We start from the raw sequence: 72,089 nt of genomic DNA, 5'->3' as shown, positions 1-72,089 counted from the left end.
TCTTTGGTATAGGGGGCAGCATTTTCACTTTTGGATGAATTGCATGCCCATGGTGAACTGCCTCCTACTCTGTCCCAGATGCTAATATATGCATATTATTATTACTATTGGATAAAAAACACTCAGAAGTTTCTAAAACGGTTTGGATGATGTCTGTGAGTATAACAGAACTCATATGGCAGGCAAAAACCTGAGAAAAAATCCAAACAGGAAGTGAGAATTCTGAGGCTGGTCGATGTTCAACCAATCGCCTATTCAATTCCCTGTAAGATATGGATCTGTTTGTACTTCCTACGCCTTCCACTAGATGTCAACAGTCTGTAGAACGTGGAATGAAGCCTCTACTGTGATGTTGAGCCAGATGGGAGGTGTTTCAGTCATTGGTCTGGCAGAATGCCAGTTCCTGGTCACGCGCGTTCCAAACGATATCGACTTGCTTTCCATAACTTCTAGAGACACAAAGGAATTCTCTGGTTGGAACGTTAATAGATAGTTATGATAACAACATCCTGAAGATTGATTCTCTACTTAGTTTGACCAGTTTATTCGACCTGTTATATAACTTTTTGAAGTTTTCGTCCGAGTTCGCCTGCATCTGCGTGAGCGTTTGGACATGTGCACTAAACATGCTAGCAAAAGTAGCTACTTAGACTTAAGTAATGGACATTATCAAACAAAACGATTTATTGTGGAACTAGGATTCCTGGGAGTGCATTCTGATGAAGATAATCAAAGGTAAGGGAATATTTATGATGTCATTTCGTATTTCTGTTGACATGGCGGAGAAATGTTGTTAAATCTGAGCGCCGTCTCAGATTATTGCATGGTGTGCTTTTTACGTAAAGTTTTTTTGAAATCTGACACAGCGGTTGCATTAAGAACAAGTGTGTCTTTAATTCTATGTAAAACATGTATCTTTCATCAAAGTTTATGATGAGTATTTCTGTTATTTGATGTGGCTCTCTGCAATTTCTCCGGATATTTTGGAGGCATTTCTGAACATGGCGCCAATGTAAACCGAGATTTGTGGATATAAATATGCACATTATTGAACAAAACATAAATGTATTGTGTAACATGATGTCCTACGAGTGTCATCTGATGAAGATCATCAAAGGTTAGTGATTCATTTTATCTCTATTTCTGCTTTTTGTGACTACTATCTTTTGCTGGGAAAATGTCTGTGTTTTTCTGTGGCTATGTACTGAACTAACATAATTGTTTGGTGTGCTTTCCCCATAAATCCTTTTGAAATCAGACATGTTGGCTGGATTCACAACATGTGTAGCTTTAATTTGGTGTCTTTCATGTGTGATTCCATGAAATATTGATTTTTATAGTAATATATTTGAATTTGGCATGCTACATTTTTTCTGGCTTTTGGCCAAGTGGGACGCTACCGTCCCACATATCCCAGAGAAGTTAATGATGTGCTGCGCAACTTCCTTCACCAGTTCGTGTTTGTGTACCTGGATAACATCCTCATCTTCTCCAGGTCCATAGTTGAACACATCCAACAAGTTCTCCAGGTTCTTCAAAGACTCCTCTCTCACCACTTGTTCGTGAAGGCCGAGAAGTGTGAGTTTGACGTTCCTCAGATCTCCTTCCTGGGGTACATCGTGTCTCAGGGCTGTGTGCGGATGGACTCCCAGAAGGTAGAAGCGGTGGTCAACTGGCCGCGGCCCAGCACAGTCAGAAAAGTTCTGTGTTTTTGGGATTTTGCTAATATCTAGTGGAGATTTGTGAGACTTTAGTTCTGTGGCAGCGCCATTCACAGCGCACACCAAAGGCTTGGCTGGGCATGCAAGCTGGACCCCTGCTGTTGAGAAGGCGTTCCAGGACCTGAAACGTCGGTTTCCTTCTGCACCCATTCTAGTTAATGCGGATCCTTCTCTTCCCTTCGTGGTAGAGGTGGATGCCTCTGACATTGGCGTGGGTGCGGTTCTGTCTCAGCGCTCGGCTAAAGACCAAAAGATTCAACCCTGTGCCTTCTTCTCCAGGCATCTCACTCCAGCAGAGAGGAACTATGATGTCGGAAATTGGAAGCTTCTTGCGGTCAAACTGGCTTTGGAGGAGTGGCGGCACTGGTTGGAGGGTTCGGAACATCCCTTTACGGTTTGGACTGACCACAATAAAGTGGCCTACATCCAGGAGGCTAAATGCCTCAGTCCCCGACAGACTCGTTGGGCTCTTTCTTCACTCGGTTCAGATTCACGTTATCTTATCGTCTGAAGTCTAAGAAGGTGAAGCCGGATGCTCTTTCTCGCCAGTTCCCCAGCTCCAGTGAGGGTCGGAAACTTGGATCAATCATTGCCAGGTCGCTCATCCTCGCACCGGTGTCCTGGGGTATAGAGACTGCAGTGAGGGAGTAGGGTAGGGAGGCAGTTCCTGACGGCTGCCCATCTAACTTTTTGTTCCTCTTGAGGCGCGGTCCAAGATACTTCAGTGGGCCTACTCATCACATCTCACCTCTCATCCGGGAGGGCAGCGAATGCTAGAGTTTCTGAGGAGGAGGTTTTGGTGGCACTTGGTGGAGGAGGACAATCTGACCTTTGTGGCTGCCTGTCCGACATGCGCCCGGAACAAGACTCCTCGTCAGCAGCCTCTGGGGCTTCTTCCTCCGCAGCCTACACCTTCTCGACCCTGGTCTCATCTCTCTATGGATTTCATCACTGGTCTTCCATCCTCAGAGGGCCACACTGTCATCCTGGACTGCTTTTTCAAGGCGACACATTTCATTCCGCTGCCTAAGCTTCCATCTGCCCGTGAGACTGTTCATCATGTTTCCGCCTTCGTGGACTTCCTCTGGTTCCTTCCTGCATCCAGGCCAGATTGTCTGGTTGTCTACTAGGGATCTGCCTCTGCATGTGGAATCAAGGAAGTTTGCACCCCGGCATGTTGGGCCATTCAAGGTTCTAAGGCGCATTAATCCATTGGCCTATCGCCTTCGTCTTCCCCGGTCCATGAGGGTTCATTCCACCTTCCACATCTCCAGACTCCAAGCCTGTGGTGTTCAAGCCTGTGGTGTTCAGTCCTCTTGTTCCGGCAACTCGGCCGCCACCTCTGCCTCACATGATAGCGGGACAGCCAGCCTACACTGTGAGACGAATCCTCTCCAGTTGCCAGTTCCGGCGTGAGACTCAGTATCTTGTGGACTGGGAAGGCTACAGTCCTGAGGAGCGAGCCTGGGTTCCGGCTCGAGACATTCTGAATCCCGGACTCATTCAGGATTTCCGTTGCCTTTCAGCTACCCCTGGTGGAACATCAGGAGCCATTCCTGGGGGGGGGGGTCCTTAGGTTAGGTTACCACTGGAGGGCACCCTTAGCTTGTTTTCTAGATTACAGGTTACCCTGATTATTTCTTATTGGTTTCACCTGTGTCTAATGTGTCACAATACTTGCGTCCTAAGTAGTAGGATGTTTGAGTCTGCGTACAAATAAAGTTTAATAGTATGCAACATTTAAAAAATCTAGTATACTTTAAATGTCCGGATGTCATACTAATTTCGACTTTGACAACAGCTGATCAATTAGATATGGGGATGCACTACCAAATCGACAAATAGCGGGAAACAACATCATCGCGCATTACGCATTCTCAGTATGTGAAAATATGTTTTATAGTATGTGAATTTTAAAAAATCGAGTATGGTTTAAATGCAATGATATATAGTCATTTTGGCTTTCATCTAGTAGAATTCGATTCACACTATTCCACAATGCATTGGAGGAGGTGGGCTGCAAGTGATTGGCTACTTGAAGAAAACCAGGGCCTAACAACAAAACTAGGCTACTTAATTGGGAAGAGCCGAATTGCGTGGTTCTGTGGTGGTGTTCAAATGTAGGCTAGTTTTTGTTACATCGTTGAAAACAGAAGTATTTTCTTAATTTTTTTTACCCAAAGGGCATTTCAGTTTTCTCATTGAAACATGTTGTCTTGCCCTTCATCAGAGCTTTTAAACTAAATACTAAGCCATATTTTGAGTTCTGAAGGTTTCAGCATAGGGAACTTGAGGTGTGGTTGCGTTATTGATGTCATGTTAATAAGGACTTTTGATTTGAACATATGGATTGTTTTAGATTTATAGGCTAGGCTAACTGTTGAATTATTTAATTTATGGATCAAGCCTTAGCAGTCAATCTGATCTTGTTCCCAATGATCAGTGCTTTAGTTTATTATGTTACTCTCCAGTGGTTCTGAATTTGCGATGTACCCGAATGTCCACGTTTATCTGTGCAATAGCCTTTTGATTTGAACATTTTGAAAGTTTTGGTGTGTGTACTAGGCAATTTGATTTAATTTATATACACTACATGGCAAAAAGTATATGGACACTTGCTCGTCGAATATCTCATTCTAAAATCATGGGCATTGATATGTAGTTCGTCCCCCCCTTTGCTGCTATAACAGCCTCCACTCTTCTGGGAAGGCTTTCCACTAGATGTCGGAACATTGCTGCGGGGACTTACTTCCATTCAGCCACGAGCATTAGTGATGTCGGGCACTGATGTTGGGCGATTAGGCCTGGATCGCAGTCGACGCTCCAATTCATCCCAATGTGTTCGATGGGGTTGAGATCAGGGCTCTGTGCAGGCCAGTCAAGTTCTTCCACACCTCTCTCAACAAACCATTTCTGTATGGACCTAGCTTTGTGCATGAGGGCATTATCATGCTGAAACAGGAAATGGCCTTCTCCAAACTTTTCCCCCAAAGATGAAAGCACAGAATCATCTAGAACGTAATTGTATGCTGTAGCGTTAAAATTTCCCTTCACTGGAACTAAATGACCAAGCCCGAACCATAAAAAACAGCCCCAGAACATTATTCCTCCTCCACCAAACTTTACAGTTGGCACTATGCGTTCAGGCAGGTAGCGTTCTCCTGACATCTGCCAAACCCAGATTTGTCCGTCGGACTGCCAGATGGTGAAGCGTGATTCATCACTCCAGAAAACATGTTTCCACTGCTCCAGAGTCCAATGGCGGCAAGCTTTACACCACTCCAGACGGCGCTTGGCAGTGCGCATGGTGATCTTAGGCTTGTGTGTGGCTGCTCGGCCATGGAAATCCTCCTGATGAACAGTTCTTGTGCTGACGACGTTGCTTCGAAAGGGAGTTTGGAACTCGGTAGTGAGTGTTGCAACTGAGGACAGACGATTTTTACGTGATACTCGCTTCAGCACTCAGCGGTCTGTTCTGTGAGCTTGCGTGGCCTACCATTTCGCGGCTGAGCCGTTGTTGCGCCCAGGCGTTTCCACTTCACAATACCAGCACTTACAGTTGACCGGGGCAGTTCTAGCAGGGCTAGAATTTGACAAACTAGAAAGGTGGCATCCTATGACGGTGCCACGTTGAAAGTCACTGAGCTCTTCAGTACCGACCATTGTCCTGACAATGTTTGTCTATGGAGATTGCATGGCTGTGTGCTCGATTTTATACACCTGTAAGCAACACACTCATTTAAAGGGGTGTCCACATACTTTGGTTTCACTAATAAATATGTTGAAATGGAGCCAAATTACCTGATTTTGTCTTCAGTCCTTTTGAAATAGGAAACATGAGCTACATGGGCTACGATATACAGTTGAAGTGAAAAGTTTACATACACCTTAGCCAAATACATTTGAACTCAGTTTTTCACAATTCCTGACATTTAATCCTAGTAAAAATTCCCTGTTTTAGGTCAGTTAGGATCACCACTTCATTTTAAGAATGTGGAATGTCAGAATAATAGCTGAGAGAATGATTTATTTCAGCTCTTAATTCTTTCATCACATTCCCAGTGGGTCAGAAGTTTACATACACTCAATTAGTACTTGGTAGCATTGTCTTAAAATGTTCAACTTGGGTCAAACGTTTCGGGAAGCATTCCCCAAGCTTCCCACGATAAGTTGGGTGAATTTTGGCCAATTCCTCTTGACAGAGCTGGTGTAACTGAGTCAGGTTTGTTGGCCTCCTTGCTCGCACACGCTTTTTCAGTTCTGCCCACAAATTTTCTATAGGATTGAGGTCAGGGCTTTGTGATGGCCACTCCAGTACCTTGACTTTGTTGTCTTTAAGCAATTTTGCAAGTATACTTGGGGTCATTGTCCATTTGGAAGACCCATTTGCGACCAAGCTTTAACTCCTGACTGAGATCTTGAGATGTTGCTTCAATACATCCACATCATTTTCCTCTTCATGATGCCATCTATTTTGTGAAGTGCAGCAAAGCAACCCTACAACATGATGCTGCCACCACCGTGCTTCACGGTTGGGATGGTGTCATTTGGCTTGCAGCAAGCCTCCCCCATTTTCCTCCAACATAACAATGGTCATTATGGACAAACAGTTATATTTTTGTTTCATCAGACCAGAGAACATTTCTCCAAAAAGTACGATCTTTGTCCCCATGTGCAGTTGCAAACCGTAGTCTGGCTTTTTTATGGAGGGTTTTGAGCAGTGGCTTCTTCCTTGCTGAGCAGCCTTTCAGGTTATGTCGATATAGGACTCGCTTTACTGTGGATATAGATATTGTTGTACCTGTTTCCTCCAACATCTTCACAAGGTCCTTTGCTGTTGTTCTGGGATTGATTTGCACTTTTCGCACCAAAGTACATTCATCTCTAGGAGACAGAACGTGTCTCCTTCCTGGGCGGTATGACGGCTGCGTGGTCCCATGGTGTTTATACTTGAGTACTATTGTTTGTACAGATGAACGTGGTACCTTCAGGTGTTTGGAAATTGCTCCCAAGGATGAACCAGACTTGTGGAGGTCTACAATTTTTTTTGGCTGATTTCTTTTGATTGTCCCATGATGTCAAGCAAAGAGGCACTGAGTTTGAAGGTAGGCCATGAAATACATCCACAGGTACACCTCGAATTGACTCAAATGATGTCAATTAGCCTACCAGAAGCTTCTAAAGCCATGACATAATTTTGGGGAGAAAAACGTTTCCAAGATGTTTAAAACTTCTTATGGCTGCAATCCCGTTAACGGGATCGATATGACAACAGCCAGTGAAAGTGCAGGGCGCCAAATTCAAACAACATAAATCACATAATTAAAATTCCTCAAACATAAATTTATTTAATAACATTTTAAAGGTAATCTTGTTGTTAATCCCACCAAAGTGTCCGATTTCAAATAGGTTTTTCAGCGAAAGCACCACAAACGATTACGTTAGGTCATCACCAACTCACAGAAAAATTCTGCCATTTTTCCAGCCAAAGAGAGGAGTCACAAAAAGCACAAAGAGATAAAATTAATCACTAACCTTTGATGATCTTCATCAGATGACACTCATAGGACTTCATGTTACACAATACATATATGTCTTGTTCGATTCAGTTCATATTTATATCCAAAAACCTTCGTTTACATTGGCGCCATGTTCAGAAATGCCTCCAAAATATCCAGAGAAATTGCAGAAAGCCATGTCAAATAACAGAAATACTCATCATAGACTTTGATGAAAGATACATGTTTTACATAGAATTAAAGATACACTTGTTCTAAATGCAAGTGCTGTGTCAGATTTCATAAAGCTTTACGGCAAAACACAATATTCAATAATCTGAAAACAGCGTTCAGCCACAAAAGCAAGCCATACAGTTACCCGCAAAATTGTGCAGTCAACAAAACTCATAAAAAGCATAATAAATCTTCACTTACCTATGCTGATCATCGTCGCAATGCACTCCCAGGACTCCCACTTCCACAAGAAATGTTCGTTTTTTCGGTAATGTCCATCATTTATGTCCAAATAGCTATTTTTGTAGCATGTTTGGTAAACAAATCAAACGTCAGGGAAGCGCGTCCACTAAAACCTGACGAAATGTCCAATAGTTCCGTAACAGTCCGTAGAAACATGTCAAACGATGTATTAAATCAATCTTTAGAATGTTTTTAACATAAATCTTGAATAACGTTCCAACCGGAGAATTACATTGACTTCAGGTGAGCGATGGAACAGAGCACCCTCTCATGTGAACGCGCATGGTCAAAGCATGGTCAGTGCATGGCAGACCTGACTAATTCCCCTCTCATTTGGCCTCCCTTCACAGTAGAGGCATCAGACAAGGTTCTACAGACTGTTGACATCTAGTGGGAGCCGTAGGAAGTGCAAACTCATCCATATCTCGCTGTGATTTCAATGGGATCTTGGTTGAAAATCGACCAGCCTCAGAATTTCCACTTCCTGTTTGGATTTTTTCTAAGGTTTTTGCCTGCCATATGAGTTCTGTTATACTCAGACATAATTCAAACAGTTTTAGAAACTTCAGAGTGTTTTCTACCTAATACTAATAATAATATGCATATATTAGCAACTATGAATGAGGAGCAGGATGTTTACTCTGGGCACCATTCATCCAAGCTACTCAATACTGCCCCTGCAGCCATAAGAAGTTAAAGGCACAGTCAACTTAGTGTATATAAACTTCTGACCCACTGGAATTGTGAAGCAGTGAATTATAAGTGAAATAATCTGTCTGTAAACAATTGTTGGAAAAATTACTTGTGTCATGCACAAAATAGATGTCCTAAACGACTTGCCAAAACAATAGTTTGTTAACAAGAAATTTGTGGAGTGGTTGAAGAACGACTCCAACCTAAGTGTATGTAAACTTCCGACTTCAACTGTAGATTGAATGTGACAGTCTGCCTATAACCAGCTTGAGTAGGTATATAGCTCCATGCATATTCTGTTCAGAGATATTAATCGAATTGTAAATGAGCTACTATCAGGCTGGTTAAGGTCATGCATGTCTGTTAAATTTGGAAAAATCCACCCATACTCTGCCCCGCCCCACCTACTCAGCCAGTTTGGCCGTGGCATACTGCATGCTTTTTACTAAACGGTACGTGTTAATAGTATGCGATGGTGAGTACATAGTATGTAGTTTGCAGATTAAGTATGTAGTACGCTTGTATGGGTATTTGGACACGGCCTATGTTTCACTTCGAGGCATTTCATTTCTTATTGATCAAATGTGATCATGTTGATCAATCAGCGAGATCCTGATTGTCTGTAAAACTCATCCAAGCCAACTCACAGTACGGAGAACATTAAAGGCTGCTGCAAAACACACTGACCTCAAATACATTTGACATGGGTTCAATCCACCGAATTGGTGCTCTTCCACAACATGCATCACCATTCTCTGGTCTATCTGCACTACTTACTGTCCACGCTCTATGTTGCTGCATACCTGGCCTCCCGATAGACCTGTGTTTATACCGGGCTGACAGTAAATCAATAAAATGCATTCCCTCGGCCTCAGTGCCAGTAGATATAAAAAATGTATTTTGAGCTCAATCTCAGGAACATGAAAGGGATCGACATGTAAGGGCGTCGGCGAGGTTTACGTTCGCCAGTCTTTGGTATAAATAAACAATAAAGCAGTCACTGAGCTTACTGCTCTGCTGTATTGAGTTTTCACAACCATCTGGGATACATTTATTCTACCAAAATGAAGTTGTGCGCTTCTGTCGCCTGTTGGATATATAGATGCTCTGTACTCAAGCTCCCAGGTGCATCCTGTAGAGAATGGTCTCGGTAGACATAGACTGAGTGTACAAAACATTAGGAACACCTTCCAAATATTAAGTTGCACCCCCTTTTGCCCTCAAAACAGTCTCCAATGTTTCTCACAATTGTGTCAAGTTGGCTGGATGTCTTTTGGGTGGTGGACCCTTCTTGATATACACAGGAAACTATTGAGCGTAAAAAAAAGAAGCGTTGCAGTTCTTGGCACCTACTACCATTACCCTGTTCAAAGGTACTTAAATCTTTTGTCTTGCCCATTCACCATCTGAATGGCACACATACACAATTGTCTCAAGCCTTAAAAATCATTCTTTAACCTGTCTCCTCCCCTTCATCTACACTGATTGAAGTTGATTTAACAAGTGACATCAATAAGGGATCATAGCTTTCACCTGGAGTCACCTGATCAGTATATGTCATGGTAAGAGCAGGTGTTCGTAATGTTATACACTCAGAGAGAGGAAGAGGCTTCAAACACTCCATAACATAATAGAGTTTGCAAGGAATCTGTGGCTTACTTTGAAAACACAAATAGTCTGAAAAGTAAAGCTTATGCTACAACTATACACTACACAGTTTGGCAAACATGGCATGAGTGTAAGGTTCTGTATTTATTTTCTTAGTCAACCTTGTGTTCTGTTTTGTTGTGTCCTTGAACGTAGCCCTGTTTCTTTGTGTTCTTGAGCGTAGACCTGTCTCTCATTTTTGTTCATTGATTTCACCTGTGTTAGTTACTCACCTGGTCTCATCAACTCCTTATTTAGTTCAGTTCATTCTGTCTGTGCCTTTGTGAGCTATTGTTCGTTTTGACTCTACTAAGCCTTTTCCTAGCTCGTTTGTGAGAACCAGTTATAGCCTTCAGTTCTAGTTGAGTCGCCTGCCTGTTTGCATACCTGTGTATGACCATTGCCTGCCTGTGACCACGATTCCTGCCTTCTGCGAAGGTGACATAAACACCTGCCATGCTCTGCGCTTGAATCTACACCTTTTTCTCCCTGAGTTTCATTACAATGAGATGTAGAATGTTTTACGGATGCCATGTTCCAAGGTTATTACAATCTTGTTAAAATCTTTTTTTTGTCACAGAACATTGGGTTCAAAATGGTGTATAGTTGACCAGACTCATTTTTCTAACGCTCTGGCTTTTCCTCACATCAAAATATTTCACTACCCGCACAAGCGTTTCAGACCAACGGGACCTAAAACCCACACAAAGCGATTATCAAGGGCCTTAGCTCTCTGGTACTGTTAACGCTGTTGTGATGTTGCCTTCTGTTCTGGCAGATATAGAGCCGCCCCTTATTACCTCCCTCTCTCTGTGAAGGAGAGGAGACGACCTCTGTCAGTAGCACAACCCAGTGAGTATAGAAGTGCAGTACAGTGCAGCGTTGCTGGTGGTCCCCTCGGCAGGTGGTCTGATCCCTGATACAGATCTGTACTAAAGGGATTACACACACAGAGCTCTGCTGTGAGGAGTCAGGTCCCTCAGGCAGTCCCCCCAATCAGCTCACAAACAGCCACTTCAAAGTAGCTAGTCTCTCTCTCTCTCTCTCTCTCTCTCTCTCACACACACACAAACCACCTTTTTCTTTCTCTCCTTCTCTCTCTTTTCCAATTTCTGTCTATGTATTTGTTTATCTCCCACTCTGCCTCTCTCTCTGCATCTACTAGATGTTTCTCCCTTGTCTCTTCCACCCTCTCTCTGTGATTGTGAGTAGATTCACTTATAGCTAACTCACTCTTCTCATCCCGGCGCATCGACTGCTGACTGATCAGCTGTGAAATTCCAGGGGTTGGGAAACACGGGAGAGAGAGAGAGATCGGCGGATAGGGCTTCATTTTGATTATGATAACTAGACAGAAAAACACTCCACCTGTTCCCTGTCCTATCCACGTTTTTATTAATGACAGATTCAGATGACACCGCCTGGTAATGGAGGAGACTAATGTTTGCCGTGTTCGTTGAAAGAGTGTCTAAGTGGGACAGAGACTTCTGTCATCTCTACCAGGCTTTACAGAGACTAACAGCATCTTCCTTTAGATCCCACCACTTGGTCTGTAATAAGGAACCATCATGTACATCTCTCTCTGAGTGTGTTGTGTACTAATTAAACAGATTATAACTGTGTTTTGACACAGTCAGTTGAATTGATCTCACTTTCAGCCCCGTGCCTGGAAATGAGAGGAGCAGAGGATTCTGTTTTAGAAGTTTCTTCTTCAAAGAATTCCCCAAAGTTTGATGAGACTCTCAGCAGGTCCAAAATAATGAACATAGAAGTACAAACATTTTGTTATTCCATAAACTATATACACCAACTTAGCAGTTTTATGTGGCCCAGACCAGATGCGTTGAATAATCACCCAATGGAACACTGGGTTCCAACTTCCTGTTTTGGGCTCCCGAGTGGCGCAGCGGTCTTAGGCACTGCATCTCAGTGCTAGAGGCGTCACTATAGACCCTGGTTCGATGTCAGGCTGTATCACAACCGGCCGTGATAGGGAGTCCCATAGGGTGTTGCACAATTGGCCCAGCATCGTCCGGGTTATGGTTTGGCCGGGGAAGGCCTTCATTCTAAATAAGAATTTGTTCTTAACTGACTTGCCTAGTTAAATAAAGGTTAAATAAAAAATGTGTATATACACTGCTCAAAAAAATAAAGGGAACACTTAAACAACACAATGTAACTCCAAGTCAATCACACTTCTGTGAAATCAAACTGTCCACTTAGGAAGCAACACTGATTGACAATAGATTTCACATGATGTTGTGCAAATGGAATAGACAAAAGGTGGAAATTATAGGCAATTAGCAAGACATCCCCAAAAAAGGAGTGGTTCTGCATGTGGTGACCACAGACCACTTCTCAGTTCCTATGCTTCCTGGCTGATGTTTTGGTCCCTTTTGAATGCTGGCGGTGCTTTCACTCTAGTGGTAGCATGAGACAACCCACACAAGTGGCTCAGGTAGTGCAGCTCATCCAGGATAGCACATCAATGCGAGCTGTGGCAAGAAGGTTTGCTGTGTCTGTCAGCGTAGTGTCCAGAGCATGGAGGCGCTACGTCCAGACAGGCCAGTACATCAGGAGATGTGGAGGAGGCCGTAGGAGGGCAACAACCCAGCAGCAGGACCGCTACCTAACCATACCTAACCATAACACTTCTATTCGGTCAAATAAGCATCATGTAACAAATTAGCAAATACATTTTTTGTTGACCAAACTCAACACTCTAATTGATCTCTATTCAAAAAAATTCCTCACTTCGTGGTCTTATTTTCATGGACAGATTGTGGGCGGTGCGGTGTAAACCCTTTTGCTTCACCTTTTCCTTTCTGGTAGAAAGTAAGGCACAATTGGAATTATGTTTCAATTAGAAAGAAATTGAAGTAATATGCTAGAAATGTTCTATGAGATATGAATCTCTCGTGGACAGAAGTAAGTAACAAACATGTACAGTTGAAGTCAAAAGTTTACATACACCTTAGCCAAATACATTTCAATTTTTTTTCTCACAATTCCTGCCATTTAATCAGGTCAGTTAGGATCACCACTTCATTTTAAGAATGTGAAATGTCAGAATAATAGTTCAGAGAATGATTTATATCAGCTTCTTTTTATTTCATCACATTCCCAGTGGGTCAGAAGTTTACATACACTCAAATAGTATTTGGTAGCATTGCCCTTAAATTGTTTAACTTGGGTCAAACGTTTCGGGTAGCCTTCCACAAGCATCCTACAATAAGTTGGGTGAATTTTGGCCCATTCTTCCTGACAGAGCTGGTGTAACTGAGTCAGGTTTGTAGGCCTCCTTGCTCGCACACACATTTTCAGTTCTGCCCACGCATTTTCAATGGGATTGAGGTCAGGGTACAGTGATGGCCACTCCAATACCTTGATTTTGTTGTCCTTAAGCCTTTTTGCCACAACTTTGGAAATTTGCTTGGGGTCATTCTCCATTTGGAAGACCGAGCTTTAACTTCCTGACTGATGTCTTGAGGTTTTGCTTCAATATATCCACATAATTTTCCTGCCTCATGATGCCATCTATTTTGCAAAGTGCACCAGACCCTCCTGTAGCAAAGCACCCCCACAACATGATGCATGCCACTCTCGTGCTTCACAGTTGGGATGGTGTTCTTCAGCTTGGAAGCTTCCACCTTTTTCCTCCAAACATAATGATGGTCATTATGGCCAAACAGTTCCAAAAAGTACGATCTTTGTCCCCATGTGCAGTTGCAAACCGTAGTCTGGCTTTTTTATGGCAGTTTTGGAGCGGTGGCTTCTTCCTTGCTGAGCGCCCTTTCAGGTTATGTCGATATAGGACTCGTTTTACTGTGGATATAGATACTTTTGTACCTGTTTCCTCCAGGATCTTCACAAGGTCCTTTGCTGTTGTTCTGGGATTGATTTGCACTTTTCGCACCAAAGTACGTTCATCTCTAGGAGACAGAACACGTTTCCTTCCTGAGGGGTATCACGGATGCGTGGTCCCATGGTGTTTATACTTGCGTACTATTGTTTGTACAGATGAACGTGGTACTTTCAGGCACTTGGAAATTGCTCCCAAGGATGAACCAGACTTGTGGAGGTCAACAAAAAAACATTCTGAGGTCTTGGCTGATTTATTTAGATTTTCCCATGATGTCAAGCAAAGAGGCACTGCATTTGAAGGTAGGCCTTGAAATACATCCAAAGGTACACCTCCAATTGACTCAAATGATGTGAATTAGCCTATCAGAAGCCTCTAAAGCCATGACGTCATTTTCTGGAATTTTCCAAGCTGTTTAAAGGCACAGTCAACTTAGTGTATGCTAACTTCTGACCCACTGGAATTATGATACAGTGAATTATAAGTGAATTAATCTATCTGTAAACAATTGTTGGAAAAATTACTTGTGTCATGCACAAAGTAGATGTCCTAACCGACTTGCCAAAACTCTAGTTTATTAACAAGAAATTTGTGGAGTGGTTGAAAAATTTGTTTTAATGACTCCAACCTAAGTGTATGTAAACTTCCGACTTCAATTGTAAATGGTAGTAGCATCTGTCAAAATCTGGAATACTGATTTTTGGTTACTGATCCTTTGAACAAATCAAGATTTCGCAGGAGCGTGCATCTTTTGAATTACAGAAGGGGAGAGGACATTTGGACCGCAGACTTGCCTGAAACTTGCAGAGAGTTTCTGTTTACGGGGGTGGAGACTTTGCAAGTCGTGCTAGTATCTTACCATTAAAGTGAATACAGTAGGCCTTCGTGTGGTAATGTTTTGACCGTATTTCCTGAATCGTGTTTGTTGTTGTTGAGAGTTAATACAGTAGGCCTACATGTTTTAATGTGTTCACTGTATTTCCTGTATCATGTTGACTAATTAAGACACAGATTCCTCTCTGGGGCTTTTAGCTGCTAAATTGATTCATCTAATTAACTTGTCAGCTGCATGTATAAAATGATTGTGGTTGATAGTGACTGTAACCCTGGAAGAAACACAATGGCCCAAACAAATCATTAAACAGGGAAATTATACTCTTGCATAATTAATGTGCAAATAATTAAGGTTATATTTTCCAAAATGGTGAGGATAGATCCGATGATGAGATTATTGTATTATGCTTAGGCATATCACATTAGTCATACTCTTGCTCTATCATATTAAATCTCCAATACAAATTGATTAGCTACATCATATACAATGGCTGAGAAAAATGTCTTAATAAGATAATGAGTGGTGAGTACCTAGTATGTTTTTTCTCTTTCTACCCTACAATTCTATTCAAAACAATGTCATTCTTCAATCATGACTATATGACATATCTAGTGACCTTATTTATTTTTAAGAAATGCCATTCCATTACACTGACTTCCAGAAGCAAACCATACTGTACATACAGTACATATTTCTGCTACATAGGCACTACAATCACGACTGCTGTGGGAAAAAAACGAACACATACAGTATGCTCCTTCGTCCTTCACCTATTCATTCATCTCTGAAGAAATAAGAGAAAGAAGATGAAAAAGGACTATTGTTGTGATTTCTTTGTTCCCTCTACCTTCCATTGCGTTGCTTCATTAATTATTGCCAGGGTTAAATGCTCATAAATCATCCCTATTACTCACCCATGTACATTAACAGCTCAGCATCGCCATAGGAATAAGACCTATGAATTTTTCTTCTCCAACACCTCTCTCTAACGAAAGGATATATACTGAACATAAATATAAACGCAAAATGCAACAATTTCAAACATTTTACTGAGTTACAGTTTATATAAGGAAATCAGTCAATTGAAATAAATGCGTTAGGCCCTAATCTATGGATTTCACATGACTGGGAATACAGATATGAATCTGTTGGTCACGGAAACCTTAAAAAAAAGGTAGAGATGTAACTGATGTGAAATGGCTAGCTAGTTAGCGGTGGTGCGCGCTAATAGCGTTTCAATCAGGTGACGTCACTCGCTCTGAGACCTGAAGTAGTTGATCCCCTTGCTCTGCAAAGGCCACGGCTTTTGTGGCGCGATGGGTAACGATGCTTCGTGGGTGACTGTTGTTGATGTGTGCAGAGGGTCCCTGGTTCGAGCCAAGGTTGGGGCGAGGAGAGGGACGGAAGCTATACTGTTAGAGGCGTGGATCAGAAAACCAGTCAGTATCTTGTGTGACCACACCATTTACTTCATGCAGTGCGACACAGCTTCTTCACATAAGAATTGATCAGGCTGTTGATTGTAACGTATTCCTCTTCAGTGGCTGTGCTGCCATCCTGTTAGAAGGTAACAGATTATTTTATTGCAATGGTTAAGATGGATTTTCATTGTGTTCCATGGTGTTATTTGCCCCCTAGTGGAGCTTTCTGGTACTTAGACTGTACGCAAACAGGAAGTAGAGAATTCGTTCTGCAGGCATAGAAGCAGCTAAAAACAACGCTACGGTGCAGGTCTTTCAGTGTAGTTATTTCTTGTCACGCTTCAGCCTTGGAAAATATTTGTTTGTAAGTTCGATTCAAGCATTTAGCTAATGACGATAATCTTGTTATTGATAGAGTTGCTTACATATCAATGTTGGTTGGTTGCATTTACTCACACAAATTGCAATGCCTTTCATGTATGCCGTTAGCTGTATTACTTTGCTCGTGCGTCATGCAAACAAATTGTAAAATATACAATACTGTAGTTTTGTTACTGTTTCTAGTGTAATATGCTTTGTTATTCTACATAGATGGTTGTACATTATTAGAGTAATGAAAGGAGTTAGTCAATTACCATATGAGTAACAATTAGCTATATGGTTTGGCATCATGCCAGATGCATGGTACCTTAGCATGTGCTTTGTATTCATGCAACTTCAAATGTATAATGTACAGCTACAGTATGTCGGTGTGAATTGAATACTAAAGTATATTATTTTCTGTATTTTGCAGTTTTACAACATAAACGTTTTCAATATATTCATTCAAGAAAAGTCACGCCTTGGGAGTTTTATTGAAGACTTAGTTGTTAGCTATCTGTCTAGTTTTGCATGGGAACGCAACTCAAGGGCAGAATAGTAAAAAAACATCATCATGGCGGGCTCAAGCTCAAGAATAACCACACACGGTGGTTATGTTTCTACATTCATCAGCCAACAAAGCCTCTGTTCCTAGGGAAGACCAGTAGTCTACGGTACAACAACCAGAGCCAAGAGTTGACAGAGAGAGATGGAGGAGCCTCTTCAGCACATTGGGACCAAGTCTCAATCTACAAGATCAAGGTCATCAAAACAGTCAAGCAGATCCTCAACGGCGAGTTCTGCAGCCATCAAAGCACGCGCCAAGGCAGATGCAGCTCGTGCACAAGTATCCTATGCTGAGAAGGAAGCTTCTGTGATGAAACAAAAGGCAGAAATAGAGGCCAGCTTGTTGAAGCAAAAAGCTGCCCTCAAGGCAAGTTTATATGTTCTCCAAGTTGAGAGAACAGCTGCTGCTGCGTTGGCTGAAGCTGCAGCCTTTGAAGAAGCTGTAGGATCAGAACACAGAGAGCTTCGCAAAGAACTAGACACAGGGACACAGCCCTTAAGTCCAGTTCAACGTACATGTGAGTATGTGCAACAACATGCTAGGCCCTACTTTGCTGAACTTCCATTTGAAGTGGCGAAACAAGAGCTTAGTGTTGACCCAGCTACATGCCATAATCCAGAAAGTAGCAAACAACAGATCATGAGCAAGACTCTCCGTTCAAAAGAAATGAACAGCAGCATGGTGAAAATGGAAAACAAGCCCACTTCCAGTCACACACACAAAGCGTCCCTGAGTCACAAGTGGCACAAGACCTCATCAAGTACCTCCTACGCCGTGAGATGGTGAGTTCCGGACTCCTGAAGTTAACAGAATTAGATCTGTCCATATTTTCAACGCAACAGCAGGGCTTAACATGGTCTGGCAACGACTAGAAGAGTGCTATGGTACACCCGAAGTGATCGAGAATGCACTGTTGAAGAAAATGTATGATTTTCCAAAACTGGCTAACAAAGACAATCACAAACTAAGAGAACTAGGTGACATTCTTCTCGAACTAGAGTGTGCTAAAGTAGAAGGGTACCTTCCAGGCCTTGCTTATCTGGACACATCTCGGGGGGTAAACCCTATAGTAAAGAAACTTCCATTCAGTTTACAAGAAAAATGGATTGCACAGGGATCCAAATACAAGGAGAACTATCGGGTAGCATTCCCACCATTCTCATTCTTCTCGAGATTCATCAAGAACCAGGCGAAAACTAGAAACGACCCCAGTTTCACCCTCTACACCTCAACTAACCAGGTGTCTATGAAAAGTGATAAACCTGCCAGGTACAGCAGCAAGACACCTGTGACTGTATACAAAACAGATGGGTCATCCGAGCCCTCAGACCACCAAACCAAACCCAGTAAGACAAAGTTTGAAAACCCTGACCATCACTGCCCGATACATAACAAGCCTCATCCTCTTAAAAAGTGTCATGGGTTTAGATACAAAACTCTCAATGAGCGCAAATCATATCTCAAAGAGAATGGCATTTGTTTCCGATGTTGTGGGTCAACTCAGCACAGAGCTAAAGACTGTAAGGTGTCAATCAAGTGCTATGAGTGCGACAGGAACAGACATCTTGCTGCTCTGCATCCAGGCCCAGCCCCTTCAAATACAGACACCGCTACAGCATGGCGGGGAGCAAGGTGACGATGCTCTTCTGTCACCTCAAAGTGTACGGAGATCTGTGGTGAGGCAGTCAATCCAAGATCATGTTCAAAAATATGCCTAGTCAAAGCTTATCCGGCTGGGAAAAGAGAGAACGCTGTCAAAATGTATGTAGTGCTTGATGAACAGAGTAACAAATGTATTGCCAAGACAGAGTTTTATAATCTCTTCAACATCAATGACAACTCTGCTCCATACACCATGAAGACCTGTTCTGGGGTAACAGAGACTTCAGGCAGGAGAGCCGTCAACTTCATGGTGGAGTCTATAGATGGACACATGCAGCTCACTCTCCCTACTCTGATAGAGTGTGATATGATGCCAGACGATAGGATGGAGATTCCCTCCCCTGACATTGCGTATCATCATCCCCATCTGCAACCAGTTATGGACAAAATTCCAGCTGTGGACCCAGACGCTCCCATCCTCTTGCTCTCAGGACGAGATATCTTAAGGGTACACAAGGTACGAGAGCGAATCAATGGGCCTCATGACACTCCTTATGCGCAGCGACTACACCTCGGGTGGGTCATCGTGGGTGAGGCCTGTCTGGGAACGTCTCACCGACCAGCCAATGTTAACGTGTTCAGGACAAACATACTTCAAAATGGTCGCACATCCTATCTGAGCCCTTGCCCTGACATCATCCAGGTAAAAGAGAACTACAACAGCGTAGCTCAGAAACACATCTCTCCCTCTACAGTGGACTCGAGAGATCCGAGCACAACTGTGAACACAGACAGCCTGGGATGTTCCGTGCTCGACAAAACACAAGACGATGATAAACCAGCACCATCAGTGGAGGACAAAGCCTTCTTGGACATTATGGACAAACAGGTTTTCCAGGATGATGGAAACAACTGGGTGGCTCCACTACCCTTTCGCCCCACTCGACGTCGCCTCCCTAATAACAGGAAGCAGGCCATAAACCGTCTCACATCACTTCGCAGGACTTTAGATAAAAAGTCTGACATGAAGCGTAATTTTATTGACTTCATGCAAAAAATGCTGGATAACGACCAAGCCGAACCTTCACCACCACTAGAGGGAGACAAAGAATGCTGGTATCTGCCCATATTTGGTGTTTACTATCCAGAAAAGCCTGAACAAATAAGAGTAGTATTTGACTCCAGTGCTAAGTGTCAAGGCGTGTCACTAAAAGATGTTCTGCTCAGTGGTCCAGACTTAAACAACACACTCTTGGGTGTCCTAATGCTTGACCTTGTAGAGCCTCACGCAGACGCAGAGATTCGACCAGACGTCACTGTCTTCGCCTCTAAGGTTTCTGGAGCTCAACTCGGCTCTCATCATGTCTTGTTTTGCACACTTTGTACAAAATGATAAAATGCAGTACTACTACAGGATATTTCTTAACGTAGCTCTTTATTAGCTAACTATAACTAGCATGTTCACGTATCGCCAACCAGGATCAAACTGACCATCACCTAACCATTTGGGTGGTCTTAACCAATCATAGCACAGTATGATATGGCGGTAAAATGCATCCAATTATAATTCAGTATGTTTACACATATGAATATTACATCCCCCTTCTTTTAAAACAAAAGAAAAATGTTTACATATTCTAAGCGTTTCTTTTGAAAACATGCTCTGCAGTTTGAACTCAAGGTAAGTAACCATTTATATTGCATACTATACCAACTGAATCAACATAGACTCTGAAACAATAATCCAAAATACTGTTACTTTTCAAACAAGGGATTCTCAGCAACTCAGCTTTCACAGTAGAAATACATCTTAACATTTCAAACAAATACAATACCAAAGCATTTCAAGTGAACTTTCAATAACAAGTTTACAGTCTGGAACTCTTTAAGGGCAGCGATCCGCCTACACCCTTTGACATTTCACAGGTCTAGGACAGCTCTGGGTTTGACCTCTCTTCCTGACCTTGTGCGATATGATGCTGAGCATGCTTCTCTGTCAGTCAACAGTTCTTGTGGTGTTGCAGGTAAGTATGGTGTATGTTGTGCTGTGTGTGTGTTTAGTCCATCACGTTCTCTTTCAGGGGAACAGTTCATCTCATCAGTGTGTTGTTCTTTTGTGTTCAGTAGGTGACGGTGATTGCGGCGGTACACCGCTCCTTCTGCGGAGCGGACGTGATATGAACGTTCAGTGTCAGCTGGCTGGATGACGACTGCTGGCTTCCAGAGGCCATGCTCCTGGATTCTAACTGACACTCCGTCGATCAGTGGTGGAGGTGGTCTAGCTGACCTGTCGTAGTATCGCTTTTGTTGTTGTTGTCTCTGTGCACGTTTTTCATGCATTTCCTTGTAGCTGACGACCTCAGGTTGTAGCTGCTGGTTGGTGCTGGGAAGGATTGAGCGAAGTCTGCGGCTCATCAACAGCTGGGCTGGTGATTTGAAGGTGTCAACTGGAGTGTTGTGGTATTCAAGGAGACTGCGGTAGGGGTCTCTCTTGTCTCCTTTTGCTTTATCCATGAGTGATTTAGCAATCTGCACTGATTTTTCAGCAAGGCCATTACTTTGAGGGTAATGCGGGCTTGTGGTGACATGTGTAAACTCCCATGCTTTTGTGAAGGATTCAAACTCATTTGATTTGTAACAGGGACCATTGTCAGATATTAAAGTCTCTACAATGCCATGCCTGGCAAAGGCTGCTTTCAGCTTGTGTATCACAGCTGCAGATGTGGTGCTGTAAGCTTGTCGAGTTCGAAGTATCTGCTGTAGTAGTCCACAGTAACGATGTAGTCCTCGTTGTTCCAAGTAAACAGATCGGTTGCCACGACCTGCCAGGGTCGGTCTGGGATACGGGGCGGCAGGGTAGCCTAGTGGTTAGAGCGTTGGGCTAGTAACCGAAAGGTTGCAAGTTCAAATCCCGAGCTGACAAGGTACAAATCTGTCGTTCTGCCCCTGAACAAGGCAGTTAACCCACTGTTCCTAGGCCGTCATTGAAAATAAGAGTTTGTTCTTAACTGACTTGCCTAGTTAAATAAAAAATGTTAAATGTAAGTCGCTCTGGATAAGAGCGTCTGCTAAATGACTTAAAATTTAAATGTAAAATGTAAATGCAAATACAGTGAGGTCACATTGGCTCTTTGGTGTTTGAGGGGCGTTGTTCAAGACATATGGCGCATTTACCAACAATGTCCTCTATTTGTTTGCACATTCCGGGCCAAAACAAAATGTCCCGTGCTCTCTGTTTGCAGTTTTCCATGCCCATGTGTCCAGCATGGATCTTTATCAAAATCTCTTCTCTGAGACTGGTAGGAATAATGATTTTCTCTCCTTTGAAAATTATTCTGTTGATCTGTGATAGTTCATCACGATGGTTCCAGAATTCTGAGATGCTCTGAGGGCATTTTCTCCTTTCCTCAGGCCATCCATCCTGTATGACTTTCCTCAGCTGTGCGAGTTGTGAGTCCTTTTCTGTTTCTGCTTGGATCTCCTTCAGTTTTGTGTCACTAACTAGTAAGTTGCTGTACACAGTGTGCACTTGCATGTCCATGCCTTCACTGAGGCTGCTGTCCTTATAGGTAAGAAACTTCCTGGAGAGCGTGTCTGCGACAGGGATGTCTTTGCCTGGACGGTGAGTGATTGTGAAGTCGTATTTTTGTAGTTGAAGGATCATTCTCTGTAGCCTTGGTGGGGCTGCGGCTAGTGGTTTCCTCATAATTGACTCAAGGGGCTTGTGGTCGGATTCCACAATGACTTGCCGTCCATATATGTACTGATGGAAACGTTTACATCCGAACAGAATGCCGTAGAGCTCCTTTTCAATTTGAGCGTAGTTGATTTCACAGTCTGTGAGAGATTTGGAAGCATAGCCAATGGGCTTTCCTTCTTGCAGTAGCACTGCACCTAGTCCATACTTCGACGCGTCCACTTGGAGTCTGAGCTCTTTGTCGGGGTCGTAGTAGGCAATGATTGGTCCTGGTTCTCTCGTGATCAAGTCTTTCACATTCTGGAAAGCAATGTCGTGTTGCATGTCCCAGAGAAACTCACTGGACTGCTTTAGCAGTTGACGCAGGGGTGCATTAGCATTGGAGAGGCTGGGTGCGAACTTGGCTAAGTAGTTGACCATGCCAAGCACTGTTTCCAGCTCTGCATGGATCTTTGGTGGCTTCATTTCTTTTATGGCTAAGATCTTCTGTGGATCTGGCTTGATTCCAGTCGCTGTAAGAAGATGTCCGAAGTAGCTGACCTCTGTAGCGCCGACTGAGCTCTTCTCTTGAGCTGGACTCCTCTCTCGCGGGACCTTTGCAGCATCGCGCGGAGGTTTCGGTCGTGCTCCTCTTTGGTTCGACCATAGACAAGGATGTCGTCCACAATTGTCACTTTCCTTGTATTTGCATTTGAAAGTGCATGTGCCTTTTACTGGGAGCTGTTCACCACCATAACCAGTCAGTCTGCGCGTGGTGGGCTGTAGCTCTCCCTCAGATGTCAAGCTGCAGTACTTATTCAGAGGAATAATGTTTACTTGTGCACCAGTGTCTAGTTTGAACTTTAGCTCCGTGCCTTGTGTTCCTATCTCAATGTCAGCAAAGGCTTGCTCTGTCGCTGATATCTGACTTTTCTGTGTCACTGAATCAATAAACAGTTCATCAGCGTTTGACTCTTTGATTGACATTTCATCTTCACTCACTGCGTGTACTGTTTTTCCACGGTAAGCTCTGCACACTTTTGCAAAGTGATTCCATTTTCCACATTTATTACATTGTTTGCCTTTAGCTGGGCAATTTCCTTGTTCGCCATGCACTTTGTATCCACAATATCCACATGTTTTGGGGCGTTTTGAGTCTGTGTCGCTCTGTTATGGAGTTATGTCTCTCTCAGTTCTAAAATGCGCTCTCTGTGCACCGGAGGTGTGCTTTGATGTCTGCCTGACTGTGTGCACTGCTTGTTCATGTGATGCGCTCGTGCTACCGCGCGATATGGTTTTCATCTGAGCCTGTGCTAGCTCGTGAGATCTGGCTATGTCGATAGCTTTGTCCAGCGTTACCTCAGACCCAACATTCAAAAGTTTCTCTCTCACCCGGGGTGAGTGTATTCCAAATACAATACGGTCCCTGACCATCTCATCCTTGTTTGCATAATCACAGTCTTTCACAAGCAGGCGCAGTTCTGTCACAAACTGTTCAAAAGGCTCGCTAGCTCCCTGTACTTTCTCATGGAATTTGTACCTAGCGAAAATCGTATTGGTCTTCGGCACAACATATGCTTCAAAACGATCGTAGTATGTTTTCAGTAGCTTTGATTCAGCCTCGGTAAGTGTCCATGTGTTGTAAATATCTCTCCCTTTTTCACCGATCCAGAGGAGTAGGTAGCTGCACTTTCCCTCTTCTCCTCTGTCCTTCAGAGGACCCGTGAACATCAGCTCCACATGCTGTTTGAACTTACGCCATGCATCAGGTAAGTTTGTAGACTCCCAGTCCATTCGAGGTGAAGGAACTCCAGACAAATTCATATTTTAAGACCTTTTACTCTGACACCATGTCTTGTTTTGCACGCTTTGTACAAAATAATAAAATGCAGTACTACTACAGGATATTTCTTAACGTAGCTCTTTATTAGCTAGCTATAACTGGCATGTTCACGTATCGCCAACCAGGATCAAACTGACCATCACCTAACCATTTGGGTGGTCTTAACCAATCATAGCACAGTACGGTAAAATGTATCCAATTATAATTCAGTATGTTTACACATATGAATATTACACATCGCTTTGAGGTTCTCAAGCTGGAAAGCTCTCAATCGAGCCACAGCACGACTCATTCATGTTGCCAGATCCTTCCATGAAGGTGCGGAAAACACCAGCTGCAGAGGCTGGCATGACTGTAATAAACTATGCGGTACAAGTGAGTTGTCACAAGCCAAAACAGCAATCATTCACTGTGTGCAACATGAAGCCTTCAGAGAGGAATTCAAATGCCTTGAAAAGGAAGAGTTCCCAAAACAAAGTACACTCAAAAAACCTTTCCCAGTACTGACAAAAAGGTTAGGAAAGTAGAACTAAACATTGTCAAGCAAGGAGCTGCTAAGGTGTTTCTGAGACCAATCTCAGAGATTGTTGTTCTTCTTTCTGAAGCATCCTAGACAAAAGATAAAAATAGAAAGGACATTATTTGTTTCTTGATATGTTTTATTTCATAGTGGCACAATTCCATTATACCAGGCAGGGAGTGTGCTGCCATCCTGTTAGAAGGTAACAGATTATTTTATTACAATGGTTAAAATGGATTTTCATTGTGTTCCATGGTGTTATTTGTCCCCTTGTGGAGCTTTCTCGTACTTAGACTGTACGCAAACAGAAAGTAGAGAATTCGTTCTGCACGCATAGAAGCAGCTAAAAACAACGCTACGGTGCAGGTCTTTCAGTGTAGTTACATTTACATTTACATTTTAGTCATTTAGCAGACGCTCTTATCCAGAGCGACTTACAGTAGAGTGCATACATTTTATTACATTTTACATACTGAGACAAGGATATCCCTACCGGCCAAACCCTCCCTAACCCGGACGACGCTATGCCAATTGTGCGTCGCCCCACGGACCTCCCGGTTGCGGCCGGCTGCGACAGAGCCTGGGCGCGAACCCAGCCCAGCCTGGGCGCGAACCCAGAGACTCTGGTGGCGCAGCTAGCACTGCGATGCAGTGCCCTAGACCACTGCGCCACCCGGGAGGCCATAGTTATTTCTTGTCACGCTTCAGCCTTGGAAAATATTTGTTTGTAAGTTCGATTCAAGCATTTAGCTAATGACGATAATCTTGTTATTGATAGAGTTGCTTACATATCAATGTTGATTGGTTGCCTTTACTCACACAAATTGCAATGCCTTTCATGTATGCCGTTAGCTGTATTACTTTGCTCGTGCGTCATGCAAACGAATTGTAATATTTACAATACTGTAGTTTTGTTACTGTTTCTAGTGTAATATGCTTTGTTATTCTACATAGATGGTTGTACATTATTAGAGTAATGAAAGGAGTTAGTCAATTACCATATGAGTAACAATTAGCTATATGGTTTGGCATCATGCCAGATGCATGGTACCTTAGCACGTGCTTTGTATTCATGCAACTTCAAATGTATAATGTACAGCTACAGTATGTCGGTCTGAATTGAATACTAAAGTATATTATTTTCTGTATTTTGCAGTTTTACAACATAAACGTTTTCAATATATTCGTTCAAGAAAAGTCACGCCTTGGGAGTTTTATTGAAGACTTAGTTGTTAGCTATCTGTCTAGTTTTGCATGTGTGGAGTGGCTGTATATTGGTGGGAACTGGAAAACGCTGTTGTACATGTCAATGTAGAGCATCCAAAACATGCTCAACGGGTGACATGTCTGGTGACAACACAGGCCATGGAAGAACTGGGACATTTTCAGCTTCCAGGAATTGTGTACAGATCCTTGCGACATGGAGCTGTGCATTATCATGCTGAAACATGAGGTGATGGCGGCGGATGAATGGCACGACAATGGGCTTCAGGATCTCGTCACGGTATCTCTGTGCATTCAAATGGCCATTGATAAAATGCTGTTGTGTTCTATCTCCGAAGCTTATGACTACCCATACCATAACCCTACCGCCATCATGGGGAACTCTGTTCACAATGTTGACATCAGCAAACCGCTCGCCCACCCGATGCCATACACGTTGTCTGCAGTTGTGAGGCCAAGTCGATGTACTGCCAAATTTTCTAAAATGACACGGCTTATGGTAGAGAAATTAACATTTTATTATCTGGCAACAGGTCTGGTGGATATTCCTGCAGTCAGCATGCCAATTGCACACTCCCTAAAAACTTGAGACATCTGTAGCATTGTGTTAGGTGACAAAACTTCACATTTTAGAGTGGCCTTTTACTGTCCCCAGCACATGGTGCACCTGTGTAATGATCATGCTGTTTAATGAGCTTCTTGATATGCCACACCCTTCAGGTCGATGGATTGTCTTGGCAAAGGAGAAATGCTCACTAACAGAGATGTAAACAAATTTGAGCGAAATAAGCTTTTTGTGCATCTAGAAAATGTCTGGGATTTTTTGTTTCAGATCATGAAACATGGGACCAACACTACAGTACATGTTGCGTTTATATTTTTGCTCATTGTACATTATGACTATGTAGGTGGATGTAACCAATCAGCCTATCAGTGGTATGGCAGTGACACTGAACAACAAACAGTGAGGAACACATGAAGCATACTGTTAGGTCTACACTGGCATGTCATAAATATAATGTGACACCTGTCATAACTAGTTGTGTCAGATTGTATTAATTATATGACATCACACTGTTGTGATTCTGGCATCAGCCTAATTGAATGGATTCCAGGTGTTCTGTTAGCTTCCATTCTGACAGCAAGTACCAGCAAGACTGTTGACTGGAATCATCAGCTACCTTCCAGATAGGCCTCTAACCATCCACATAGAGCAGAATGAACAACACATAAAAGGTAAGACTGCCACCTAGTGGTTGTGAAAAATTTGTGAAATTGCAACGTAATGAGACATTTCCAATGGCCTCATGGTCAGGTGCGTCATTTATAAGCATTGCGCAAATGTTTAATTAAATATCTGCGTGTGGCATTTCTAAAAAGACTTAACACACACAAAAACATTGAGATTTATAAACTTGGCACACGCCATACATACGCATGTTTCCCTTATAAATCAGACCTGACATAAAACTGCGCGTGTGAACGAGCATTATAACTCCGCCTGAATAACGCCCATCATTTACCTTTTATGCCTACAATAACGCCCTTATTTACTGTTTTGGAAAGTATTAGAATTAGGCCAAGACAGTAGGCTAGCTTAAGGAAATAGCCATTTTAAACTTGATCAAATGTATTTGGATGTGTTGGCAGAATGTTTCCTTGTGACCTGCTGTGTCTGACGTCTTTGAATGTCAAAAACAATTGCAAATTGTTGTGGGCCTGTAAACAGATAGTTTGAATTCAAATGTTTTGCATTTACTTTTTCCGAACCTAAATATGCTGCACTGCCCACGAATTCTGAAACAATATTGTCTACTCGTACAGGCGCAGGCATGTTTTAAACGTTGTATATGTTCAAAATATTCCCCCAAAACATGCGAGCATAATTTTTCAAGCAAAGGTTGACATTTATAAAGACTGAACTTGACCTGAGAATGTGCTTATCCTCCTGCAATCTTTAGATCATGCTGCAGTCTAAACACTTAAAAGACATACCCTATCCCCTCAGCCCTCAAATTATGTGGACACTTCTGATGACGTATCATGACGTCTGATAAGTATACACTTGCAGGGCAAGGAGCAATGGGTGAGGGAGGAAGGAATGATTTTAAATGGACCACCCTTGGCTGGCAATGCGCCACTCGTTCATCCCGCGATGATTGTGTTTTCAGCCACCTGACGCTTGTGGGTGCTTTATATGCGCTACAGTCAATTATGAGTGCATGTCTACTTCTATTAAATATATAATTATGAATTTACGTCTACTGTATGACAGCTAGCAAATGGATTAGCTAACTAACGTTAGGCTGCCTAGCTGGAACATCTGAATAAGGAAAATATTTTATTTCTACAATTTTCAAAAGAACCAAACAAAAACATATTTACTTTTTACGAGACGTTTGTGTCGTCATGTGCATTAGTAGCCTTGTTTGCATTCGTTTTTACTTACACTTGTGTTCTATTCTGTTGATTACTGATGCCCTCTTTAAGAACGGAGCACCCTTGGTCATGGCAGTGTTGTTCTATGTTATTCTTGTACTAACTCTGTTTAGTGAATGTGAAGCTCCAGTTCACTTCCTTGTATTCGGAGTCTTTCTGATGATATGAATACGTAATAAGAGCTAAGACACTGCAATGACGATGGGGATGATTACCTGCAGTGTACATCACGAATGCAGATGGAGCTCATAGGAAGAGAGGAAGATTTTGACCCTTTAGCACAACAGCTAGCAAGCAGTGACGACGAGGGGAGAGCTGACGAGAACGAGGCGGCAGATCAAAGACTCGTGGAGCCGGAGGTAAAGAGAATGGCTAGCATCGGAAAATAGATGTGTTTGATGACACGCAAGAAAACTGGGCAACTTACATAGAACGACTGGAACAGTACTTCATTGCTGATAACAAGAGAGAACCAGCATTGTTGTGTTTAATTGGCCCAAAAACGTACAGTTTGCTAAGATATGACTGCCCCTCTGAAGCCCTCCAATAAAACATTCACAGAGATTGTGGAGATATTGCAAAATCACCTTAACCACTCCTCATCGCGTAACGTTTTCGTCTCCACAAGAGAGATCAGAATGAGGGGGAGGGTGTTAGTACATATGTAGCCGAGTGGAAGAAACTTTCTGAGCATTGCCCGTTTGGAGAGATCCTAAATGACACATTATACAAATCATTAAAATCCAGACGGAAAATATTTACACAAGAAGCAACCTAATATCACACAGTCAAACGCTCAGTCATTTAGTAAGTTCACCATTCTAGATTTCTTTGTGGACAGAAACATGAACATATTCAAAAACGTTTGCTCACAGAATCAGATCTCACTTTTGCAAAGGCTGTTGAAATTGCTGTGACTGGAAATCTCGAACAAATATGCAATTGAGTTGCAAAGTAAAATAAAGTGACCTATCACAAACTACCCTGCACAAGTTTTAACGCAGCCGACAGCGCCCCCGTGTGGCCGAAGAATGCAACAGGCGTGACAGAGATGGTCACAGAGCAGAGGACTGTCGTTTCAAAGAGCATGAGAGCAAAATTTCATTCACAATAGGAAAACTGAGAAAATGAAAAGGTCTCTGAATGCACTAGCAAAGAACAGTGGAAGTGATTCAGATGAACGATTAATTGGTACAATGGAGGTAAACACAGTGACATCTCCCAGCAGTAGCATAATATGGGTGACAGCAGAAAACGAAGGCAAACCCCTCAAAGTGGAGCTGGACACAGGATCTGCAGTGTCTAGAATTTCCACGACTGTTTACAATGAGAACTTCAAGGCTATCAAGCTGAAGAATACAAATGTGTTGCTGAAGACCTGCTCAGGAGAGAGATTGAGCCCTATGGGTGCATTTTATTTATTTTACCGTTATTTTACCAGGTAAGTTGACTGAGAACACGTTCTCATTTGCAGCAACGACCTGGGGAATAGTTACAGGGGAGAGGAGGGGGATGAATGAGCCAATTGTAAACTGGGGATTATTAGGTGACCATGATGGTTTGAGGGCCAGATTGGGAATTTAGCCAGGACACCGGGGTTAACACCCCTACTCGTACGATAAGTGCCATGGGATCTTTAATGACCTCAGAGAGTCAGGACACCCGTTTAACGTCCCATCCGAAAGACGGCACCCTACACAGGGCAGTGTCCCCAATCACTGCCCTGGGGCATTGGGATATTTTTTTAGACCAGAGGAAAGAGTGCCTCCTACTGGCCCTCCAACACCACTTCCAGCAGCATCTGGTCTCCTATCCAGGGACTGACCAGGACCAACCCTGCTTAGCTTCAGAAGCAAGCCAGCAGTGGTATGCAGGGTGGTATGCTGCTGGCATTGCAGGTCAGAGTGAGAAAGTGGACAGAAGCGAATGGGCCACACCCATTGTCCTTATTGTAAAGAAAGGCAGGTCTGTTAGAATGTGTGCATGTGTACCAATACCCCATGCCACATCTGGATGACATCTTTACTGCACTAGCTGGTGGGAAACACTTCAGTAAAATCAACCTGAAACCAGCTTACCTGCAGCTATTAGTTGAAGAGAGCTCCAAACAGTACCTGACAATAAAAACACAAAGGTCTATACAGGTATAACCACCTGGTTTTTGGCATTGCATCGGCCCCAGCCGTTTAGCAATGAACTATTGACCAGATTTTGCAAGGAATCCCAGGAACCCAGTGTATCCTGGATGACATGATCATAACAGGACGCACCGACAAAGAACACCTGGCTAACCTGGAAGAGGTCCTGAAAAGACTGAAAGAGTATGGGCTACAGGCAAACTTACAGAAGTGTGAGTTCTTTAAAGACAAGATTGTCTTCTGTGGACATGAAATCGACCGAAATGGATTGCACAAAAGACAGAACAAAATCGATGCAGTTGTACAGGCACCACGACCGCAAAATATCACAGAAGTGAGATCTTTCAAAGGACTGATCAATTACTGCAGAAGACTCCTCCCAAACCATTCAGTATTTCTCCAGCCTCTCAATCATCTCCTGGAAAAGAAAAAGACATGGCAGTGGACAGAATAGTGTGAAAATGCGTTTCTTGAGGCGAAACGGCTCATCACATCTGAACAGGTCCTGATTCATTACGACCCCGAACTGCCAGTGAAGTTGGCTGGTTATGCATCCCCTTATGGCTTAGGGACTATCCTTTCACATACACTGAAAGATGGGTCAGAGAGGCCAGTGGCATTTGCGTCACGAACATTGAATGATGCAGAGAATAACTACTCACAAATCAACAAAGAAGCACTGGTACTTGTGTGGGACGTCAAGAAATTCCATGCATACCTATATGGCAAGTGTTTCACACTGGTTACGGATCACCAGCCGTTGCTTTCCATTTTCAGTCCAAAGAAAGGCATTCCGGCAATGACATCGGCCAGGTTACAGCGATACGCCTTGTTCCTTGTCAGTCATATGTATGACATTGAGTTTAAGCCATTGTCCCTCCACACAAATGCAGATGAATTATCCATACTGTCCTGTACAAGAGAAAGACAAAGGAGTGTGGATGCAGTGGACCTTTTCCATACCTCTCAGCTCAAGGCACTACCTGTCACAAGCACAGTTATCAAACAGGAGACAAGGAAAGATGTGACCTTGTCAAAAGTGTACACCTACACCATGTCAGGATGGCCAGCTACAGGCAGAAAGGAGCTGACTCCGTATTTCCAGCGGAGAAACAAAATTACAACGTACCAAGGATGTTTGATGTGGGGAATGAGAGTAATGATACCCCAGAAATTCCAACATCAAGTTTTGCAGGAACTTCATGAAGGTCATGTTGGAATTGTCAAAATGAAGCTGCTCGCAAGGACACTTTTGGTAGCCTGGTTTGGACCAACAGATAGAAAACATGGCAAAGAACTGTAGCAGATGTTTGGACATCTGTCACAGACCTGCTCCTGTCCCAGTCATTTTTGTTCAGTAAAATAAATATATAATGTCTTGACCTAATTCCAATACCTTTAAAGTATTCAGCAAATAAGGGCGTTATTGTCACTATAAAAGGTGAATGATGGGCGTTTTTCAGGCGGAGTTATAATGCTCGTTCATGTATGCACGACAGGTCTGATTTATAACGGGAAACATGTACAACAGGTCTGATTTATAACGGGAAACATGCACAACAGGTCTGATATATAACGGGAAACATGCACAACAGGTCTGATTTATAACGGGAAACATGTACAACAGGTCTGATTTATAACGGGAAACATGTACAACAGGTCTGATATATAACGGGAAACATGTACAACAGGTCTGATTTATAACGGGAAACATGTACAACAGGTCTGATTTATAACGGGAAACATGTACAACAGGTCTGATTTATAACGGGAAACATGTACAACAGGTCTGATATATAACGGGAAACATGTACAACAGGTCTGATATATAACGGGAAACATGTACAACAGGTCTGATTTATAACGGGAAACATGTACAACAGGTCTGATTTATAACGGGAAACATGTACAACAGGTCTGATTTATAACGGGAAACATGCACAACAGGTCTGATTTATAACGGGAAACATGTACAACAGGTCTGATTTATAACGGGAAACATGTACAACAGGTCTGATTTATAACGGGAAACATGTACAACAGGTCTGATTTATAACGGGAAACATGTACAACAGGTCTGATTTATAACGGGAAACATGTACAACAGGTCTGATTTATAACGGGAAACATGTACAACAGGTCTGATTTATAACGGGAAACTTGCACAACAGGTCTGATTTATAACGGGAAACATGCACAACAGGTCTGATTTATAACGGGAAACATGTACAACAGGTCTGATTTATAACGGGAAACATGCACAACAGGTCTGATTTATAACGGGAAACATGCACAACAGGTCTGATTTATAACGGGAAACATGTACAACAGGTCTGATATATAACGGGAAACTTGCACAACAGGTCTGATTTATAACGGGAAACATGCACAACAGGTCTGATTTATAACGGGAAACATGTACAACAGGTCTGATATATAACGGGAAACTTGCACAACAGGTCTGATTTATAACGGGAAACATGCACAACAGGTCTGATTTATAACGGGAAACATGCACAACAGGTCTGATTTATAACGGGAAACATGCACAACAGGTCTGATTTATAACGGGAAACATGTACAACAGGTCTGATTTATAACAGGAAACATGAACAACAGGTCTGATTTATAACGGGAAACATGCACAACAGGTCTGATTTATAACGGGAAACATGTACAACAGGTCTGATTTATAACGGGAAACATGTACAACAGGTCTGATTTATAACGGGAAACATGTACAACAGGTCTGATTTATAACAGGAAACATGTACAACAGGTCTGATTTATAACAGGAAACATGTACAACAGGTCTGATTTATAACGGGAAACATGTACAACAGGTCTGATTTATAACGGGAAACATGTACAACAGGTCTGATTTATAACGGGAAACATGTACAACAGGTCTGATTTATAACGGGAAACATGTACAACAGGTCTGATTTATAACAGGAAACATGTACAACAGGTCTGATTTATAACAGGAAACATGTACAACAGGTCTGATTTATAACAGGAAACATGTACAACAGGTCTGATTTATAACGGGAAACATGTACAACAGGTCTGATTTATAACGGGAAACATGTACAACAGGTCTGATTTATAACGGGAAACATGCACAACAGGTCTGATTTATAACGGGAAACATGCACAACAGGTCTGATTTATAACGGGAAACATGTACAACAGGTCTGATTTATAACGGGAAACATGCACAACAGGTCTGATTTATAACGGGAAACATGCAAATGTATGGCGTGCGCCAAGTTTATGAATCCCAAAATTTCTTTGTGTACAATCTTTTCAGAAATAGTGCATGTAGATATTTAGTGTAAAATGTACACAAAGATTATAAATGAGGCCCCAGGTCCTTCATATTATGTTCTTACGGTGAACTAAAAATAATTTTTAAGTGCATCATTCAGGTCAGGCAAGTTGCAACATGGGACTTTTCTTCTGAAATCCTCTCAAGTCAAATCATATACTAATGTGGATACTGAGTAAAAAGTTATGCTCATGAATCATGAATAAAATGTCAATAGTGTCTAATTCACTTTGATATTTGGATACTTTAGATTTGATACATTGATTTGGCCACAACTTGTACAAGTAATGCTGTATTTCAAAAAACCCTACTTCACAGACAACAAAAACAGCAATACTGAAGCGTATGGTACTGTAGGCCTATCTTTCAATACATTCAGGGCCATCTGATTAGTTCAGAAACCGATGAGTTGGGCCAGAGCAAGAACACACATGAGTAATGCGGCCGTTTGAAAATGTGTCATGGGCTTTGATACTCTGATTGGTTAGAGACGATCCAATCGCTGATGACTTTGTTTTATACAACACCCCTCATTTTGACTTCACCACAAATTACTTCAATGATTGTAGTCTCAGACTAAAGTACGTAGCAACAGAGATCTGTACATAATGACGAAATGTCTCCACCCTAACAATGGGAGTTATTGTCCCAAAGGTGGGAAGGCAGGCCACAGGTTTAGGTCCAAAATAAGCCCATAGAAACGCATTGGGTTTATTTTGGACAGATTTTGACCAGAGTGAAACCTCTCACCTCTCCCTCTCTGGTAGGGAACGACAGAGCAGCGGAATAATTTAGTGTGAGTTGTCAGGCTAGGTCAAAGCCACCAGATGTTTAAGAGGTCACAGAGAGAGCTCCTGCAGTGCATTGTGGGAGATTCTCAATTGCATACTCCTCGTTCCTCGCCTCCTTTTCAAAATTCATGGGAGGAGAAGGTCAAAGGGGAGAGACCTCTGGCTTTCTCATCTAATGTTTTTTTGAGAAGGAATGCAATTGAGATTCTCCTCCTGTAAGTTGAAAGCAGTCACTCCATGTTGGACTGAGATGGAGTAGCGTGTATTCATGGATGCCAAGGGAAGCCAGGCTCCACAAACAATTGACCAAAAAATTAAAAAAACATCTTTCTTCTCTGTGTTTTCATAATATTCCTTCAATTCGCAAGAGGCTGATTGTATCTCACCGGAGAAAGCATCCGAGAGAACAAAACAGTGCCCCTCTGTCTCTGTCTGTGTAGGCCATCTACTGTATCTACTGTCTGGTCATAAAGGTCATAAAGAGTATGACATTGTTGCCACCCATAGCATTGAATGCAAGGGAAGCCAGCGAGAATTTGGCGTCCCTTGATAATAAAAATAAAATGGTATATCCAATCAGCTAAACTGAGTGAGCTCAACTGTGAATGGTCCTGGCACATGTCAAGCCAGTTTGGATTTGGCTTCACTACCATCACATCGCATAAAGAGAAATACGTAATTGACAGAAACAACTTGAATTGTTGCATCTCGTTGTGTTGTTGTCCTTTGGTGGCTAGTTAACGGCTAAAATTGTCCCTTTTCTAAATTAGCCATGGATGGAGATAAGGATTTGGTTTAACTTCATTCTCCGTACTGGCCAATGATTATAACGGTGATTCTGATCCAATCATACATTTATACATTGTGCCCCTGGACTGAAAGGATGGAAGTTCAATATGTAGCTAGATGTAGAAGGCTAATGTTAACTTGCTAACGTTGCCCATGAAAGGAAATTAGGCTAGAGAGCAAGCATTTTAGCCAGGTAGCCTAGGACAACAAAAAACATAAGTGTGTACTGTATGACAGTCATAGACCGTTTCGTCAACATGAAAGAGAGAAGGATGGCATTGGCATTTCTCTACAAGTAGGGTGAGTCATGTTTTTTCAACTTGAACAAACGCACGCACGCACACACACACACACACACAAATACAAATCGCAACCATTGTCAGCCACATCCTATTTATCTCACGTTGACTGTAATAAATTGTTTTAGGTATATTTTAGTTGTCACTGTGTTAGACTAACCATAGATGATTTGAAATAGTGCTGGAATAGTGGAGGCAGCTACTGTTTTCTTTGCAACTTGCGGTAACTCTCCGTGGTTCTAAATCAATAGTTGTTTAGTAGTTAAAAAATGACAGAAACATTGACTTGCTTGACCATGCTGTAGGTCATGTAACTGTTTGATACATGCAATATGCTTTGTGGACTTCACCGGATAGAGGTTGCTCTCCTATTTTGTGATGAAACAAAGGTGAGGTTGAATTTATTCTGCCGCTGTGTCTCCTTATTGTCTCGGCCTTAGACCTATATATCACGGTTGCAAGGCATATGAACTAACAGGTTACAAAGCAAATAACGCAATTATCACAACACATAGGTTGTAATATGGCTTTTTTTCCTGGCTTCCCCAGTGATTTTACCCACGTACCACTGCTGCTGAGAGGCAGCAGCCAAGTGCCCTCAGAGTCTCTCTTGGAGGACGACAACGAACACCCTAGATTGTTTTCAGAGTATGTAGAAAACTAATTACAAGCAATAAATGAATTTCACGCTGTCACTTTAGAGTTAATTGCGTCTTTACAGAACTGACTGGAAGCGATGGTTCATGCGGTGATAAGAGTGGACAACGTGTTATATTAATTTATGCATCAATGGCATTGCCTTCGCTGAAGGTTGCACTTCATGCTCCTTAAAGGAACGCCCTAAACCTATTTTAATTGCTGCTTAAGTATTTCAGTCATACATCTTATGTGGCCTCTCTATAGTCTATAAATAGCCATATGTGTCCTTAAATGATTAGATTGCCTCAGCCATAAGGAAAGTTTGCCACCCACTGTGTTCTAAAAGTTGTAGTCTAATAAAACGCTGCAGGGAAAGATCAACTGAAGCATCTCTTAATCATCCTGACAGAGTCTGCTTTCCTCGCTTCAACCTCTCACCTATGAGGCAGCCATTTTGACCTGAGGTGGTACATTTTACACAAGCCGGGTGTATATAACTGTTGTTACCAGGTAACCCTGACAATAAGGCTTCCAGAGGTACACATGATGTTGGGGTCATTGGAAATGAATGTGTCCACTTCAGTCACTGGTGTCAGTTATGCAAAGCGGACAAAAACAAAAACAACGCACATTTTGACAGTTGTGTCATGCACAAAAAAAGTTTTGAGGAGGCACATATGGCCCCTCAGTTTCAGTGTGCAATGGCCCTTCAGTTTGGCCCCTCAGTTTTAGTGTGCAATGGCCCTTCAGTTTGGCCCCTCAGTTTCAGTGTGCAATGGCCCTTCAGTTTGGCCCCTCAGTTTCAGTGTGCAATGGCCCTTCAATTTGGCCCCTCAGTTTCAGTGAGCAACAAAGTGGTGTACGAAGTGGTTCTGTGTACAAATAGGAAGGGAATGCTTACTTGGACAATGCTTGCCAAGCACGTAATTTGAAGAAGAAAACACGTATTTAAAATAAATACAATAAGAATTGATTATGGTATTTAATAATAAAATGTTTTAGGTCAATCATTGTCTTATCTAAGCACAGTTTTAATATAACTAGGGAGCATAAAAACATTCTGCTGTGGATATTTGGCTTCAAGTTATTTGTAAGTCTGTACTTAGAATGCTTTCTTATTACATTTGGGTCAACTGCTCATTTATATTATTTCTAAACGCAGAAGAACTTGTGAAGTCATTTTTGTGGATAAAAAAAAGAAAAAGAGTCAAGTAACTTTTCAAGATACAACTAATTGGCTCCTGTGGGAATTTAAGCAGAAATCATTGATGTGACTGCTCTTCTCACAACTCTCTAGCAAGGCTCTTTCACATGAAAGAAAGACTCCTTTTTATTTCATAATCCTCTCATAATTATGACAGTAATTGTAATCTTACCAGATAACACAGTTGTATTTTTAACACATTTCACTGTTTGATCATTGTAAGGAACTTGTTCATAGTTTTTCCATTAATTTCCATTCCCTTTTTACTGTCCACTGCCATCTTTGATATTCATCCCCCAATATGACTTGACAGATGTTCCAATCTGGACCTTCTAATTATATATCTCAAAGACATTCTCAGAGTAATTCAAATCAAATTGAGAATTGATAACTTAATATTTCCTATGCAGAAACATATCATTCAAACATAGTACTACTTTCTTCAAATATGCCTAGGCTGTATAATGATTTGAATCACTGTTAAATTGAAACCTCCCATTAAAAATGGGCCTTTGTCAAAACAGTTATGGTAAGGGAACCACTTTCTATTAGTAGGGTTGACTATATTTGTGTTACACTTTCAGATCATCTTATATAAACTACTGTTCAAAAGGTTGGGGTCACTGAGAAATGTCCTTGTTTTTGAAAGAAAAGCACATTTTTGTCCATTAAAATAATATAAAATTGATCAGAAATACAGTGTAGACATTGTTAATGTTGTAAATGACTATTGCAGCTGGAAATGGCTGATTTTTTATGGAATATCTACATAGGCATACAGAGGCCCATTATCAGCAACCATCATTCCTGTGTTCCAATGGCATGTTGTGTTAGCTAATCCAAGTTTATAATTTTAAAAGGCTAATTGATCATTAGAAAACCCCTTTGCAATTATGTTAGCATAGCTGAAAACTGTTGTTCTGATTAAAGAAGCAATAAAACTGTCCTTCTTTAAACTAGTTGAGTATCTGGAGCATCAGCGTTTGTGGGTTCGATTACAGGCTTAAAATGTCCAGAAACAAAATACTTTCTTCTAACAAAGCTTGTACAACGCTGTGTACTACTCCCTTCACTGAACAGCGCAAACTGATTCGAACCAGAATATAAATAGAATAGAAAGAATGCAGTCGTCAATGATTGAGACGGTAACCTTTGACAGACACATACTAATCATTGTCAGAAATGCAATATCACTCTGTTGCCAGATGGTGGAGCTCAATATTTGTTCAAGGGTGAATAAAGCATCCTTAGTTACCTCATGATGTCACAGTTATTGTGCAAGACTTGGCTTATTTGTACTCTACTGTACAATGTACCAAACCCTTTTAATAATTTACTAGGCGTATCCAGGCATGATAAACAATAGTTACAAGCTAATCATCTTTCTCTCTCTCCAAAAAATGAAGGGTTTACAGTAAAACAGCATGACCAAAGTGCAGGACACAACAGGTGTATTTTATATTATTTACATTAAAAGTCATATTAGCAAAAATTGACAAAATAGGCAACACGATTAGTTAAAATATGGGTCAGTTTGGAAACCCAATTCCAAATGAATAAGAAGAACACATGTGCATACATTTCCCATTTGAGTCTCATGTACCATTTCCAAAATTGTTTTTTAGTACATTATATAAAAGTACAGACTCATAACTTTAAAATTGTATTTCATACACTGCAGTTGTGGGAAACATGGGAAAGTTATGCTTATTTGAAACATGATAAACGTGTTATTCCACCTTGTAGACAAGTACCAGAAAATCCCCATGAAAGTATTTCACAATTGCTCAAGAGCTCTTTTTTTTCTGTGCCCATTCAGCATTGTTCACACCCTCTTAAGCCTAAGCCCCACCCATCTACTTAAGTAGTCATATGAGGCCATGTGCCTGAGTGAAAGAATGATTTAAGGTAGTGTAGTAGACAGGTAGTGAAAGAAGTAGCCTACAATAAGGAAAACCTCCAGGTAAAAATGCACTCTATCTAGTCCTTGGCATATATCCTAACAGGTTGTTCTTCACATTGTCTCTGGTAAACACACTATATTTAAAATAAGATCAAAGTTTATTATGACACTTCTGTTGAATCAATCAATCACACGTCGTTATGACTACACATACACTCACAGGCTGTCCGTCTGGTTCTATCCTAGGAAGATAAGGTTCTGGGTGCTTCTGTTTAGAATATACGTTTCTGATGAGACAGATGATGATAGACATGGAATTATAGAGGTTGTTGATGATATGTGTCTGACAGTGAGTCAGTCATACTGTGGAATTAAGCCTGAGGCTGAGTGTATGAACAGGGAGAGGTTAACCTAGGAACATACAGAGATGTATCATGTATGTTTCTAAGTTCCAACCCCTCCCTGTTGCATCTTTGCTCAAATGCATGTAATGCCTGACAATATTCCAGAAATATATGGCTATGACATTCTACAGGGTGGCCAAAATGGTTCCTAATTTGGCTTCTTAAAGTACTCTTTACATATTGATCAATGGAGATATTTTTTGGGGGGCCATCAAGCCAAAACGTGGCAGTGATATCATTGAAATTGTGATTGTGAGTAAAAGAAAACCTTTTGATTTCACCTCATTTTACCATTCTGTGGTAAAGAGCACATGTTCAACTTCATACAAAACACGTTTCCCATCTCAAGAGGGAAAAAAAGACTATTGTAAGTGCCTCTCTTCAGCTTAATTAAATAATGAAAAATAATAATGATCGGGTGGCACTAGGCTATTTTAATTATTTTTTACTTTCGTTTTTATCGATTTAAACAAAAACTATACATCATACAACACTCCAAAATATGTCAATTGTAGGTCTTGTTCTTGTGCTTCCAATTCCAATGAGTGGTATTACACAGCTCTACAGCGGATGGTTAAAGGTGTTATGGTGTGTTCATAACCAAGTGGGAAGTGGGAATTTATCACATCTGGGAAAAATACACTTGAAGGGTCTTCCAACTGGTAATTACTAGTTAAATCAGCCATGAACTATACCATGTTCACGTGCTAGTCGAAACCAGAAAACTCTAACTGGTTGAAAGTGGCGAGTGTATAGCTACAACCAATTAGCATGCCGGAAATGTCAGAGTTTCCTTGTTCCGACTAAAATGTGAATGCGTCATCAATCCCCTTGTGACAGGGGGATGGAAGTTTGTTGTGTGCAACAAGGCAGGGCAATTGAATGCAAGATTCACAAAATGTTTTAAATTGTTAAAACATGTCTTGCATGTCTGCCTATGGGTAACAGGGTTGACGTTTTATTCTTAACCCATTAAATGTTGTAACATGTACATTTAAAAAGGAATAGTTTCACCATATTAAATCGAGAATTAATAGACATATTAAAGTGTCACGCCCTGACCATAGTAAGCAGTTTTTTCTCTGTGTTGGTTGGGGCGTGATAGTGACTTGGGTGGCTCATCTAGGTGATATTGTATTTCTATGGTGGGCTGATATGGTTCCCAATCAGAGGCAGCGGTTTATCGTTGTCTCTGATTGGGGATCATATTTAGGTAGCCATTTACTCATTTATGTTTGTGGGATCTTGTCTATGTTTAGTTGCCTGTCAGCGCTAGTTGTATAGCTTCACGTTTCGTTTGGTTGTTCGTTTTGTTGTTTTTGTTCGGCATTCATTTATTAAAGAATAATGTACGCCTACCACGCTGCACCATGGTCCATTCCTTACGACGATCATGACATAAAGGGCACTTCATTTCATATAACACGCTTTTAAATTCAATATGGGTGGCATTATACAAGGAGTCACTACAGTACATTTATTGCAACCCCTTTTACAATCAGAATAGCCTCAATTTGTCGAGGCATGGACTCTACAAGGTGTCAAAAGCATTCCACAGGGATGCTGGCCCATGTTGACTCCAATGTTCCCACAGCTGTTTCAAGTTGACTGGATGACCATTCTTGATACATACAGTTGAAGTCGGAAGTTTACATACACTTAGGTTGGAGTCATTAAAACTCTTTTTTCAACCACTCCACAAATTTCTTGTTAACAAACTAGAGTTTTGGCAAGTCGGTTAGGACATCTACTTTGTGCATGACACAAGTACTTTTCCCAACAGTTGTTTACATACAGATTATTTCACGTATAATTCACTGTATCACAATTCCAGTGGGTTAGAAGTTTACATACAACTAAGTTGACTGTGCCTTTAACAGACTGGAAAATTCCCGAAAATTATGTCATGGCTTTAGAAGCTTCTGATTGACTCAAATGATGTCAATTAGCCTATTGGAGGAGTACCTTTGGATGTATTTCAAGGCCTAGCTTCAAACTCAGTACCTCTTTGCCTGACATCATGGGAAAATCAAAATAAATCAGCCAAGAGCTCAGAAAAAATGTGTAGACCTCCACAAGTCTGGTTCATCCTGTCTCCTCCCGTTTGTCTACCCTGATTGAAGTGGATTTAATAAGTGACACCAATAAGGGATCAACTGGTCAGTCTACAGTATGTCATAGAAATAGCAGACGTTCCTAATGTTTTGTACACCCAGTGTACATTTTAAATACATTCCGTAATATATGTTGAAACGTATTTAACAACTTCTTTGTGATAGGGGGCAGCATTTTCACTTTTGGATGAATTGCGTGCCCATAGTGACCTGCCTCCTACTCTGTCCCAGATGCTAATGTATGCATATTATTATTACTATTGGATACAAAACACTCTGAAGTTTCTAAAACTGTTTGAATGATGCCTGTGAGTATAACAGAACTCATATGGCAGGCAAAAACCTGAGAAAAAATCCAAACAGGAAGTGACAATTCTGAGACTAGTCAATGTTCAACTCATTGTTTGCACTTCCTACGCCTTCCACTAGATGTCAACAGTCTGTAGAACGTGGAATGAAGCTTATGCTGTGTTGTGGGGCCGGATGGGAGGGGAATGAGTCAGTGGTCTGGCAGATTGCCAGTTCCTGGTCATGCGCTTTCCTCATGATATCGCCTTGCGTTCCATAACTTCTACAGACATGAAGGAATGCTCCGGTTGGAACGTTATTGGATATATATGATAACAACATCCTGAAGATTGATTCTCTACTTAGTTTGACCAGTTTATTCGACCTGTTATATAACTTTTTGAAGTTTTCGTCCAAGTTCGCCTGCATTTGCGCGAGTGTTTGGACATGTGCACTAAACATGCTAGCAAAAGTAGCTACTTAGACATAAGTAATGGACATTATCGAACTAAACAACGATTTATTGTGGAACTAGGATTACTGGGAGTGATGATCTTCATCAGAATGCAAAGGTAAGGGAATATTGGGAGAGAGTGTCATCTGATGAAGATCATCAAAGGTTAGTGATTCATTTTATCTCTATTTCTGCTTTTTGTGACTACTATCTTTCGCTGGGAAAATGGCTGTGTTTTTCTGTGGCTATGTACTGAGCTAACATAATCGTTTGGTGTGCTTTCGCCGTAAATCCTTTTTGAAATCAATAATGTTGGCTGGATTCACAACATGTGTAGCTTTAATTTGGTGTCTTTCATGTGTGATTTCATGAAAGATTGATTTTTATAGTAATATATTTGAATTTGGCGCGCTACATTTTTTCTAGCTTTTGGCCAAGTGGGACGCTACCGTCCCACATATCCCAGAGAAGTTAAGAAAATATATATATACAGTACCAGTCAAAAATTTGGACACACCTACTGATAAAGGGTTTTTCTTTATTTTTACTATTTCCTACATTGTATAAGAACATCAAAACTATGAAGTAACACATATGGAATCATGTAGTAACCAAAAATATGTTAAACAAATCTCAAATCCAAAAATATTTTATATTTGAAAAATAACCACCCTTTGCCTTCAGCTTCATGAGGTAGTCACCTGGAATGCATTTCAATTAACAGGTGTGCCTTGTTAAAAGTTAATTTGTGGAATTTATTTTCTTTGTGAGACACAGAGTAGCTGAACGGATGATCTCCACATGTGTGATTCCCACTGTGAGGGCATGGAGGAGGTGTGATGGTGTGGCGGTGCTTCTCTGGTGACACTGTCAGTAATCTATTTAGAATTCAAGGCACAGTTTTGGGTCATTGTCTTGCATGGCTACCACAGCATTCTGCAGTGATACGGCATCCCATCTGGTTTGCGCTTAGTGGGACTATCATTTGTTTTTCAACAGGAAAATGACCCAAAACACACCTCCAGGCTGTGTAAGGGCTATTTGACCAAGGAGAGTGATGGAGTGCTGCATCAGTTAACTTGGCCTCCCCAATCACCTGACCTCAGACCAATTGAGATGGTTTGGGATGAGTTGGACCGCAGAGTGAAGGAAAAGCAGTCAACAAGTGCTCAGCATATGTGGGAACTCAATCAAAACTGTTGGAAAAGCAATCCTCATGAAGCTGGTTGAGAGAATGCTAAGAGTGTGCAAAGCTGTCAAGGCAAAAGGGTGGCTACTTTGAAGAATTTGTTTAACACTTTATTGGTTACTACATGATTACATATGTGATATTTCATAGTTTTGATGTCTTCACTATTAATCTACAATGTAGAAAATAGTAAAAATAAAGAAAGAAAAAAAACCTTGAATGAGTAGGTGTGTCCAAACTTTTGACTGGTACTGTTATATTTGGCCAATTTTTAATATTTCACCTGTATCCTAAAAATAATTATATTTTAACCTTCTATTCTAAACAGAAGCACCAATAACTTCCTATTCTAAATGGAAGCACCCAGAACTGTCTATTCTAAACAGAAGCACCTTCTATTGTAAACAGAAGTACCCAGAACATTCTATTCTAGTCTAAACACAAGGCTTTTTCTGCCACCAATCAACCATAAGAATAAAATGAATTGGACAGACAATTGAATTGTGTGACAAATTCAACATGGAAGCCCCAATGTAGCCTAATCGACAAGGCAGTTTTACTCTGATGGCTAAAAAGTGATGAGAAATGCCATTTAGAATCTCACACAAACAGTCTTTAAAAAATGATTGGATTAAATACAGTCTGCTTTAGATGGTCACATTCACTCTACTTATTTCATCATCATGTGTTGACTTGTACATAATGTACAATGGTACAAAATATAGCTAGGACAATAAGTGCAAGGCGTAATTATTCAGGTTATCCAACATTGAAAGACAAATATAGAATTTATTTAGTCATGTTTGTACCCCATTCAGTTCATAGGTAATTAGAAAAATCTCATCTAATCTAACATTCAAGTACTGTTTTTACAGCATCTCGTAAAAAAAACATTTGATTCTACAACACTGAAACTTTTACCACAATTTACAAATTTTTAAAAATCTTATCTTTGGCACTTAAATCACTAAATGTACACTATTTACAATACATAGTACTTTCCAGTGCAAAAAGTCTCCAACCAACAAACAGTTTGAGCAATTCAGTGTGATGACTGACTCAATGTTTTGTATCACCCTTGATAATAAAAGCATACCAACCCTCTGATAATTCATAATAGTTAACAAAAAACATACATGAGAGAACACTTTCTGTAGTAAAAACAATATTGCAATAGATCTTCCTGGTTCATTTGTTAGTGCAGACCTCAGCTAACACCTTGAACTTTGGCCCCAGTGTGTTCAGGAAGTCCAGGTCTTCCTGGTTGACTTGGTCACTGCAGCAGCCCACCGAGCCAGCTGGAGACCCCACCCCCTCGAAGCCGTACGCGTGGATGATGTCATCGGCGTACCGTCCCTCCTCTTCCGTCCCTAGGTAAGCCAACTTCTGCAAAGAAAAGGTAGACCAGGTAAACATGATACGAGACAGGATGGACATGGTAGCAGACAAGGTAAAAGATGAGGTGGAGAGAGGAGAATGCATGTTGTTATTAGTCCATAGGGAGCAGACAAGGACTAGCCCGAAGGGGGGAGGAAGATATTCCAGTAGGTGATATTACATCCTTCCACAGGATATTACACTGAGAACAGACAAACCTTTCACCAACCAGACATGAAAGCTGACACAGAAGCCAAGGGTTTAGCCAATAAGTAAGCCAACATTACACATCGGAATTGTCTAGGCTTTCACCAATAGTAAGAATTATATTAAACCTTAGAGAAAAGGCAGAAAATGTGATCCTGACAATATTATCCATTTACGGTGTTTACTCAGACTAAAATAAAACACATTGACATTGTTTGAGTTGTTTTACCTTTTGTAGAAACAGCCCGTTGGTTTGCCAGTTGAACTTCATGAAACGTGTGTTGTCAAAAGTCATATTGCCACTGGCATATTGTCCGCCACCATATTGATCTACACCATATTGTCCACCGCCATTTTGTCCACCGTATTGACTGCCGTTGTATTGGTCAGAGAAGCCATTCTGCATATCGGTCACAATGACGCTGCTGCCGGACGGCTGTTGAGTGCCCAGGCCTCCTCCCATCTTACCCAAGCTCTTAGCTCCAGCCCACCCCATGTCAATCATTGATCCCTTCACGGAACGGTCAATCCCAGACTTTGGAACAATGATGAGATTTGAATCCTAAAGAGGAGACATATAAAAAACAGATGAATACAAATGAGGATGTAACACTGAAATCTGCTCTGATTTCATGACCATGAAAAATGTGTTCGTAATACTTTCATTATGACAGCCTTACCACTGCATCCCCTAAGGCCTCAATGTTAGACGTCAGCAGGATACCACCACTGTCTCCCACATCCTCCAGCTCCATTTTCTCATTCTTCGTCACACACACTAATGCACAAAGGATACCTGCGATAAAGAACCAACAAGAAAGAGTATGAGTGGCACTGCAACAACAAGGCTGTCAGATGGACAAGACGCACAAGTCATTTGTTAAGGAATACAGCTATACTAGCTGATGTCAGCTATTTAAGACTTCACCATTCAATTCCTTATATCTCATCAATTTTATATGTTGTCCTATCTTATTATTTGCTTGGACACCAACCTGTCAGGCCTACATAAATAATATGAATGTCCATTATAGCCCAGTGGAGACTCACAGAGTAGAAGTAGCAAAGCCAGACCGAGCAACATGGCCAGGATGGCCCACACCCCCAAAGATGTGGAGTTCTGTTGGGCCAGACACGCTCCGTTCCTGCAGCTGCAGATCCGGACCGTCACAGTCTGGGTACTTCCAAAGCCCTGCAGGTCCTCCACCATCAGGGGGACAGTGTATAGGTCGGTAGGGAGCTCCTTAGTTTGCTCCAACATCACTGCAGTGCCTGAGGAGGAAATACACTGTTGTTAGGAACAGGAGTTTTTGTACTAGATTTCCAGGTGAGATGACACTATAAGGACTAAAACTCCTGGCTATTAAAAAATGTCACTAAAGAATGTCAGTTAACAGGTGCTGTGCAAGGTGGCCCTGTTGAGGTTGCATCTCTAGAGAGCATTTCGGCTTTAAAGTTGTATTCAAGAATGTATGACACTGACTAGTCATTATAAGATACAAGTTGTACATTTATGGACTTCTTCCCATTAAATAACTGCATCACTTTTTCAATCACATTTGCAAGACATCAATTAATATAGAGATGCAATGGAGTCAGGAGGTAGGAATCATTTTCATACTGTTAAGTGGCTTCACAGCCCAATTGTCATCATGCTTCTCTCCCAGTTTGAAGCTGAAGGGGGCGGAGAAGGGAGCTTGGTCCTTGTCTTCTGCTACCACCAGCACAGAGCCCATCCCTCCCCCATCCTTCTCACACAACACCAGGTCTTTAGAGAGGATGTCTGGGACGTGGTCGTTCATGTCTTCCACTTGAATAATCACCGTCCCTGTACCTGTCTTCCGACCTAGGAGAAAGGAGACATATGTAAGAAACAAGATAACACAATGCCTTCTTGCTGATTTTTATTGTGAGAGCTTGAGTGAGTCAGATTTCCAATCTATTCACTATCACACATGGCAATAAATGGGAAAACTTGAAAGTTCAGTTACAGATGGCACACAGTACTGATATTTTCCCAGTCACTCCCTGTTATAAATGCAAAAAAGAGATAAGGGCCAGTAGATATTTTTTTTGGTCATATGCTATCATCACATCTGCAATAGAACCGAATAACACAATGTCATGGACCTCAATGACGTGATAACTCCAGGTGTTACAGACTGACTACTATACTCATCATCCTGTCTCTTAAACAAAACACAATGAGTTTTTATGTTGTGTGTGTGTGTGAACATAAAACGAACATTGACGAGAGTGGAGGGGGTGGTTGAAGCTAACACCAGAATGTGTTATGTATTAGGTAACATCAGCCAAGGCGTAAAAACGATGACAACCTCTCATCCTCTGTGGTGTAATTCAAGTTGTGCAAACACACTCCCATATCAACATATCAGTAAAAGGAGGCCTTGAGGAGATGGAATAGGGCACAGGGGTGTTGTTAGCTATAATTATGATGCTTTGTCTCTTCCTTGTTTTAGAGTGTTAATACTTGTAACAGTGATAGAAGCAGTGAGAGAAAGCAAATGCAGGATTAGAATGCTATTAGCTGGGAGGATATAACTAGGTCCCTTATATTAAGGGGAAAAGGGTGCCCATCAGGACCCATATGTGCTTCATTAACTATGAATATGTACAGTAAACATCATTCAATCTAGTCAAACCGGTTAATAGGCAGGTGGTTAGGAGTGTTGGGCCAGTAACCGAAAGGTTTCTGGATCAAATCCCCGAGCCGACAAGGTAAAACTCTGTCGTTCTGCCCCTGAGCAAGGCAGTTAACTCCACTGTTCCCCGGGCGCTGATGATGTGGATTAAGGCAGCTCCCCACACCTCTGATTCAGAGGGGTTGTGTTAAATGCAGAAGACATATTTCAGTTGAATGCATTCAGTTGCATTCTATCTCCCCTTTGCCTCCGAACCATAGGCTACTGACGTTACAAGCATTATTCAGAAATTAGGGAGAGATGTTTAATTAGAGAAGAATGGATTAACTTTTTCAATGCTAGTTGAGGATACTATAGTGATCACGTTTAACATTGGATTTATTAACTACAAAAAGGTAAGACATGTTTTAATTTGAATTCTGGTGCTGCTCTCCACACACACACACACGCTTTGACCAACGTAAAGCCAACTCTCGAAAGATGAAAGACATTCAAAGTTCCATTTTGTGGGCCTAATTCAGATAATGCATGTCATAAGATGCCCAGCGCTTCAAGCCAAGCCTCCTCCACCCTCTCTCGATCTTCAGTCACATCTCACACCCTACACTTGTCTGTCCAATGTATGTAAACAACTAGGCTACAGCTTGTCAGCTAGCTGCTCTGCATGCACTATTCTATCTCAAGGCCATCAGACTGTTAAACAGCCATCACTAACATAGAGAGGCTGCTGTCAACATACATACTCAAATCTCTGGCCACTTAAATAAATTGACTTAAAAGGTATCTCTAGTCACTTTAAATAACGCCACTTTAATAATGTCTACATATCCTACATTACTGATCTCATATGTACATACTGTATTCTACACCATCTACTGCATCTTGCCTATGCCATCGCTCATCCATATATTTGTATGTGCATATTAATTCCTTTACATTTGTGTATAAGGTAGTTGTTGTGAATTTGTTATTACTGCATAATCGGAACTAGAAGCACAAGCATTTCGCTAAACTCACATTAACATCTGCTAACCATGTGTATGTGACCAATAAAATTTGATTGGTTAAGTAATTTAATGTTGAGCTAAATGTAAAAAATATATATATATTTCAGTGGTTTTAAAAGGAACGATATAAACCATTACTTTTTGGGGGGTTAGAACCAGAACAATACTATTGGAAAATAATTTCAGTTCCAACTCCTGCTTTCCTCTGCCCTGGAAGCAGAAAAAACATCAACCAGCTAGCTAGGTATACATCTAGCTAGCTAATTACATTGCCTTCAGAAAGTATTCACACCCCTTGACTTTTTCCAGATTTTGTGTTACTGGCCGACACACAATACCCCATAAGGTCTAAGTGGAATTATGTTTTTAGAAATGTGTACTAATTAATTAAAAATGAGAAGCTGAAATGTCTTGAGTCAGTAAGTTTTCAACCCCTTTGTTATGGCAAGCCTAAATAAATTCAGGTGTAAACATTTGCTTAACAAGTCATAATAGGTTGCATGGACTTACTCTGCGTGCAATAAGAGTGTTTAACATGATTTTTTAAATGATTACCTCATCTCTGTACCCCACACATACAATTATCAGTAAGGTCCCTCAGTCGAGCAGTGCATTTTAAACACAGATTCAACAACAAAGCTGCCTTGCAAAGAAGGCCACCGATTGATAGATGGGTAAACATGAAACAAGCAGCCATTGAATATCCCTTTGAGCATGGCGAAGTTATTAATTACACTTTGGATGGTGTATCAATACACCCAGTCACTACAAAGATACAGGTGTCCTTCCTAACTCAGTTGCCGAAGAGGAAGGACACCGCTCAGGGATTTCACAATGAGGCCAATGGTGACTTTCAAACTGTTACAGAGTTTAATGGCTGTGATAGGAAAAAACTTAGGATGGATCAACAACAATGTATTTACTCCACAATACTAACCTAAATTGCAGAGTGAAAAGACAGCCTGTACAGAATAAAAAAATACAGTATTCCAAACTGACATCCTGACTTAAATCAGCATGAAAATCTATGGCAAGACTTGAACATGTCTGTCTAACAATAACCAACTTGACAGAACTTGAAGAATTAAAAAAATAATAATGTGCAAATATTGTACAATCCAGGTGTGCAAAGCTCTTAGAGACTTACCCAGAAAGACTCACAGCTGTAATCGTTGCCAAAGGTGATTCTAACCTGTATTAACTCATGGGTGTGAATACTTATGTAAATTAGAGATTTCATTTTCTATAAATTAGCAAATATTTCCAAAACATGTTTTCACTTTGTCATTATGCGGTATTGTGTGTAGATGGGTAAGCATTTTTTTTTTTTAAATCAGTCTAAAACAACAAAATATGGAATAAGTCAAGGGGTATGAATAATTTCTAAAGGCACTGTAGCCAGCTACGTACTCTGTAAGTTAGCTTGACATGCTAGAAAGTAATAGAAACAAGTTGAGAAAAATATCTACAAGAAACATGTTTTATTATCTTCTGAATCAATTTGTTTCTCCTGTCTTGAATGTAGTTCTATTTTGCGATCTCGTAAAATAAACGTGATCTCTTTGACGAGACAGTCAGCCAGTGATGGTCGTCTCCATGGTAACCATATACTTATTCTGCCATACATGCTTTCAAACTACTGTAAAACCAGAAATCCCCGATCAGACATGTAGGCGATGTAATGGTGACGTTGGCTATTTAACCTCATGCTCAGAAACACGTCGTCGGGTCTAACGGTCGTCCCGCACCAAACTGCGCATGTGCAGGCAGTCAAAGCAAAGGCATTCCTTCGATATAAAGTTGTTTTTGACTCAAATGAAAGCGTGTCAGTTTTCCCCTCATGAGGTTGGAGTAATAACATGTTCAACTACTTACGACATTGGCTCAAATCTAGATTGTGCCTTTAGATAGTTTTCTCTAACTACTAAGGAAGAATTTCTCATTTCACTCATTGACATCTCAAAGCCCCATCTCCAGCCTGGTCTGTTTTGCAAGCGTTCCCGGAAGTCTCATGATGTTGCGCCTCTGGGTTTAGAAACTCTGGGGTAAAATCCCTTAAGGATGCCCTTACTAAAGAAAAACATTGGAGGGGCTCTATGCAACGCCTTTAAACAATTCCCTCAGGTAAGCGTAAATCCTTAAAGGAAACAATTAAGATGTTTTATGCTACCAGGCCCAAAGTTTTTCAAAGCAATAGATGAGTTATGCACCACTATTTGGATGATCTTATCTGACTACACAGAAATGTAATAAAGACACATGCGAGACAATGTGTAACAACATCTACTTACTGGCATCCACAGCTTTCATAGTGACGTTGTAAACACCATCCACTACAAAGTGGGACTCCCTGTCGATTGTGTTGGCGATCTTCAGCTGTCCAGTGCTTTCATCGACATTGATCCATGAAGCCGGGTCTGAGACCTTGTAATACCTGAGAGGGAACAGAGAGAGAGAAGACGGCATTAAAGCATTCATGAGCATCATGGTGCAATTCTGCCATCAAGTGCTGGAGAGAGAAAAAAAATATGGCATACCATATTTCACAGTACCTCTATTTTCTATTGAAACACATTTTGACCTTACTTGCTATAACATCATATTATTACTATGACCATTATCAATATGGTCAGACAATATGCCATCTCCTATGGTCATATGGCAAGACTGCACAAACAGATCTGGGACCAGGCTAATAAAGTATGACATTGAGGTAAACTAAGATCTTACTTGATGCCAGCGCTGCTCTTGGTCTCTGGGTCTAGGGCAGTGTATGTTCCGATCAGGGTGTCGTTTGGAGTATTTTCCTGAACAGTAAATCGTACGGTGGGGGCAGTGAACTCTGGTCCCTCGTCCACGTCCCCCACTGTGACATTCACAGGGATGGACCCCCACTTGGCATTGGTCCCACTCAGCTCAGCCTGGTTACGGGCCAACACCTCCAGCTTTAGGTTCTTGGTCTTCTCGTAGTCTAGAGGCTGGTGACACAGCGAAGACAAGGAGTGTCATTTTATTGCATTATTATTGGACTATCTGCCATCAATGACGATGTCATTGTACAAGAGTAAATAAGTATTTTGGTTCAATATTTTGACTGTCTTTATGTTATGGGATAGTTTGCCGAAATTATGTTTGCCTTATTTTAAAAATAAATATGAAAGTCAAGATCAGATCAAAAATATAGGTTCATTGTGAGTACCAACTCACCTTTGTTAGGTAAATTAGTCCTTCATTTGTTTTTGGGTCTCTTTCAATCCTGAAGTTCCCATTTTCGTTCCCCTTGGTGATGATGAACTCAGAGTTCCAGTTTGGTGTGTTTATTAAGTCCTTGTCTTCAATAGGGATTCTGAGGATGAGGCCTTTCTCTTGGTTCTCCATAACACTCACATCATACTGCAAGAGGAAAGCAGCATGTTCAATTATCTGACTGAGGTATATTGAATATCCATAATCTATAGCAAACAAAATATAGCACATTTTCACCATTACTATTGTTTTGCTGCCAAATAAACTGCGATACAAAAATGTCATTACTGGAAAAAAAATCTTCAGGATTATAATTATTTACTTACAGATGTCTTTGTAAAAGTGGGAGGGTTGTCGTTGATATCTCCCAACACTATTGTGGCTGTAGCCGTGTTGGATAGACCATTCATGGCGCCATTCATGTCTCTGATGTCCACTGTCACTAAATGGTTGTCTTTCACCTGAAAAACAAAATACCAAAATATACATTTAGTTCAAATATTACATTGAGTGCACAACACACCTTCCCAATATTGAGTTGCACCTATTTTGCCTTCAGAACAGCCTCAATTTGTTGGGGCATGGACTCTACAAGGTGTTGAAAGCATTCCACAGGGATTCTGGCCCATGTTGACTCCAAAGCTTCCCACATTTGTGTCAAGTCGGCTGGATGTCCTTTGGTGGTGGAACATTCTTGATACACACGGGAAACTGTTGAAAAATCCAACCTCGTTGCTGTTCTTGACACACTCAAACGGGTGCACCTGGCACCTACTACCATACCCTGTTCAAAGGCACTGAAATCTTTTGTCTTGCTCATTCACCCTCTGAATGGCACACACACGCAATCCATGTCTCAATTCTCTCAAGGTTTAACAATTCTTCTTTAACCTGTCTCTTCCCCTTCATCTACACTGATTGAAGTAGATTTAACAGGTGACATCAACAAGGGATCGTAGCTTTCACCTGGATTCACCTGGTCAGTCTATGTCAGGGAAAGAGCAAATGTTCCTAATGTTCTGTGCACGCAGTGTATATTAAAACATGAATAATTCAAACAATGATAACAGTGTGGAACCCTGGAAAACTAAGTGAGATAATTTGAAAGTACGAAGAGGAGACTAACTCTCACCTCTCTGTCAAGAGTGTCTGTTTTGGTGCTGATGACTCCTGTCTCTGGGTTGATGAAGAACAGGTTGGTCCCAGAGAGGAGTGAGTACCTGATCTTAGTGTGGTCTGTACCAGGCTCGTCTTTGTCTGTGGCATTCACCTTCCCCACAATGGTACCTGCAATGGAATACATCACAACACACAGGCTATTAGTTCATATCCACAAGTTCCTGTTTCAAATGAATGTCTGGATGTGTGACAAATGTATCTGTAAATGTGCTAATTTGTGAAACATATGGCACTTTTTCTATGTACTGTATTACAGAGGCTAAATGCACTCTGGTATGTATTACTTCAGCTGTATGTTTCTCACCTGTGTTGCTTTGTTCCAGCACAGTAAACTGCAGTTGGCCAGTGAAAGTTGGTGCATTGTCATTCACATCTTCTACATTCACTGTGATGGGTAATGGTAAGTCTGTCTCCTGGTTGGTGTATCTGTCAAACACTCTGGCTTGAAACTGAAAAAAGAGATGTCATGTTTTATCATCATAGATAATCAATTAATCAATTATTAAATAATAAAGCAATAAAGCAATAAATCAATAATTGTTGTCTATTACTCACTATAAACTGAGGGGTAATCTCACGGTCGACAGCTTTGTGGACCTTCAGCATCCCAGTTTCCCTTACCACACTAAACACACCCACAGGGTCCTCTGTCACACCAGGCCCACTGAGGGTGTAGTACACATTGTATGCGGCAGAAGAATCAGATGCAACCTAGACCAGAAAACAATCAAATATTATCTGGGGTCAAGCTTCAACAACCAGTGGGATAATCATATCATTCGGGTTAGAAAATTGTACAGTAATGATATGTTTCCCAATTTCTTTCTTTGGTTTTTGCAATCTTAATCAAACCATTTGCCATTATTGTTAGTCGTATTGTTTGGCCTCAGACCAGTAAGTGTGAGCAGAGCCTGCTGAGCATCTGGTACATGTCATTGGCTTGGGCTAGTGTAAGAGTAGGGGGTTGGGCCTGTTTTCCTGATCACAGCCTGGGCATATGTGTGACTTCCATGTTGAGGCCCTTTTGGCGGGAGTGTGGGGTATGGGGTGGGCAGGAGGGGCATAGGTCTGATCTTCCTACCTCCCATCTCACACACATTGACCGAAGCCCTTCCCACGCCCTGCTGCAGCTCTCCCGAATCGCGCAGCAAACAAGTGCTGTTTAGAATAACTTTACTCAAAGGTTTCACAGAAAGCACACATGTATTTCGATATCCTCTCCAAAAATCATGATATTATTTGAATAGTGAAAATATTTCTAATACCCATCCCTAGTGTTTACACAGGCAGCCCAATTCTGATATTTTGCCAGTAATTGGTCTTTTGACACAGCCTTAGTAACACTTAGTCAACAATTATAATGCTTTAGACCTTTTACTTGCTAGGCGTGTATGACCATTTCTGTTTTGCAAAATGTAGAGACACAGAAAACCTGAGTCTACACCTTCACTATGGCGAATCACTAAAACAATACAGAAATACACTACGGAAAAAGAAGGAACAGCACGTCAGAAATCAGCTCAATGTAATTGAAGAATCCATAGACTCTAACCACTTCTGGAAAAAAAGGAAAACACTAAACAAACAACAACACGAAGAGTTATCTATCCAAAACGGAGATGTATGGGTAAATCATATCTCCAATCTTTTTGTCCCTATAACAAAGAACAGCAAAAACATGTACATGATCAAATACAAATCTTAGAATCGACTATTAAAGACTACCAGAACCCATTGAATTCTCCAATTACATTAAATGAACTACAGGACTAAATACAAACCCTCCAATCCAAAAGGCCTGTGGTGTTGATGATATCCTCAATGAAATGATAAAATATCCAGACAACAAATGTTTTATTTTATTTAACTAGGCAAGTCAGTTAAAAACAAATTCTTACTTACAATGACAGCCTAATTAGCTATACTTAAACTCTTTAACATCATTTTTAGCTTTGGCATCTTCCCCAATATTTGGAACCAAGGACTGATCACCCCAATCCACAAAAGCGGAGACAAATTTGACCCCAATAACTACCGTGGGATATGCGTCAACGGGAACTTTGGGAAAATCCTCTGCATTATCATTAATGGCAGACTCGTACATTTCCTCAGTGAAAACAATGTACTGAGCAAATGTCAAATTGGCTTTTTACCAAATGACTGTACGACACACGTTAATTGAAAAAAACTAAGGCAAAGTCTTCTCATGCTTTGTTGATTTAAAAAATGTCAATTTGGCATAAGGGTCTGATTCCATCTAGACACCGTTGCCCTAGAGCACACAAAAAAAAGACATACCTTGGCCTAAACATCAGCACCACAGGTAACTTCAACAAAGCTGTGAACAAGCTGAGGGACAAGGCAAGAAGGGCCTTGCCATCAAAACTAACATAACATTTGACCAATTAGGATCTGGTTAAAAATACTTGAATCCAGTTATAGAACACATTGCCCTTTATGGTTGTGAGGTCTGGGGTCCGCTCACCAACCAAGAATTCACAAAATGAGAAACACTAAATTGAGACTGCATGCAGAATTCTGCAAAAATATCCTCTGTGTACAACATAAAACACCAAATAATGCATGCAGAGCAAAATTAGGCCGATCCCCGCTAATTATCAAAATCTAGAAAAGAGACGTTAAATTCTACAACCACCTAAAAGGAAGCGATTCCCAAACCTTCCATAAATAATCCATCACCTACAGAGAGATGAACCTGGAGAGGAGTCCCTTAAGCAAGCTGGTCCTGGGGCTATTTTCACAAACACAAACAGACCCCACAGAGCCCCAGGACAGCAACCCATTTTCATCCAACCAAATCATGAGATAACAAAAAGATAATTACTTGACACATTGGAAAGAATTAACAAAAAACTAAGCAAACTAGAATTCTATTTGGCCCTAAACAGAGAGTACATAGTGGCAGAATACTTGACCACTGTGACTGACCCAAACTTAAGGAAAGCTTTGACTATGTACAGACTCAGTGAGCATAGCCTTGCTATTGAGAAAGGCCGCCATAGGCAGACCTGGCTCTCAAGAGAAGACAGGCTATTTGCACACTGCCCACAAAATGAGGTGGAAACTGAGCTGCACTTCCTAAGCACCTGCCAAATGTATGACAATATTAGTGACCCATGTTTCCCTCAGATTACACAGATCCACACAGAATTTGAAAACAAACCCAATATTGATGAACTCCCATATCTACTGGGTGAAATACCACAGTGACTCATCACAGCAGCAATATTTGTGACCTGCTGCCACAAGAAAAGGGCAACCAGTGAAGAACAAACACCATTGAAAATACAACCCATATTTATGTTGATTTATTTTCCATTTTGTAATTGAACTATTTGCACATTGTTACAAAACTGTATATAGACATAATTTGACATTTGAAATGTCTTTATTATTTTGGAACTTCTGTGAGTGTAATGTTAACTGTTAATTTTTATTGTTTATTTCACTTTTGTTTATTATCTTCTTCACTTGCTTTGGAAATGTTAACATATGTTTCCCATGCCAATAAAGCACTTAAATTGAATTGAGAGAAAGTAGCCATACTTGTGCTAGTTAAACTAACTCAACACACTATCACATCTTATTGTGAAATAGACACAAATTACTTATTTGAAATTCGTGACAGGCACACGAAAAGTGTGGGAAGCTTGTGTCTATTTCACAATAACCTGTGATACTGGGTTGACAAAGGTTATCGATTATAACATCTGGTAGTGCCCGTCTTGACTGCATCAAAGCGATGTAAAGAAGCTAGTCGCTAGCAACGGTACCCATGAGTTTGCCAACTAGCAAGGCTAATTGAAGCTATAATTTTGCTGTGCGCTTTGTCCTAGTGTAACACAGTTTCTCTGGACCCCCGCAAGGTCGGATTAAATAAATGTTTGATGTAACAGCATACTGTAAGAAATGTTATTATATCTATACATTACAATTCTACCTGTGATTATACTCCGGGTTGCAATCCGGCTTGCAATCCTTATTAAACAAACTAACCTCTGATCAAAGAAGTTTCCTGTGGTCTCTTGTATAACATAGTGCAGAATTCCCTTACAGTACTAATCAGATACCAATGGATTTTTAGAATATACAACTGTCCTGTATAGGCTACCTGAACCTGCATGACATAAGCCACCCTCACGCTCAATCCCAGCTTTGATAGGAAGTTGTGCGTCTATTAATGCCAAATAATAGGCTTACATAGTCATTCCACCCTCAGAACACTAGCGCACTATATTGTTTCATTATGCACTATCTATAGCTATATACTGTATTTAGCTGCTATTTAGAACTTTAAAAAAATACACATCAAATAGCCAAACAATGAGGAAAAAAGTAGTCGACTTGAGGATAAATTCAGCCACTATTTAATGGTGAATTTAGTGGGTTTGTCTGGCTAACAGCCTACACAAATGGGCTGCAATATTCAAATTAAACTAAATAAAAATAAATGCAACTTGAGAGACTCCCCTGGTGTCATAATATATTTTGATATTGCAACCACATAATTCAATCGCCGGTTCACCAGTATGAACGAAATCACAAACAGATTTTTTTGTTCAAGCCCTCAAGAACTGTTGTCTGCTAATGGTGATAATCTGTTTGCATCTGCCTATGTATTGTCTTTCCAGTATCCAGACAACCTGTCCCAGAGCATCCTATACAGTAATTGAATCTATCTCCGTAACGTGTTGAGGCCGGCAATTAAGTAGAATGAGAGGCTCAATTAAAGATGTTTCAGAACTGCTATATTTGAAGCACAACTCCCTTCTGCACAGTTTCTTGTCTACAACAACTCCCTTCTGATTAAACTGTCTAGCTGTTGGTTGCTCTTTGTAGTCTACTTCTTCTCATTAAGGTTACTTCATTCAGACATTTTAAATTGCATTTTGCATTGATTAGAAATATCCCACTTCACCTGCTAGGCTTACATGGAGCCTCTGCCCCTTTAATTGCGGGACAATAACAGCAAGCTACATGTGTGAAGCGTGTGTAGACTACCGGTATGTCTTTGTTATGGGGCGCAAGTCATAAAAACTACATTCAAAAGTGTGTTGTTTTATTAAATGAAGAATATCAAATGTCATGGTATATACTTGTGTGTAGCAATGTCACATGGCTCATTTTATTTAATTCAGACAAAGCCTTTTCATTGTTTTAAAAGGCCTATATTATTTTCTTCTAAAAAGTGAATACTCACACAATTAATCGAATACCAACATCCATTGGGATATTAGATGAATAGATTAACTGTGCCCACTAATCCTGTGTATACATGTATGTGGTTGGGTGTGTATGGGTGTGTACCATCTGGTGAGGGCGTGGAGCATACAGCTACAGAATGTGCCTTAGCCACAAGTGAGAAAGAGTGAGAAATAAAGTGGAACATGGGTAAGGAGAATTGAAAGCACAGGTAGAGGATAATTTGGCTGTTGCCCATGTAGGAGTGTGTTATGACTACATTACATGAAATATGGACAAGGCTTAGGTTTATTATCCATATTCAAATAGACAGAATGTGATGCAAGTTGTAACTTATTTTAAGGACATTACCAGATCAACTTCCTTTGGAAATGGAGGGACGTCGTTTTCTATGATGTTGAAGGGCAGAGGGCTCCAACGTCTTTTGGAGCGCTTTAGTAGACCATCTTTCAATAGCTGAAACATGCAGGGGGAAAATCACAAAAAAGTCACGACACTACAAACATAATACAGTACCTATTTAAAAAGTATGGGACTAGCATCTTCAACATCTTTTACTCTAAGCCAATGTGGAATCCACCTTACTTTTCTAGAGTTCTGGACAAGGTAAACATCCATGTTTTTCTTCTGACCATTGGGGTCCTGAAACTGCACTGAGAATGTCCTGCCGTTGGCTGGTACCATAGTGATATGGACTGTTACTATAGTTCCATCTGCCTGTACTGTGAAGTCCGGGTCACAAGAGGTAAAGTGCAAGGTCTTGGTGTCACAGTTGTCGACATCAACTGAACAATGAGAGAGAAAGAAATGTTATGAACTATAAAATTACTAAAAACAACATGATTTATCAAAAGCAAGATAACGTGATTATGATTAAGAATGATAAAGGATGTCAACTGGTTATAAAAAGTTTATGACTATATTGATTGTTTCATTCAGTATCAATTACATACAACGTTTGACAGGACTGGAGTATTTGTGAATGTTTAGCTACCTTTTGAAATAACATGCCCAACTGGTACTGTCTGAGGTACTGCTGCTCGTATGGAGCCGGGGATAAAGCAGGAGTCCACACATGAGATCATCTGTTAACACATGAGAGTGATATTGTTCATTCTAACAACGTGCATATCATACAATAGCTGTGTTACAAATATCGTACTGTAATTATTTGTATTGTCTATTATTGGAGCCAAAATAATGAGACATTTACATTTTCAAGAACATAGTCTGCATAGGTAGATGTATCAACAAGCCGCACCTTGCCAGTGATATACAGTCTAATATTACAAAACTGCACAAAATAAAAGTTACGTTTGCCAATTCAATTACATTCATAGACTCGAAGGTAGTTGACATATCGAAATCAAATGTGACAATTACAGAAAAACTTTCATTTCATATGTACTTACCAAAAAGATGCATAAATTGACATTTAAGTTCCGTGCCATTTTTGTTACTACCATTCCAAACATCAAGACTATAGTGACGACACCACACCCAGGAACAAGAAGTATAAGTGTTTCTGTCAAGGGCGAGGAATAGAGGGTGGAATATCCTTACACCAATCAAAATACAGTAACCTAATTGTGTCCGTATGCGTCTTCCATTGCAGGTATCGGAATGACGGTTTAATTTATGAGCTATGCCCATAGTAAGTACCCCGCCCGCGATTACTCAATTGTCTACCTCGACGCCGGGACGCATTCCTCGTCTAGTACTCCACCTTCTTTCAGTCTGTGAAAATAACAGTACAGACGTGTGATTTATGCTTTATTAACATGTGATCAGCTGCGTGATGTGATCATGTGATCAAAGCTTGTGGTTTGGTGTGAGGCATACACGCTTAGCAAATGGGTTACTGCGAAAGAAAGCACAGTGAACAAATGTTACCAATAGGGGGAAACATTGTATCGGTAATGGGATGTTGTCTGAAAACAATGGAATGTCCCCTTGGATTTTTTTTCAACTATCAACTGTCCCATGCAATGGATTTAAAATTGAAATGATTTTTTCTGCTTTTTCTATATCAAAAAAAATGTAAGCAAGTAGACAGTAATTTGTAATGATATTTTAATCCTTAGTGCAGTTATCAATGGAAGTATTTTATAACTCTATTCTGATCCAGGGAAATTAAGATAGGAACATGTCATGTATTTCAAGAGTAAACTCTGTCTTTCTATCATTGCATAATCTCAATGATGATGAATTGAACTGCTGAAAGCCACAATAAATAAACTTGATCCGTGTTCAGGGAATACAGTGCCTTCTGAAAATATTCAGGCCCTTTGACGTTATGTATTAAATAAAATAATCCTCAGCAATCTACACACAATACCCAATAATGACAAAGCGAAAACAGTTATTTTTTTATTTTTTACACATTTAAAAATATAAAACGGAAATATTTTATTTACGTAATTATTCAGACCCTTTGCTATGAGACTCGAAATTGAGCTCAGGTGCATCCTGTTTTCATTGATCATCCTTGAGATGCTTCTGCAACTTGATTGGAGTCCACCTGTGGTAAATTCCATTGATTGGACATGATTTGGAAAGGCACAGTGTAATGAGTGCACTGAGAGTCGGGAAGCAAGTACAGGGAGTAAGTGTTTTAATTAATAAATAAACCAAACAACAAACAAACAACACACTGACATGAAAACAGAGTCAATAACACCTGAGGAAAGAACCAAGGGGAGTGACAGATATGGGAAGATAATCAAGAAGGTGATGGAGTCCAGGTGAGTGTCATGAGGCGCTGGTGCGCTTGACGATGGTGACAGGTGTGCAGGATAATCAGCATCCTGATGACCTAGAGGGCGGAGAGGGAGTATACGTGACACACACACAGTCTATATAAGGTCCCACAGTTGACAATGCATGTCAGAGCAAAAACCAAGCCATGAGGTCTAAGGAATTGGCCATAGAGCTCTGAAACAGGATTGTGTCAAGTCACAGATCTGGGGAAGGGTACCAAAACATTTCTGCAGGCCTTTATGGTAGAGCTGCCAGATGGAAGCCACTCCTCAGTAAAAGGCACATAACAGCCCGCTTGGAGTTTGCCAAAAGGTACCTAAAGACTCTCAGACCATGAGAAACAAGATTATCTGGTCTGATGAAACCAAGCCTGAATGCCAAGCGTCACATCTGGAGGAAACCTGGCACCATCCTTATGATGAAGCAATCTTTTGAATACATTTGAAACATTTTCTTAAAAAAACGTTTTTGCTTTGTTGCTATGTGTGTAGATTGATGAGGGGGGAAAAAAGATTTTATCAATTTTAGAATAAGTCTGTAACGTAACAAAATGTGGAAAAAGTCAAGGAGTCTGAATACTTTTCAAATGCACTGTATTCTGTGTCATTATTATGAATAGTAGGAAATTTGAGTGCACTCGGACGGACCGGCAAGGCCTTTCAAATATTCTGTTAGGCCCATTTAAAACTTTTCCTGATCATGTACTGGAAAGTACATCAAGTTTCTCTGCCTCTCTTTCTGCATGCAGTTTATTCAAGCATGGTGATTAAGAGAGCATTATGGGTTCCTCCCTAACCCCACAGGAATGTGTCTTGGATAGGGCCTGCAGTGGGGGAGGCTGGGTTCTGTGTTCAGACCGTTGAGCTCATGCTATCACTATAAACTGCTGATAAGACTGGAGCATTCTGAGTAAGGAGTGAGTTCAGTACAGAGAGCGAGAGAGAGATTATGGTAAACCTAATTGCCTCTATTACATTTTCACTAACATTTTTGAGCAGATATCAGATGTTTGAATTTCCCAATGATGGGCCAACATTAGAGTATCACACTCCATTGAGCATTGTTGTTCTTGGTTTGTTTAATATTAGACTGCATTCAGAATCCACACAAAGAATCAGAACAGGAGAAGAACAGACAACGAGCACACTTGCAGTGAAATATTTATTTTCTCTGTGGGTCTGGGACATGGGTGTAGACATAATGAGAGGCCTTCAGGGAGAGTATAACACCATAATGCAAACCAGATACACACACACACTGCAAATGCCCCTAAAACAATGTCATCTCCACTCTCTCTCTTCTGTCAGTCTCCAAGTGAAAGTGATGCACTTTTATAGGGGCTTGTCCAGCAATGCTGTTTGTGCAAATCATAAAGGATTATTCACTGTGCAGACGTTAATATCAGCAAAGACAAAAACAAACCAACCTCACCCTCACAAATCAAATCAAATTGTATTTGTCACATGCGCCGAATACAACTGGTGTACACTTAACCGTGAAATGCTTGCTTATGAGCCCTTCCCAACAATGCAATTAAAAAATGTGCATAAAAATAAAAATAGTAACACAAGAGGAATAAAGTACACAAGAATGGAGCTATACAGGGAGTACCAGTACCAGATCAATGTGGAGCTATATACAGGGCATACCAGTACCAGATCACTGTGGAGCTATATACAGGGCGTACCAGTACCAGATCAATGTGGAGCTATATACAGGGCATACCAGTACCAGATCACTGTGGAGCTATATACAGGGCATACCAGTACCAGATCAATGTGGAGCTATATACAGGGCGTACCAGTACCAGATCAATGTGCCGGGGTACGAGGTATTTGAGGTAGATATGTACATGAAGGCTGGGTAAACTGACTAGGCATCAGGATAGATAATAACAAGAGTAAAATAAAGAACAGAATAGCAGCAGCATATGATGAGTGTAAAATTGTGTGTTTGTGTTGTGTCAGTATGCGTGTGTGTTTGTGTTGTCGGTATGTGTAGATAGTGTATGTGAATGTGTGGGGGTTTTGTGTGAGATTGTCAGTGTCAGTGTAGTATGTAGTATATTATGTATATATGTATACAGTCTGTATGTTTGTTTGTATGTATATTATTTTACTGCTCTAGGGATGTAATTATTGTTTGGATAACCTTAATTACTATTATGTATTGATTTTTACCTTATATTTTCTCACTCTTTATGCAATGTGCAATGCAGAGAACACCGGAAGAAGAATTAACATTTAATTACCATAGTGAATTATTGTAATGTTTGTTTATGTGTCAATTAATTGTTTAAGTGATGGGTTGCCAATTGGCGATTTGACACAATTTTTTTTTAAATTCATTCATATACATATATAAGGTAAAAATCAATACATAATAGTAATTAAGGTTATCCAAACAATAATTATATCCCTAGAGAAGTAAAATAATATACATACAAACAGACGTACAGACTGTATACATACATACATAATATAACATAACATATACAGATAAATAAATACAGAAAAAAAGAAACCAAAGGCATTTGAACCCAGTCTGTCACGAAGAAGATTCATATGGGAGACAAGCCTATACACAATCTATATACACACGTGCCATTTACTACATAGAAGCTAAATATTTTTTACAATTTAATTATAGGTAGTCTTTTATCCAGGATTTATCTAAATATTCCGCAAATGGAAATACACAGTGGATATATATATACATGTACTGTTTATAGTCCAGGTAACCAATAATTAGCTCAGTGGCATAGCCAGAATTTTGTTGGTGGGTGGGCCTGCAGAAATGTGCCATGGGGCAAAGAGAAAAATGTGCAGTTTTGTAGCGAATCTCATGCTATTATACACATTTTGCCATGAGGCTGCCAGACAATGTAGCTAAATATAGGTGTGTTGACTGTGCTAAGGGCACTGGATTATGAGCTGTCTTGTTCGCTAAATGAACAAATTAAATAGGCAGTGGCATGGTGCATATAGCCATAGAAGCACAGTGACATTATGCTTCAATGCAGTCATATTGTTGGCTTTTTGGGGGTGTGGCTTTCAGTTATTTCTTATTGGCCAACCATCTTGTTAGATGGAATGTCATTCCAGTTCATCTATTCTGTTATATTTAATAACATCTGACTAACCCAAAGCACTGCTTGCTATGAATTATATCGGATGGCGTTTGCATGATAAGGTAAAAAGACAAATAATGTTATGTTTGGAACACTGACAAGTAAAGAGCATAAAATGAAATGCTCCTGAATGAACTATTTAGCAGTCCTATGGCTTGGGGGTAGAAGCTTTCTCAGAGCCTGTTTGTCCAAGAGCCGATGCTCCGGTTACCGTTTGCTGGACGGTAGCAGAGTGAACAGTCTATGACTTGGGTGGCTGGAGTCTTTGGCAGTTTTTCAGGTCTTCCTCTGATACTGCCTTATATAGAGGTCCTGGATGGCAGGGAGCTTGGCCCCAGTGATTAACAATAGCAATCTCTTCTTTCTCCCACACTAGTCAACTATTTACTGATGAAGTCATTTACAGCTTACTGTTTTTTTTCAAGTGTTACTGTGATCCTGTGGCCACCGTTTCTTAGTAAAGTATTATGTTTATCCTTAGGCACTGATTCCTCATCTGGTCTATTCTCTGTACCTGGGTCCAACCACACCACATTACAGGAACTCCTTCAAGACTGTTGGAAATGTATTCCAGCTGAAGCTTATTGAGAGAATGCCAAGAGTGTGCAAAGTTGTCATCAAGGAAAAGGGTGTCTTCTTTGAAGAATCTCAAATATAAAATATATTTTGATTTGTTTAACACTTTTTTGGTTACTACATGATTCCATATGTGATAATTCATAGTTTTGATGTCTTCACTATTATTCTACAGTGTAGAAAATAGTAAAAAATAAAGAAAAACTCTTGAATGAGTAGGTGTGTCCAAACGTTTGACTGGTACTGTATGTAACGGATGTGAAATAGCTAGCTAGTTAGCGGGTATGCGCTAATAGCGTTTCAATCAGTTACGTCACTTGCTCTGAAACCTAGAAGTAGTGTTGCCCCGTGCTCTGCAAGAGCCATGGCCTTTGTGGAGCGATGGGTAACGATGCTTCGTGGGCGACCGTTGTTGATGTGTGCAGAGGGTCCCTGGTTCGCGCCCGTGTCGGGGCGAGGGGACGGTTTAAAGTTATACTGTTACATGTACATGCTAGTTGACACCTGCAAGAGTTAACACAGCATCAATACACCGCCCTCTAGCACTGCACAGGCCTGTAGTGATGGTGAATCATTTTACCTTGAAATTCACAAAGGGTTATAGTGATGTCAGTTATTGTCAAAACAATATATCACAATATATATTAATAAATCTTACCTGTGATAATAATTTCCTGTGGGAGTGTTCTTTTTAAGTAGAAAACACCCATCCTTAACCAGATCTGGAAGACGAACATGTGCATGAAGAACATAGCGTGAGAAAGTTAAGGTAGGGTTATCCTTCATTCTGGACAATTTTGGAGACTTTCCATAAGAATTTGATGAGATGCTCTGATGTTACCTCTCTAACTCTCTCATTCACATAAAACTGTTCCCTTAATTACACAGTCAATTTTACACACATAACTCAATCGAAGAACAGGTCTTATCATTTAAAGAAGTTACATTTATGGGCATGGACAAATCACAAAATGGGTTCATACTTTTTCTCCTAATGATTTACAAGTCTTAGTTTTATTTGCCCTGAATATTTAAAATATTTAGTTGTGGTTATCGCCTAGATTTATGATTTATGTGTTCTTACAACATCAAGCCACATAATTTCTATGTACCTGTATATCTTATCAACTGTTGGGAATTCTTTCTACCGTCTATTGATGCTCTGAGTTGAATGTAAACCCAAAACAATACCTCAGGTCTTTGCAACTTCAGTAGAACTGTTGTTGACAGATGAGGGTGTGGCTCTGTGAATCCAAGAGAAATAATAGTTTCTCACACACACACTGCACCCTTCACCCGTTGCCTCCCTCAGCCACCCACATCTCCCCCTCCTTTTACCCCCCCCCCCACCTCTCCCACTCCTTTCCTAAACCACCATTATCCCTCACCCCACCCACTCACCCCTCTCCCTCACCCACCCAACCACCCTCTCCCCTTCCCAGCCCAAGCTGGGTTGAAGCCAGTGAGTGAGAGGGAGGGGCACTGCCATTATGTGTGAGGATGATTCATTGTCTGGGTGAGAGAAGTTGCATTAGAAGCCTAGAAAACATAGAGACTATTCATAATGATGATTACGTCTTAGACAGAAGAGCTAACAAACTACTACACTGTCAGCATCAGGATTTTTAAGTCGAAGGACTTTGGTCTGTGGCCTATATACAACTAATTTCAGTCTTTATTGTTGTACAATAAATTAAAGCCTGATATAGAGGTCCTGGATGGCAGGGAGTGTAACGTTCGTTCTCTTCCTCGTCTGAGGAGGAGCAAGGATCGGACCAAAATGCAGCGTGGGTTGAATACATAATCCGTTTAATAAAGAAAGACAACCACGAAGCACACTTGAACAACTACAAAATAATAAACGACGTAAACAGACCTGAACATGAGAACTTACAGACAACGAAGAACGCATGAACAGGTACAAACTCACAAATGAAACAGTCCCGTGTGGCACAAACACTGACACAGGAACAATCACCCACAAACAAACAGTGTGAACAGCCTACCTTAATATGGTTCTCAATCAGAGGAAACGTAAAACACCTGTCCCTGATTGAGAACCATATCAGGCTAATTAACAATGAACCTAAACATAGAAACACATAACATAGAATGCCCACCCAGCTCACGTCCTGACCATACTAAACAAAGACAAAATAAAGGAAATAAGGTCAGGAACGTGACAGGGAGCTCGGCCCTAGTGATGAACAATTAAGTCTGTTGTTGAATTTCTGTGTTGCTACACAAACACTATCTCTTCTTTCTCCCATACTAGTCATCCATTTACTGATAACGTAATTTAGAGCTTACTGTACATAGGTGTGTCCACTACATGCTTGTTGACACCTGCATGAGTTAATACAACCACAATACACCACCCTCTAGCACTGCACAGGCCTGTAGCTATGGTGAATCATTTTATTTTAAAGTTCATAAGGGGTTATAGTGATGTCAGTTATTGTCAACGTAGACACTATTCATAATGATGATTACGTCTTTGACAGGAGAGCTAACAAACTACTGCACTGTCAGTATTGGGATTTGGTCTGAGGCCTATCTACAACTCATCTCAGTCTGTATTGTTGTACAATCAATTACACTTTAATTTTGACAAACCCCCAGGTTATGTGCAATATCACTACATAGTTGACTTTGTCACATAAAGGCATTAATTCTAGTCCTTAGACACATCAACAAACAAACACAATCTCCCCCAGTGCTATCTGATTGGCTAATTGCAGTCATTACATGTCTCACTTATGGCCGTTTCCATAGTGATGTTATCTGCTCTTCTCTCTCCAGAGAGAAATGCTGCTGAAACCTGTTCTGTGCCAAACAAGGTGTGGTGAGGCAGTCCAGGGGGTTTATTAAGTTAGAGAGAGAGAGCAAGTGAGAGCCACATCATTGACACACCTGGTGTGTCACACACACACACGCACACACGCGCGCGCACGCACACACACAAACTGAAAACCTCATCCTGCTTCCTATTATTCATTTTAAAAAATAGAGCCCAATCATTTTAGTCATTTAGAAATTTTACAAATTAAATTGCAAAAATGTGTCTGATTGTATTGTGTATTTTAGGCCGAGCCATGTTGTATAACTCTTATCCTCTGATACAGAGCTACTAGGTAGTTAATGGTTACCTACAATCTGTCCGAATACCCTTAACACACAGTACCTCCTTCATCATACACAGCAGGGCAGACACCACAACTAACCAACTGGCTACAGAAGCACTTTGAACATGAAACGTTGTTAGCACCCATTGGTGTCGGAGAGCCATGGAACTAATACAAAGGCTCTTGGAGAAGCTATTTGACTGACAGCTCAGAACTCTACCAGGGGCACATTAAGGAAAAACATTGAATCGTAATTTCTGAACATCGGTCAGACCAACGCTGTACAGATTCAATCAGAGTCCATGCTCCAAGACTGTTTTGATCACGTGGACTGGAATATGTTCCGGGTCGCCTCTGGTGATAACATCAATAAATACGTCGACTCAGTCACTGGATTCTTCAGAAAATTCCTAGATGATGTAATACCAATAGTGTCTTTCAAAATGTACCTGAATCAAAAACCACGGATTGATGGCAGCCTTCTAGGGACACTGAAGGTGAGAGATGCTGTTTCTAAACATGGCAAGGTGAATGGGGAAAATAGTATGGTTAAACAGTACAAATATGACCTATGCAGATCGATCAAGATGGCAAAACACAAGTATAGGAACAAAGTGGAGAAGCAAGGGGCTCCTAATGATCACAGATTACAAAAAGAAAGCCAGCCACATTGCGGACACCAACGCCGCCCTACCGGATGAGTTAAACATCTTTTTCTTATAATCGAGCACAACGAAAGCTCTAAGCTGGAGAGGAGAGGCCCTTATGGTCTCCACGGAGTCATTCAAACATGTTAACTCCTGCAAGGCTGCCAGCTCAGATGCCACTATCATCCCCGTGCCCAAGAAAGGGAAAGTAACTGAACTTTATGACTACCGTCCCGTAGCACTCACCTCCTTCATCATGAAGTGCTTCGAGAGGCTAGTCAAAAACCACATCACCTCCTCCCTCCCAGACACATCGACCCTTTCCAAATCGCCTACCGCCCTGACAGATCCACTAAGGACACAATCACATTTGTACGGCACACTGCCCTCACCCATCTGGACAAATGAAATGCGTATGTGAGGATACTGTTCATCGACTACAGCTCAGCCTTCAATACCATATAGCCCACAAATATAACCAAGAAGGCGTAGCAGTCGGACGTGTGTTTGTCTTGTCCCGTCTTGTCCCGCGTAAATAGTCCTCGTATTTTTTGTATACATTTCGTATATATTTTAATTTCACTTTCCATCTTGGAACTGAATATACATTCCCGCAACCCGCCTCACCCAATGTGGTACGGATCTGCTATTTTTTATACTTTAGAACCGTAACCCCAATCAGAAGCTAGCCAGATAACTAGCTACTAGCTAGTAGTCAGTTAGCCACTGCTGCGGTCTTCGCCCTTAACTCGGACACCAGCCAGCTTCAGCTCGGGCAAATACCTGCCAGTCTGCAGGCGCGATATCAACCCAGAGAATATAGGACTGCTTTTTCTCTACCACATCACCGGATTCCTGACGCAAGCTCTGGACAATTACACCGGATCATCGTCGCTAGCTAGCTGCAACCAGGTGGCTACTACTGGCTAATACCTCTGTCCCGAAACAAGCACCAGTAAGCCTTGAGCTAGCCTCGAGCTAGGCCCATCTGCCGGCTAGCCGAAGAGGCCTACCAGCGAATTATTGGGCTACAATACCTCTTTTGCCAATTGGACTGGACCCTTTATTGCCGACACGGAGCCCCGCCGATCCATCACGACTGGTCTGCCGACGTAATTGTCCGAGGTGGTCTCAACAGGCTTTTCCATTGCGACGTTTCTGAATACCCATCTGCTAATTATTAGCTGTCTTATCGGCTGCTATCTAAATAAATATACCGGACATTTTTTTTTCTTTTTTCCTGGGTCACTATATCTATTTTGCCAATTGGATCGATCCCCTCTACCACACGGAACCCCACTAATCTACCGACGGAAACGAACGAGGTGACAAAAAAATAAAAAAATAAAAAATAAAAACAGACCTCCATCCTATGTTATCTTGCTACCGATAGCCAGCTACCCGGCCAGCTGTCTGGATCGCCGTGCCCCCAACCAACCTCTACTCACTGGACCCTTATGATCACTCGATTAAGCATGCCTCTCCTTAATGTAAATATGCCTTGTCCATTGCTGTTCTGGTTAGTGTTTATTGGCTTATTTCACTGTAGAGCCTCTAGCCCTGCTCACTATATATCCAACCTCTCAGTTCCACCACCCACATATGTGATGACATCACCTGGTTTCAATGATGTTTCTAGAGACTATATCTCTCTCATCATCACCCATTACCTAGGTTTACCTCCACTGTATTCACATCCTACCATACGTTTGTCTGTACATTATTCCTTGAAGCTATTTTATCGCCCCCAGAAACTTCCTTTTACTCTCTGTTCTAGACGTTCCAAACGACCAATTCTCATAGCTTTTAGCCGTACCCTTATCCTACTCCTCCTCTGTTCTTCTGGTGATGTAGAGGTGAATCCAGGCCCTGCAGTACCTAGCTCCACTCCTATTCCCCAGGCGCTCTCTTTTGATGACTTCTGTAACCGTAATAGCCTTGGTTTCATGCATGTTAACATTAGAAGCCTCCTCCCTAAGTTTGTTTTGTTCACTGCTTTAGCACACTCTGCCAACCCAGATGTTTTAGCCGTGTCTGAATCCTGGCTTAGGAAGACCACCAAAAATTCTGACATTTTCATCCCTAACTACAAGATTTTCAGACAAGATAGAACGGCCAAAGGGGGCGGTGTTGCAATCTACTGCAAGGATTGCCTGCAGAGTTCTGTTTTACTATCCAGGTCTGTTCCGAAACAATTTGAACTCCTACTTTTAAAAATCCACCTCTCTAAAAACAAGTCTCTCACTGTTGCCGCCTGCTATAGACCACCCTCTGCCCCCAGCTGTGCTCTGGACACCATATGTGAACTGATTGCCCCCCATCTATCTTCAGAGCTTGTGCTGCTAGGCGACCTAAATTGGAACATGCTTAACACCCCAGCCATCCTACAATCTAAGCTTGATGCCCTCAATCTCACACAAATTATCAATGAACCTACCAGGTATCACCCCAATTCCGTAAACACGGGTACCCTCATAGACATCATCCTAACCAACTTGCCCTCCAAATACACCTCTGCTGTTTTCAACCAAGATCTCAGCGATCACTGCCTCATTGCCTGTATCCGTAATGGGTCAGCGATCAAACGACCTCCACTCATCACTGTCAAACGCTCCCTGAAACACTTCAGCGAGCAGGCCTTTCTAATCGACCTGGCCGAGGTATCCTGGAAGGATATTGATCTCATCCCGTCAGTACTGGATGCCTGGATATTTTTTAAAAATGCCTTCCTCACCTTCTTGAATAAGCATGCCCCATTCAAGAAATTTAGAACCAGGAACAGATATAGCCCTTGGTTCTCTCCTGACCTGACTGCCCTTAACCAACAGAAAAACATCCTATGGCGTTCTGCATTAGCATCGAACAGCCCCCGTGATATGCAACTTTTCAGGGAAGCTAGAAACCAGTATACACAGGCAGTTAGAAAAGCCAAGGCTAGCTTTTTCAAGCAGAAATTTGCTTCCTGCAACACAAACTCAAAAAAGTTCTGGGACACTGTAAAGTCCATGGAGAATAAGAAC

At 41.1% G+C, this 72,089-nt stretch overlaps 1 protein-coding gene across 1 annotated transcript; it reads right to left on the bottom strand.

The window, feature by feature from the left end:
- Positions 1-44,698: 44,698 nt before the first annotated feature.
- On the bottom strand, positions 44,699-60,627 carry LOC129813994 (desmocollin 2-like protein). Its single transcript, XM_055866693.1, has 16 exons — positions 60,244-60,627; positions 59,826-59,916; positions 59,417-59,616; positions 59,183-59,287; positions 54,164-54,319; positions 53,913-54,057; positions 53,562-53,716; positions 52,756-52,890; positions 52,391-52,576; positions 51,914-52,161; positions 51,475-51,617; positions 47,135-47,359; positions 46,564-46,785; positions 46,194-46,309; positions 45,743-46,075; positions 44,699-45,315 (listed from the first exon to the last, which is right to left on the bottom strand). The coding sequence occupies exons 1-16, from the start codon at positions 60,304-60,306 to the stop codon at positions 45,118-45,120; spliced, it is 2,721 nt and encodes a 906-aa protein (XP_055722668.1). The 5' UTR covers positions 60,307-60,627; the 3' UTR covers positions 44,699-45,117.
- Positions 60,628-72,089: the final 11,462 nt, after the last annotated feature.

Source organism: Salvelinus fontinalis, chromosome 17 (assembly GCF_029448725.1).
Source record: "Salvelinus fontinalis isolate EN_2023a chromosome 17, ASM2944872v1, whole genome shotgun sequence".
NCBI classification, from domain to species: Eukaryota; Metazoa; Chordata; class Actinopteri; order Salmoniformes; family Salmonidae; genus Salvelinus; species Salvelinus fontinalis.
This window is presented reverse-complemented; position numbering and strand designations above follow the sequence as displayed.

Excerpts from the sequence above, each read along its gene's own strand:
- LOC129813994 (XM_055866693.1), bottom strand. The coding sequence starts at position 60,306 with ATGTTTGGAATGGTAGTAACAAAAATGGCACGGAACTTAAATGTCAAT. Across the intron at positions 59,288-59,416 it reads TTGTCCAGAACTCTAGAAAA|CTATTGAAAGATGGTCTACT; the intron begins GTAAGGTGGATT and ends TGCATGTTTCAG. Across the intron at positions 52,577-52,755 it reads CCACTTTTACAAAGACATCT|TATGATGTGAGTGTTATGGA; the intron begins GTAAGTAAATAA and ends TTCCTCTTGCAG.